Source organism: Silurus aristotelis, assembly GCF_946808225.1.
Source record: "Silurus aristotelis genome assembly, chromosome: 4".
In the NCBI taxonomy this organism is placed as follows: Eukaryota; Metazoa; Chordata; class Actinopteri; order Siluriformes; family Siluridae; genus Silurus; species Silurus aristotelis.
In genome coordinates this window covers 30,278,315-30,350,403 of record NC_139577.1, presented here as the reverse complement: position 1 = coordinate 30,350,403, position 72,089 = coordinate 30,278,315, and the positions used below count along the sequence as shown (strand labels likewise).

Here is a 72,089-nt window from a genome sequence, read left to right as displayed (position 1 = left end):
TTATAAACACTGTGTTTGACACACAAAAAAAAATTAGATGCAAAATTGTACTTTTGTGGTGCACTTAATCCTACACCCTTTGTACCTTTAGTATTTCCAAGTAAAAAGATAAATTGTTATGCTTAAAGGTTAATTGCAGTCGAATTATGTACTCCAAGTCACCTTATATCATTTAAAGGTACACTAATGTGTTTGTCAGCTGGAAAACCGTACACACAATAGGACTACCACCCCAGCGTTAAAAAGACACCCTCTTCCCTTAAAGTGAATAATCAGCAAAACAAAAAGGTGTAAAAAAATTAGATGCAGGAGGAAACAATTCATTATTTCTATTCCAGAAACCCTAATATAGACAGGTGAAAATCTTTATAATAAAGCAAATGTTTCAAGTGCAATGTTTTTTTGTTTTCTTTTTACAAATATACAGCAGTTAAGGCAACGGGGAGCTTGATCATCATCTTCTTCACCATCTCTTCCCTTTAGCATCTTCTTTCACCTTCCACAGCATGAGCTCCATGCACGCCGTCGCATCCTCCTGGGTGTCGTGTCCCTCCACTGTGAGACACGAAGGACAAACACGCACCGAAATTGGAGACATAAGCCTTCTGTTTAGTCCCTACTTCCCAAGATTACACAATCAAGTACAGACTGTAATTCTGGCTCATTCCGCAGACTATACACCATTACACACCAGACCATTGTACAGACTGCACAATAACTGTGCAAATAAGAGGGTAATTTTAGTTCAGGAGCCTGCTCCAAAATTTTATTTTAAATCTCTACGGCAGATATCCAAAGGAAAAGAAGAGTCTTTGCAAATCTGGAGTGGTGGAAAGAGAAATACATTTCGGTTACACATGCATTAGATCACCACATGTAAGAAATATACCGCTATAAATGTTATTTCATTTTCCAAAATACAATTTGGAACAGTGAAATCCGGTGGAAAGTTTATTAGCTAGCCTATAAATGCAATACCCTACTAATATTTTATATTTATATATATATATATATATATATATATATATATATATATATATATATATATACACACACACACACACACACACGTATGTGTATATATATATATATATATATATATATATATATATATAATATATATATATACACACATACATATATATACACACACACATCTATCTATCTATCTATCTATCTATCTATCTATCTATCTATCTATCTATCTATCTATCTATCTATCTATCTATCTATCTATCTATCTATCTTTTTTTATTTTTTTTTATTTAGCAGGGTTGCAATGTTTTTTGTTTTTCGTCTGTGGATCCGGGTTTGGGAACACACCATGTTCTGTTCCACTTCCACAATCACCATTTCATTGGCATATGATGATTTTTATATTTCTTAATGAACAGATAATCATTCTATTTAACTGTTCATCTACTATACACAACGCTAAACGAATTTATTTTTGACACTTGTGTCATTGTTACACAACTATAGTTCTGGATTACCAACACTTTTAATGTTTCATCAGAGTTAAGCACTAAGGGGCAATATATGGGGGTACAGTTAAACGCCGTAGGTTCATTTGCTCGTACGTTCAAAATAATTTTCCCCATAAGAATGAATGTAAAAGCGATTTAATCCGTTCCAAAACGTAATTCGATCGCTTATTTCTGCACTCTGTAGCCTATTCTAACAAATAAATACACCGCAAATTACTTCACGGTAAACATCATATAACCCTAACCCCATGTGGTAGTGGTTGATTGCGAGTGTGAGACGCACAGGGCTACACCACGCTCGTACTTTTCCACCATTTCCTTCTTGGTTTCGATGGTAATTCTATTTTCCCAGCACCATCACTGATTTTCTTGAGACAATTTTCAAGATTTCTAGTGAAATAAAAATCTAACACTAAAAAAAGTTTTTGCTGCACTGAACAACGAGAGCGACCCGAGATCAACTAAGTGATTGATGCCTACCCTCTGCTGAAAGCGGGGAACCGGAAGCGTGGGTTTGCTTGTGCCTTCGAAATTTGCTCGCAAGAACAAGGGTTAGGTACCTGTGCCTTCCGTTGTGTTCCATTTCATCTCCAGCCTCTTTTAGTTCTCTTTTTTTAATTAAGACCACAAAAATGTACTAACGATAGTTTTCTTTGTTAACGACACTCATAAATCACTTTACAAGACTTTGTAATATCCTGTAAATTAACTGTTACTGTGAGAAAAATTTTACCAAAAATATAATAATAATTAGAGTTGGCATTACTGTTACTGGAAATACTTGACCAATCAGATCAGAGAATTTACCAGCAAGTGCTATAGTATAATAATTACATACACTAACATCTTCATGTATGTGCTCTGTATGTATATAATAATTTTATATTATAAATGGTTTAGAATGGCCAATGGGATGCTTTTTCTGAAGGTTGAAATGGTCTGACAAAAAGCACCATTTAGAGCGCAAATCCAATGAACCGATAATCAGGTAAGCGATTGTACTACCTTTTCCATTTCCTGTTAAAAGAATTAAGTAAAGCATGAGCATTACTAAGTGAACAACTAACTGTACAATAACGAGAAGATTCCTCAGCAGCTCCCAGTGTGAGCCAACCTCACTCACACGGTTGATTAAAGATGGGTTTAACAGGGCAAATGATTCAATCAGCTAAACCTACCGCTCTCTTGGATTATCTTCCTCAGATACTCGGCTGTCAAGCTTCTGAGCTCTCTCTTGTGTGGCAGACCCAAGCGATGGGGGAACACCATGGATGTGTCGACCACCGTGCTGTGGATAAACTTAAAAAAAAAAAAAAAAAAAAAAGAAGGAAAAAAAGGTAGAAGAGGAGGAATTGCACAGTTCTTGCAAATGTGTTTTCTCTCTATTCTTATTTTTGGAAGGCTAGAGGGCAGTGGCTTGAATGAATAACTTGTGTTTCAAGCTAGAAATGAAAATCTTGGGTCTTGCTAGAGAACAAAGAGCATAAAGAAGAACAAGAAGCTCTCAAAATAAGCCTACGACAAAGTTTTTGAAAAAAATAGAAATCATGGTTTGGTTGCAAACACATGCCAAACATGAAACATCTTGCAGAACATTGTTACATTCTTCAAATATCAGGATGTTGGAGAAGCAAGCTCTTGGGGTGTGATTACTTATACCCTAAATGCACTGAACACCCAGTAGCACATTTGATTTCAATGCTATCAAATGCAGTATGTCCAGATATTTAGCCCAAGCTCCAAACAGCTTATGTTCTTAAAGTTTAGAAAGAATTATCTTTTTTTTTTTTATCTGCTCAACTTGATGAGAACGACAAAATCACTCACTTTCAGAGCACAGAGATCATTTTCCAAACCATGCCCAACCAAAATGGTTTTCTCACTGATGAAGCTCAAAAGCACAGCTTGCACATCTTGCAAAGAGGAACTGCTCTTCTTAACATCCTCTTCACTGACTCCTGAAAACCTGAGCAAGATGAAGACCATATCATCCCTCTTGCTGATTATGGTACTTCCAGTCACTTCAGTGATCATCACCTCGAGTATACCTGGTGTTATAGTCAATGACCTCATTGACGGGCTTAACAAAGGTGTCGTAGATGACGTGCAGGCTGCTGTTCACCACCGTGACTCTCCCCAGCTCCAAACCCTGAGTGGTATAACACTGAAAAAATAAGAATTAGACCCATCAGATTTTTTTCATGCTTCTGGTAAATTAATAAATGTAGCATGCACAATATATTCATATCGTTACCATTTCGGTATCAATAGCATAAATCCCAGGACAGCCTGTAGGAGTCTGAGGGTGGCTTCTTACAAAGCCTTGGAGACTCACTGCATCATGGACATGTAGCTACAAAGGGCACAGTATACATCTATTAGGCATAGCATTATACACACTGATCAGGCATAACATTATGACCATCTGCTTAATATTGTATTGGTCCCCCTTTTGCTGCCAAAACAGTCGTGACCCGTCGAGCATAACAGCATAAACTTCTTTAGCAATTTGGGCTACAGGCGCTCGTCTGTTGGATCAGACCACAGCCTTCACTCCCCACGTGCATTAATGAGCCTCAGCCGTCCATGACCCTGTCGCTAGTTCACCACGGTTCCTTCCTTGGAGCACTTTTGATAGCTACTGACCGCTGCAGACCAGGAACATCCCACAAGAGCTGCAGTTTTGGAGATTTTGCTGGGATATTTTTCCTGCTTCTAACACAATGACGTTGAGGAGAAAACGCTCACTTGCTGCCGAATTTATCGCACCCACTAACAGGTGCCATGATGAAGAGAATTAATGTTATTCACTTCACATATTAGTGGTCATAAAGTTATGCCTGCTCAGTGTAGTTTAGTTTATACTATAATTACACACTTGGCATTCAACTCAAATCAGTTTAACTTGTATAATGACCAACAATGGACATCAAAAAGTAGCTTTACCAAAATAAAGAAATTGAGAACATGCATTTTAAACAAATAAATGCATCACTAATGAGAAAGCCAGGGGTAACTGTGACAAAGAAAAACCCAGACACACTAAATAACCAGAGTAAAAATGGAACCAATCCTCATCTGGGTGACACCAGATAGTGGAATTAAAAATAAATCCTTTTTTAATTGTATACTCTATGGTCAAAAAGTGCAATTGTATAACCAGTAAAGTAACGACAGTGTCACCATGAAGCTGCTTTGTTCAACTTTAAAAATCAACTGTTTACTGATGAAGGCTTGAGTACAACACCATTTGTAACGGTTGTAGATCCTGTTCATTTTAATTCCAAAGCCATCTCTCATGGATTATAAGTGTTAGCATCCACAGTAAGCTCATGTTCAGTGGTTGTTAAACAGTTTGGAAACACTGGTTTTTCTGAGACAAATGCTGAGACAGATGTTTAACTTTATCTATATTAAAAATTCCTTCCTTAGCATGAAAAACAGCTTTACACGCGCCGGTCGTGAGTCATGTAGACAGTTAGTTTATCCAAACATTCAGCAGAAATACTTTGCCGTGCCTCTTGTTAAACTTGCCAAAAGGTGTTCACTATTTGGAAAATGTACAAGCTCCAAAGAACAGTAGTATCATGTTGTCCTGTGAATCAAACCCCCTAACTTCAAAAGCCAGACCACTAGTTGTCACCAGAGAAAAAACGTTCTTTCGGCTTCTCCCATTAGGGGTCGCCACAGCAGATCATCCGCATGTTTGACTTGGCACATGTTTTTACGCTGGATGCCCTTCCCAACGCAACCCTCCCTATTTATCCGGGCTTGGGACCGGCATTGAGAGTGCACTGGCTTGTGCATCCATAATGGCTGGGGTTGGTTACCAGAGAATGTGTGTCAATAATTGGGGCTACAAGGTTGCTAATTGCAAAACATTTGATGTACAGAATGAAGCTCATCTGGTTTACTCACCACAAGCTTAAAAATCATACCCATCTTGAACCAGGTTATATTTTTTGCTTTAAGGCTGTTTTTCTAGCAACTGGTCCACATGGTCAGTGAGATTTGCAATCTGAGGCTTTTGTCCCGCTAAGTGTACACTGACTTCAGGCTTTTGAGACCGAGAGTAGTGTACCTTGAAGACTTGGCACCCAGGTGAACCGACTGCGTTCTCACAGCAGCTATAGCGTGTCTCCACTCCTCCCGGCACTGCGAGAAACAACAAATGGTAACACTTATGTACTCACACTTCCGTTTTCTTGACCAGAGGTTTGGGGAGCTGTTTAAGGTAAGTCTATGAAGAAAAGTCGCTATTTATATCTTCAGATTCAGAGCAACATGACTGAAGTTTAGAGGAGGGTGTTGGAGCGACCAGGCCACAACATTTTTAACATTGAGGTGTGTTTGGATTTGTTGGGAGTAATAAAAAAAAGCAATTGTGTCCCTAGAGATTTGCCAGGCAGTATTGATGTATATAAATGCATGTTGTACAGGTAGTTATTTACGTAATTCAACCTTCTCACCTCTGTTTTCCATGACTTTCCCATAATGATAGTTGCACTCTTCTTTGCGAGTGTGTTTTCCTGTCTGGCCAATGGAGAAAGAAGTTCCACAGCGGCAGCAGATTCTCCTGGAAACTGAGCAAATCGGTCATCCAACATTTCACACTGCACGTATTTGTTGTGCATTTACTCCAAAAGGCTTTCCAACAGCATTCAAAATATAAATAAATAAACCAATTGCTCAACAAGGCACATTTCAGTCTCTGGAGAGAGACACAGCAATGTGGAGTTTTTGCTAATCTAATAGGCCTGATCCAAATCTTCAGCAGTGTGTGAATATCAAATCCAGATGTGATCAGAAGTCCAGTCACAAACACTTTTAAGCTTGAATACTAATAGGTTTTTGGGTATAACCACTACTGCAGGAAGCACAGAACCCTTAATTCTCCAAAGTCTTCTTGTGGAACACCTTGCTTGATTTATCTACATGAGATTATTACCTGACGTTCAACTAAATCTTAAGATTTTGTTTGACTCTTTCCAATGTATTCCATTAAGAGAACCTACCATCAGTGCTGACCTTTTTGCTGTCGCCATACTGAATGGCAAACCCAGGTTTTTCAGGGTGTTTGCGAGGATAGTTATTTTCCCTCAACAGGGCCTTGGTTAGAATATGCTCCTTCAGCTGATCGTAGAGCGTGGTGTCACCTAGTGTTGAGAAGAATTGCGGATAATAGACAATATTAAGCAACATCAACTTATCCCATTTCACATGACTACTTCTGGCATGTACTTAAATATTACAATATTATTCAGAATAAACAGATCATGTGACCTAAGTAGACACAAATACAGATTAAATAGGAAGAGCACATTTTGTTGCTTTTTTTCCTTATATAGTAGTATGTTTGGCAGAAATATTGATTTCATTTTTCCACATTTGTAGATGTAATCATGCAAGAAGGATGTTTTCTGAAGGAGAATTTTGTGTTACTGAACAGTCACATATGAAGATTGTGGGACAAAGACAGACGATTACAGCCCATTAACAAATGATTCATTAACAGCCTTCGACCATTCATCCTTAGTAACTGCCTGGTCAGGGTCGTGCTGGTCTAAATGAGGTTTTATGCAAACCTATGTTTTGGGAAACAGAACTAACTAAAAAAAAAAATAAAAATTAAATAAATAAATAAATCAAATTAAATAATCAAATAACTGCATATGTAGGAAATAAAATATCTGACTACCGCCATAAAAATATTCAATATATTTGAATACGGATACATAGCACTGAATATGATGGTGTAATATTGGTCTAGTTATAAATTGTGCGGCAAAAGTTTGGATATTGTGAAGTCAGGTTTTTAAACGTGTTTAATTGACAAATAATTGACATTGACAAATTCAGAGCGAAAGTAGCTGATTAGACCCACGTTTTAAATACTTGAAATAGCAAGTAATAGAGATTCAGCTGCAATAATTATATTTTTCACATTTACGGCATTTTGGCAGACGCCCTTATCCAGAGCGACTTACAACTGAGCAGGGTGGGTTAAGGGCCTTACTCAAAGGCCCAGCAGTGGTAGCTTGGTGGTGGTGTGATTTGAACTTGTGACCTTCCAAACCCAAGTCCAATGCCTTAACCACTTAGCTACTACCGCCCCTCGGTAAATAGCGTACTGCTGATTTGACTTGATAGCGTCTTCACAAAAATCAAGTGGTAGCTCAATAGATAAGATTTTGGACTTCTGATCAGAAGCTTATGAATACAAATCCCAGCACCACCAAGCAGGGCCCTTGCTCAGGGCCCTTGCCAAATCCCATAAATGTAGATGTATTCCAAAGAAAAGTAAGCACTGAAAAGCTTTATTGCCATTTAAAATGCATTTACATTTATGGTTTTTGGCAGATGCCCTTATACAGAGCGACTTGAAATCATCAGGAGAGGATTAAGGGCCTTTTTTAAGGGCCCAGCAGTGGTAGCTTGGGTGGTGGTTGGATTGGAAGGCCACAAGCTCAAATCCTAAGTCGATTTAGTTAGAAAACGTATGCCCGTATAAAGATAAGCACTCTTATTACAACACAAGTCTAGATGAATCACTTAGTACCCACATAATTGGCACGTGAACTGAATATGGTGTCTTATGATCGATCAGTTGTATTATCTTTTTTTGTCAGTTTAAGTAGAGTCGTCCAAATGCAAACTAATCCGGTACACCATCTCTCTCTCCTGCCCATACAGTGCACTAAGTTTATTCCCTAAAGGACGGCCCACTAAGCATTTATACATAATGAATCGGATAAAATTGATATTAATACCAGCAGGATGGACACTTTAATGTGACCCTGAAATAAAAGCTAATGGCACTCTTACCATTTTGCAGGAGTGCTCGAGTATTGAGTGGCACATTTCCTCTAGACGCTTGTGCGTCGCTTTCGCTGGAAACTGGACAGTGAAAACAGAGCCAGTAACAATGCCGGAGATTAGCATATTCCATGTAAGGTTATCTAAAACATTACGGGTAAATTGCTGTTAAGAAGCATCCATCACATTTGCATACATTTGGCCGGAGCTGCATTTTGATTTTTAAGCCTCTTGAGTGCATTCACTGCTATGCTTAGATACTTCAGTTTATTGATGCTGCGATCAAACACGGTCTTCTCTTCCGCTAGTGCCTGCAATAAAACAAGGTGCAAAAGGAGAATTGATAAACCATAACGTACTACAAAAAAGATATCCGATTTCCATTTTGTTTGCAAACCTTCTCAAAGGCATCCTGCACAGTGGCAGAGGTTTTCAGGAACTCCTCCACGAACAGGTTGACGTACCGCTGCCGTACGTCGTGAGGAACCTTTACGCCTACGTCTGCACGTCCTTTCACTTTTCGCTTTGTGGGAATTGGCTGTTTTTGAGGAATCAAACGGGTTTAAATGGTTCCGATGCTTGTTATATTTTACAGTTGCGCTATTTATAGAAAAAAAATATCTACAAGAGAAGCTTCACAGAGAAGGACCAGAGCCTTGTTCAAGAAGTCTTACCGACCTTGGCAGGTGTGTAGTTGGCTGGTTGTGCAGGCTGTACAGGTTGTATAGGCTGCTGGATTGGAGGTGGCTGATGGACTGGATATGCTACAGGCATTGCAGCAGCAGGAATTAGTGTAACTGGTAAAGCACAACTCCCCTCAGGAACAATCAGGTGCAGGTTTGGCCCAATTCGCAAGGTTGTTCCAGCGGGGAGGATGTTCACGCAGGCTAGAAATGATAATAAATTGTTTTATAATTACATTTAAAATTTTGACATTTAACCCTTACAAGAAACACAAGTCCATTGTTTAAACAAGGTACTATGGTGGCAAACAAGTGTAATAAATTTTGCAAGGTTAGCGCCGTCCAAGGCTGGGTGTGGACTCTAATGAGATTACTCACTGTTTGGCACAGCTGCTGGATGAATAACAGTAGGTGCGAGGACTCGCTTGGGTGCATTGGCCGTTATAAAGGATTGGCACCCTTTCACTGCTGCCGTAAGAGATGTTGCCCTTTTCTGGCACTGGTGACTCCGGCTGGGTACGGGCTGCTGAGAGCCCCCATCCCTAAGGGGTACAAGAACCTGTGCTTTGCTTTTACTGACCTGTTAAATGGTTAAGATGGGACACACCAAATATATTATACACCGACCAGGCATAACATTATGACCACCTGCCTAATATTGTCTTGGGCCCCCTTTTGCTGCCAAAACAGTCGTGACCCGTCGAGTATTAACCGCATTAACTTTAGCAATCTGAGCTATGGTAGCTCGTCTGTTGGATCAGACCAAACGGGCAAATTGATTCTGTGGAAAGGTGTCTTTTATACAGGTAACGAGCTGAGACGAGCTTGTTTTGTTGTTATTCTGTCCCTCACCGTTCAAATAAACCTACCATTAAAAGTATAGACTGATTATTTCTTTGTCAGTAGGCAAATGTAGAAAATCAGCAGGGGATCAAAATAAATTTTCCCCCCTCACTGTAGGGTTAGGAAAGGGATTAGGGAACAGATGCTCCAAAGAAAGACTCCTGGCCTCATTTGGCAATAGCAGACTGTGGTCCTTAACATGACTAAAAATAATATTGACCAACTAGGTTTAAGAACATAAGGTGTGTTCTCCAATTTGCATCAACAATAGTTTACAAAGTAATGTTTTCTAATAATTGATGTGCAAATTAAGCAAAACCCATTCTTACCTCAAACCTTGCTACATGGGCTACTCTCTTTTTCTGAGCCAAAGCTGGCTTGACAGCCTCAGCCATCTTTGAGACTTCCTCCTGCAAAATAAGTACATTGATAAATTTCCTCCTTCCTGGTTCAAACCAACCCATTGTACACCCATCCACTTACTGGCATGTCACCTTGAACGATGGGATCTTCACCCTGGTTGGCTTCCATAAAGATTCTGTAGCACTCTTCCATTGGATCGCTCTCAGACAGGTCAAGGTCTGAATAATTGAGCCCGTCTGAAGAACTAGAGTCCACAGTTATCCTCTCATCTGTTCCACTCAACAGTTGTTTCTGTAGGTTCTGACCCCCATTCAGATCCATAGATGTAGCGGCTGGGTTTAAATCGGCTCGTGTAGAAGGAACTTCTATGACGTTAGTTCTAGAAATTAACATGGGTACCGACTGAGCAACAGGTTCGGTTGGGGTTTCATGTGCAAATGGAAAATTTGTTTCACCAAACATTGGAATGTTCTGGAAAGACACATGATCATTAGATATGGCTGAGGAAGAGGAAGTGTTGGGAAGGAAGTCCTGAAATTCTGATAACTTTTGTGGTATTTCTGACGAGTGTCTAAGGTTGGAGGTGTCCACTTTTTTATTGTGACCCAGGACCCCGTTGTTTGGTTGTACCTCAAGTTCTGTTCTTATTTGTTTCTTTTGTGCAACATACTGCATAGGGTTATCTCCATGCATCCTTGAAGAACAGGGAGAAGAATGGGTCGAGTCAGCGAGGATAGAATCCACATCTTGAAGGCAAGCAATGCTTTCACTTTCACGCCTCAGGTGGTCCAGGCAAATGGAAATATCGTCCAGAACATTTTCGATATTTTGTGCTTTCTCCTCATAAACACCAGCGTCTTCTGGTGTCGATTTTCCCAACTGACGGACTGGTGAAAAACCTGCCACTGGAACACACTTTGCATTTTCATGCAATTCTGGAAAACCTTCAAGTGCATTGTTTATGATCTCCTCCTTAGATTTGTTATTCTTGCCAGCAGCCAAGTTTTGTTTCAAGCTCCTATAAAGCACTTGATTATTTTCCACAGGTGAGGCATCAATCTCCATCAGCCTGTCTGATGATTCAGGTTCTTCTTTAACAATCCTGGGATGAACTGAAGATTTCTGTTCTTCTTCAGTAGGTATACTTCTGACAGCAAGGGTTCTTTCAGAAGGCATTTTTACCTTTTGAAGAACAGGGTGTTTTCGTTTTACCAAATCAGTCTCCTCGTACGAGGATTGTGAGGACTCCTGTTGTTCAGCGATATCAGTCAAGGTCTTTTTTGCCCACCCAATCTTTTCTTTCTTTTCTAGAGGCGGCATCTCCGTGTCAAGATGAGACTTTTCTGAAGATTTTCTGGTTATCTTGATAAAATGTTCATTGTCTTTGGCTGAACTTTGCAACTGGGATCTCTTGTTACAGTCATTTTCCAAAGGTGGAATGTCAATGACCAGCTCCCCCTCCTCTTCAGAATCCTCCAAATTATAAGAAGAAATGGGAACTGGATCTGAAGGCACACTCTTACCCTTTTTTTTCCCCCGTTGATCACGTACCACGTCATCTTTATTGGTCGACTTCGTTTTATCTGTTGAGCTGCCAGATCGCAGGTCAGCAGAAAAATTTGAACACGGGTCATATTCCAGATCAGTTTTCGGTTTGGTGCGATCGACGATGTATTTGCAAGCGGCGGCCTTTTTACATTTCAGCTGGTTTCCATTTTGGTCTTTAGACCGACATTTTCTGGTCACAAGATATTCTTCTGAGCTCGCACCAGCACTCTCAGCCTGCTCAGACTGGTAGCGAGACAGCTTTTTTTGTTCTTTCTCCACTTCATTTCTAACTGCTTCAATCTGTTTGTTGATCTGTTCCAGCTCTGTAAGACAACTGTGGCTCTGTTCCTGGTTGTGGAAGGTTCTGCTAACAGCGTTATGACTGCCATGACCTAGTGCAAAGTTTTAAGTGATTATTTTAAAAAGAAGAAAATAAAACCCTGCTGCAGTATAATAAGGTAAGCTTGTAAAACATCAGTCCAAGAACGTAGAACCTTTACCACATTATGTTCTTTCAAACTAATCAGTGTCTCGAAACATTTTTCCAATTATTTAATTTAGAAAAAGCAAAATACTACAATGTAACAAAGATTAAGATCTTGTGATCAAATGGCAATGGTCATACTAAATTTTAAGTAAATTCCATCAAATATATGACATTATATTACTTTTTTGGGTCTACTTGAGTTTGTCTATTGTTTCTCCACTATTGCATACTACAAAATCTAGTGGAACATTTTCCCAGAAGAGGGGAAGGAATTATAACAGGGACTTAAAAAAAACAAAACACCCATTTGTGGATATATACATATAATATACAAACACACACACACACACACACACACACACACACAAACACATGTATGTATATTCATACATACACACATGCGCGCACACTAAGGGTTGATCGGTCGCCAATAGTAATCGGATGATAATCTCTTTGGGAAGTTTGATTGGCGGTCTCTAGGTCTCGATCAGATGACTCAATGATTGCAATGTTCTGACAAATACTTCACATGCTGCTAAAAATGGTTTTAATCAGTCTAACAATTTTGCTACAAGGTTTGTAAAAAAAACCTAAATTTATAAAAAATTTAAAAGAGACAATACATTAGCAATCTGCAACGTGTGTACCAAGAAAATTAGACGGGGTATGAAGCAGCCAACCTCAGACATTTGAAGTTTAGTCACGTTATGGATCTCAAGTGCGACTTATTCCGCTGTCGGTAACAGAGATGTTTCAATGACAGCTATCCAACTGCAAGGACAGTAAGAAGCAGAAAGAAATATTTGACAAAATAATGAAACTCGTCTGCCTTGATCAGCAGCCGCTGTCTATTGTGGTAGACGATAGGGTCTGGCGACTCGTCCTACCGGGAGTCACGTTAAATCAATGGTTCTCAAAGTGTGGGGCAAAAAGTGGGGAATAAAGACATGACAAGTGGGGCACAACGAGCGGCAGGATTTATATCCGTTTTTTTTTTTTTGTGTTGTTTTTTAATCTCCATTAATGATTTTCTCCAATAAGACTAAAGTTAACAAGCTCAAATTAATGCAAGTAAATGAAGTTGATGACTGACGTTATTTATCACGTAGCATAAATAGATAGATAAATATATATACCGTTAATATAAACACACATACATACAGCATCTCACAAAAGTGCATTTCCAAAAGCAACTATTTTAGTATATTTTCTCGAGGGGCAAAACTATGAAAATGAAGGAACTCAACATACAGCCATTATTGTCTAAATATCTGGCAAAAAAAGTGAGTACACCCTAAGTGATAACAGCTGTATGTCGTGTAACCGGGCAAAGCCACACGTCCGGTTCATCACGTTCATGTTTTTGTCTGCTTGACAGGACCATATGAAATGTGTGTGTCTTGTATTAGAGCCGTTAAAATGTGGTGCTTTGAGTACAGTGCTGTCCCTTGAGAACATACAATAAAATGGTTGAAATGTGAGGGGTGCATTTACTTATGAGATACTGTATGTGAATATACATACATGCACAAACTCATTCATGCTTATGTCAAGAACGCTCAGTCAGAAAATTACTTATTCTGTATTATTTACCCAAGGACAAATCCTCTGTATTATCCATCTGTATTATCTGAAGAGAGATACAAATAAATGTGTAAAATTTGATTGCAAGTCCTAGAAACTTCTGACTCCTTTTTCTAGATTACAAAGCATTTAAAGAGACTAAGTTTATACAGTGCTAGTGTGGTTTCAGTATGTAGGTTCTAATGACACAAACTGGCCTTGCTTTAAGCAAACAACAGGGTTCTACACAGAGGTGCAAAAATGGTGCTGCACGTGGGGTTGGGGAGGTATGTAGTGCATGTGGTGTAATTATTTTGGCATTTACCCCTCCTGTTTGGATGTGCAGTTGCACCACTGGTTTTACATAGGACCACATAATTGAGAAGTGGCTTAAAGATGGCCAAGGTGGTGATTTCAAAGAAAGTCATTAGACATTTTTCAAGAGAGAATTTGTTGTAAATGTCATCTTTCACTCCATCCATAGAGAGTGATCTAGATAGAGAGAGAGAGACAGATCTAGACAGATAGAGATCTAGTGAGAGAGATATCCTGGATTTAGGTTCTACCTTCCCAGAAGTAAATCTCAGGTCTGAGAACCGCTGACTTAGGCCACGCCCACAAGTCAGACTTACCTTTCCCAGGTGCTGCGCGCGCCCCGGTCGCACACGTGCCGTCTCCTTGTTTGGTGTGTTTGTATGGACAGTAAGGTCGCTCACATCCGCCCTGAGAGAAGAGTGGACAGTCCGAGTCAGAGAACAGACCGGCGGAAGGAAACATCAGCGCTTTTCACCAGAGGACAGAGTGGTGTGTGCGTGCGCTGTACAGTCCGGTGTCATTTAGTTTTAGGTACTAATAGTAAACTACTAGTTTCAGGACGGGGAACTCATTACACAGCCGTGTGGGAAGCTCCTCAGAGCATCCTGATCATGCACACCTTTCCACCCTACTGTTTCCGCTCCTTCCTCACCTTCCCGATTAATTACTTCACTTCCGGTGCGCACTTTAATGAGCTCGCAGTCACCTGCAGCCAATTACCCGCGCGCGTGCGCAGTGTGAATTGAATTCATGAAAAACTGCTACATAAATAAAATTCAATAAGTGATCGTGATTATTGTGTTGTGTAAAACAGTGTAATCTATCTATCTATCTATCTATCTATCTATCTATCTATCTATCTATCTATCTATCTATCTATGTACTGTATTTCTCTGATCTGTCAAAATGTCACAGCAGAGTCCAGTTTTCTGTGGAAGTCTCAATTCCTAAGCAACACACATGATCATCAAAATTTACCAGAAAAAAACCACCACTGATCGCTACACATACAGTAGTAAAAAAAAAAAAAGTACAAAACTTTACATTAGCTTGTCACTAGGGTGGTGCATTTATCCTGTGCAAACTTTAATATACATCATGTACCTGGAAATAGTTTACCCTTAAATACAGTTTACAAAAAACTTTGACATTTACAGCATTTCTGCAGACGGCCCTCATCCAGAATGACTTACAACTGAGCAGTTAAGGGTTGAGGCCCTAGCTCAATCAAGGGCCCAGTAGTGGCTGCTTGGTGGTGCTGGGTTTTGAACTTGTGACCTTCCAATCTAAAGACCGATGTCATAACCACCGAGCTACCACCTTCTCTACAGGTTTTCTTATATAGCATGAAAGGATGCAGGTTGTTCTTTAGTCAATAAATTGTAATTGTTAGCAAACTGCTGTGAGAAACGCGTTTATGGGAAAATACCTAAAAACTTAATGTTGTGGTTTTAGTAAGAAGAACTCCGCTCCACACCTTCGTCACACCTCGCACTTGATTTTGCTATAACAGCACACCCGCCTGCGTTTTATTCCTTATTTAACACTTGGCATGATAGAAACAGAATTAATCATAACAGACCACATTTAAGTGTCCTGCTTTAGACTGAAGGGTTGTTTTTTTTAGATAATTATACCACAGCCTTTAACCATAAGAAACACTCGATTTCGTGGATTATTTCTGCCTAAAGCAGATTGCATTATCCTTAAAAAGAATGGAGCGATGTAGGGTTCGGTGTTTTGCTCAAGGGCACAATGTCAGCAGTTTTTTTCCGCTGGGACGAACCCTCTGACCTGATCGAAGCCGCCAGTCTAGCGTTCCAGATCCACAAAGCATTAACGACGTTTGAAAGGAAGGCCAGGAGGGAAGAGACACACTGCATTTCCTGCCCGTCCACTGCGTTATTATAGCGCATCAACCCTACAAGACTGAGATAAAGAAGCCAGGAGAAGGGGCGCAAGAGGCAACCTGCCTCTCTTGATGTCTTCTTTTCTCCACTTGGGAAACAATGTATCACAAAGAACCCGGTTTCACCTCCTTGAGCAGGCATGCTGCCACGCTCTGGTCTTCCAGAAAAAACGCGTACATCTTTATGACGATGTTCTGGCAGGCGTAGGAAAAAAGTTTGTGTTGGCTTCGCAGTTCGCCGAGCAGCTGTTTTCTCTTAAACGGGCAAAGTGAGCAATTAGAGGGCGGATCGGGAAGGATCGGGTTCCGTGGCCTGAGGAGGATCCGGGCGCCATCTTCAAGATTCTGTGGGGTGGGTTTGTGAACGAGAGGGGCCTGCCAGGGTAGAGGAAAAGACCACGGTGCAAATATCTCCATCTAAAGAGGGCAGTTTTCGACATCAAAAGACATTGGGGAGGGGTGGAAACACAGGAAAGAGTCATTTTTATTCTTCGTTCTCTCAGAAAGGCCAAACCCGGGAGACCCCCGTTCTGATCCGGCCCTGATTTCGAGATACAGACCAGATGGAATTCATTAACTGAGCGCTGGCACTCGTCTCTTTTATGCCAATGAGTCATCCAGTGGAACTCATCTGTTTCTTTTTTTTTATTGATATCATCATCCAAAGGCGTACCTCGGAATAATTATTCACTCAGATCCATTACCAGAGGTCTACAGCGTTCGCCTGCTTTCGCTGTTAAACTCTGATTATTCCCGCCAGTGCTTCCTCTATGGGATCCATGCTCAAACACAGCCCAGAGGCAGACTAGAGAATTACAGAGATATTGAGATACACACACACACACACACACACACACACACACACACACACACACACACACACACACACCATTAGCGAGACGAGCTTTTCCTTTGGCGACTAATAAAGCCTTATCGCATTGACCACCTACAGGCATGTCAGCTTTTGCATAAAATGAAACAGTAACATAATCTGTTGATCTTTCTATTGCCGGGATGCTTAATGCCATAAAAAAACAAAGATAGGAGAAAAAAATACAATAGGATCTGATCATTTAATTCTCAGCCGTGCCCGAATGGAAGCGAACTGGGCCTCGGTTACAGGAGGTTTTCCGAGCTGCAGCGTTCCTGCAGGACGAATCCAGCACCATTAGGCTCGTGCTCATGGGATCATTTGCAGCAGCTCGGCTCCCGAAACAGACCTCACCGCCCTGGAGGAAATGCTTTACACACTAATCTGTCTGAGAGAGAGAGAGAGAGGGGGGGGGGGGTTATGTTTGTGAAAGAAGGGCAGAGGGAGATAGAAAAATTGTGCAAGAGAGTGTGTGTTGATTGTATGAGAAAGATAGACAGTGGAAGAAAGACAGAGAGAGAGAAAGAGTGAGAAAGATAGATAGAGAGAGCGAGAGAGAGAGAGAGAGAGAGAGAGAGAGAGAGAGAGAGAGAGAGAGAGAAAAAAAGGGAGAGAAACAGTGTGTGTGAAAGAGGGATAGATTGATAGATAAAAAAAATGAGAGAACAAGAGTAGGTGTGTATTGTATAAGAAATAGAGACAGGAAATAAAAAAGGGAGGGACAGAATAGGAGGGAGGGAACGAGAGAGAGAGAGAGAGAAGCATAAAGAAAAAAGAGACCAAATGTGTGTGTGTGTGAGAAAGAGGGACAGAGGGACAGAGGAACAAGAAAGAAAAATAGAGAGCAAGAGTATGTATGTGTGTAGGAAAGGGGGGGGTGAAGGAAAAGAGAGTCTGAGTGAGAAACATGGAAAGAGAGAGAGACAGAGTACGTGTGTGAAAGAGGGAGAAAGAGAGCGAGAGAGAGAGAAGGAGAGGGAGAGAAATGGACAGGCAGTTGAGCAGTCACACCGTCTGTGTGTGTGTGTGTGTGTGTGTGAGTGAGTGAGTGTGAGTGTGAGTGAGCGAGAGAAAGAGAGAGAGAGAGAGAGATGAGAGTACAGCAAATGCAGCAGGGAGATGGAGGCTTTTGTCAGGTTTCAGAGCGTGACCAGTCTCCACATTATACACACAGAACTGCTGCACTTATCCCCATTTTACTCAGAGTGGAGTGTTACAGTATTTACTGTGATTGCTGCTCTAATAATCACACCTGCAACCAACCTGCAACCTCACACAACCTGGCACATGAACTTCATACCTCATACAAAAACCTCTAACCTGGCACGTGAACCTTGAAACTCACTCGTGACCCTAAAACTTCACACAAGAACCTCAAACCTGCCACGTGAACCTTGACTCTGGTGAGTGAACCACGAACCTGACACATGAACCTCGTGCCTCAGACTAGAACCTTAAACTTCGCACATAAACCTCATACTAGGACCTTAAACCTGACACATGAACCTTACACTAGAACCTTAAACCTGGCACATGAACCTCACACTAGAACCTTAAACCTGGCACATATACCTCACACTAGGACCTTAAACCTGGCACGTAAACCTCACACTAGAACCTTAAACCTGGCACATAAACCTTACACTAGGACCTTAAACCTGGCACATGAACCTCACACTAGGACCTTAAACCTGGCACATGAACCTTACACTAGAACCTTAAACCTGGCACATATACCTCACACTAGAACCTTAAACCTGGTACATGAACCTCACACTAGAACCTTAAACCTGGCACATAAACCTCACACTAGAACCTTAAACCTGGCACATATACCTCACACTAGAACCTTAAACCTGGCACATATACCTCACACTAAAACCTTAAACCTGGCACATGAACCTTACACTAGTACCTTAAACCTGGCACATAAACCTGGCACATGAACCTCACAGTAGAACCTTTGACCTGGTACATGAACCTCACACTAGAACCTTAAACCTCGCATAGAAACCTCACACTAGAACCTTAAAACTGGCACATAAACCTCACACTAGAACCTTAAACCTGGCACATGAACCTTACACTAGTACCTTAAACCTGGCACATAAACCTGGCACATGAACCTCACAGTAGAACCTTTAACCTGGTACATGAACCTCACACTAGAACCTTAAACCTCGCATAGAAACCTCACACTAGAACCCTAAAACTGGCACATAAACCTTACACTAGAACCTTAAACCTGGCACATATACCTCACACTAAAACCTCTAAACCTGGCACATAAACCTGGCACATGAACCTCACAGTAAAACCTTTAACCTGGCACATGAACCTCATACTAGAACCTTAAACCTGGCACATATACCTCACACTAGAACCTTAAATCTGGCACATGAACCTCACACTGTTACCTTAAACCTGGCACATAAACCTGGCACATGAACCTCACAGTAGAACCTTAAACCTGGCACATATACCTTACACTAGAACCTTAAACCTGGTACATGAACCTCACACTAGAACCTTAACCTGGCACATAAACCTCACACTAGAACCTTAAACCTGGCACATATACCTCACACTAGAACCTTAAACCTGGCACATATACCTCACACTAAAACCTTAAACCTGGCACATGAACCTTACACTAGTACCTTAAACCTGGCACATAAACCTGGCACATGAACCTCACAGTAGAACCTTTGACCTGGTACATGAACCTCACACTAGAACCTTAAACCTCGCATAGAAACCTCACACTAGAACCTTAAAACTGGCACATAAACCTCACACTAGAACCTTAAACCTGGCACATGAACCTTACACTAGTACCTTAAACCTGGCACATAAACCTGGCACATGAACCTCACAGTAGAACCTTTAACCTGGTACATGAACCTCACACTAGAACCTTAAACCTCGCATAAAAACCTCACACTAGAAACTTAAAACTGGCACATAAACCTTACACTAGAACCTTAAACCTGGCACATATACCTCACACTAAAACCTCTAAACCTGGCACATAAACCTGGCACATGAACCTCACAGTAAAACCTTTAACCTGGCACATGAACCTCATACTAGAACCTTAAACCTGGCACATATACCTCACACTAGAACCTTAAATCTGGCACATGAACCTCACACTGTTACCTTAAACCTGGCACATAAACCTGGCACATGAACCTCACAGTAGAACCTTTAACCTGGTACATGAACCTCACACTAGAACCATTAAACCTCACATAAAAACCTCACACTAGAACCTTAAAACTGGCACATAAACCTCACACTGGAACCCTAAACCTGGCACATGAACCTTACACAAGTACCTTAAACCTGGCACATAAACCTGGCATATGAACCTCACAGTAGAACCTTTAACCTGGTACATGAACCTCACACTAGAACCTTAAACCTTGCATAGAAACCTCACACTAGAACCTTAAAACTGGCACATAAACCTCACACTAAAACCTTAAACCTTGCATAGAAACCTCACACTAGAACCTTAAAACTGGCACATATACCTCACACTAAAACCTCTAAACCTGGCACATAAACCTGGCACATGAACCTCACAGTAGAACCTTTAACCTGGCACATGAACCTCATACTAGAACCTTAAACCTGGCACATATACCTCACACTAGAACCTTAAACCTCACATAGAAACCTCACACTAGAACCTTAAAACTGGCACATAAACCTCACACTAGAACCTTAAACCTGGCACATGAACCTCACACTAGAACCTTAAAACTGGCACATAATCCTCGCACTAGAACCTTAAAACTGGCACATAATCCTCGCACTAGAACCTTAAACCTGGCACATGAACCTTACACTAGTACCTCTAAACCTGGCACATAAACCTGGCACATGAACCTCACAGTAGAAGCTTTAACCTGGCACATGAACCTCACACTAGAACCTTAAACCTGGCACATGAACCTCACACTAGAACCTCATACCTGGCACATGAACCTCACACTAGAACCTTAAACCTCACGTTTTTTCCCACTATAATTTATACATTTGCACAATTTTTTCCCTATAATTTATTACTTTGCACATGCGTTTTCCACTAGAATTAATATGTTTGCACGTGATTTTCACATGATTCTTTCATGATTACTTTGATATGATAAACATTTCAACCTTTGATTTTTCCAGGTGATTCACTGGATTCATTTGTGATTTTTTAACATGATTAATGTTTTTGTTTTTTTTCCACATAATACAATTTCCCATGACCATATTTTCTAATTTCTTTTTTTACGTGGTTTCATTTAACACATATTTTTGTTTGCATTTGCATGTTAATATAATTTTTCCCCACATGACATTTAAATCATTTTTTAAATCTTTTAAGTGGATGAAACTTGTATTTTTTTTATATTATTATATAATCACATGTAAAAACTGTATATCTAATGTTCAGTCTAAGGTTTGGCCCTGCAGTCATTGAAATACACATGATCCAGATGTGCAGGTTCACAGATTCATGAGGAAAAGAGAAAAATGCTCTACAAGACTTTCAGTACATGAAAGAGAAGAAAAAAATACCACAAAATACCATCCTCCAAATTCTCCCAGAGGCCCTGCTTCAACCAATCAGAATGCTGAATATACTAAACAGTATTTAAAAAAAAAAAAAAAAAAAAAAAGCAGAATAACGCAACATGACTGCGTATGCATTTAGTCCTGCCAGGTTCAGGTCTGTTCTCAGCCCGAATGCAGGAGATGAGAAGCTCCTGTGTGTGATTGATGGCGAGGGAGGTCCTTAGGCCTTAAGAGCTTATTAGTATTCATGCCGCATTCAGCATGGAGTCATAAGACAGAGGGCACATGCATGAGAGACAGGACACACACACACACACACACACACACACACACACACACACACACAAGCACACGCATATACACACACAAACACCGAAAAATCACAGCAGAAGGTCATCCAAACACAGACCTCGTACATTATGAGGTAATGTTCAGCTCCACACTTTTTTCTACCTACAGGGTGATTATGTAGACAAGGAGCGAGAGGGTTAACCACACACACACACACACACACACACACACACACACACACACACACACACACACACACACACATCCAATGTGTGTGTGTGTGTGTGTGTGTGCATTGGGAACCTCACCGACACGAGATACTCATGACACAAACCACTGCGGACTGAGACATACAGCTGTGGCATGCAGAGAGAAAAGTATTTACATAATGAGCAGCAGTCTGGCCAAGCGGACAGCGCCATCTAGCGGCGGCGGACGAATAATTCCACTACGGAAAGGTCAGACTACAAAAAGGAAACACGCTAACGAAAAAGATAAATGACGTATGAGTCTTGGTAAGTATTTGAATTAATGAATGAATTATTATACTATTGAATATGGAAAATAAAAAATAAAATGTGTAATAGAAATCTAAAGGTCCTAAGTATTCACCCCCCCCCCCCCCGAACTGACTTAGACTTAATTTGATATATTATTAAATAGATAAATAAATAAATAAACTATTACAATGAAAGAAAAAAAAAATCAATATAATACATACATTCACTCAAAAATAAAAATAACCCTGTACAACCTGTAATTGAAAATTGTGTCTGTATATTATAAAATAATTGAATAAATAAATAAATAAATAAATAAATAACTATTCTGTTGCATATAGAAAAAACAATGAATATAATTTGCAAATTAACTCAAATAAAAATGTAAAAGAAAAAAAACCAAAATTTTTTTGTTAAAACCTGTAATTGTCTTGGACTTATTTTGGGAAAGTATATTATAAATGAATTAATTAATTAATGGACTAATTATAATGAATATAGACAAATTCTATATAATAGAGTGAAATCACTTATTATTTCATTTACAGCAGCAGCGATTATGAACTGAGCAGGAAATACTGGGCTTTGGGGAAAAATAATGATCAAATAGTGTGAGAATAAATAAAGAGGGAAATGCTAAATTAATAGCAGAACCCTAAAAAAAAAGTCCATAGGAACAGTAAATAATTCAGTAATAACTCTCCTAGAACCCAAAAAAGTCTTCTCTATTAATAAGTTGACATTATTGTACAATACCAGTAGGCTATGAATGTGGACCCCAAAAAAAAAAAAAAAAAGCCACCTTTTATTATTTTAAAGATCAGACAAAACTGACACCTGAAAAAAAATTAGTTGCAGCCATGTGAAAGAGTAGAAAGGAAGTGGCTCTTAAGTAGCTGTGAGCAAGTGAGGATGCGTCAGGAAATGAATAACGTGACTATTAAGCCTCTTGTACCCATCATTTTTTTGAGTTGATACATTTCCAAAGTAAGGGTGTGCGAATGCACTCGACTCAACAAGCTTTATTTCTATAGCAACAGACGTTGACACTAAAGTGCTTCACAAATCAGTCAAAACATAAGAAAAAACTAAATTAAAATATAAAAACAATACACAGTGGTTACACATCCAATAATGACCCGTTTCCACTCTTCATAAACCTACAGTATGGAAATACGTCTTCAAGTCTTGAAGTTTGCTGATGAACTGGGGCACGAAACCAGAAAGCATCTTGTATGCAAAAATAATTAAATCACCAATCCATTGTAGAAGCATTAATACTTTAGTCATTTGATCGTAAAATTTTTTTTTATAAAAAAGTTGCAGAATATATAGATTAGTTTAGATAGTGAATGCAATTCCCAGGTGCTAAAAAAAAAGAATGTAAAATTTAAGCAACTACCCTTGATGACAGCACTGAATTGCTTATTGACTTTACTCCAAAAGTCTTCTACAATTGTTAAGAAAGAAACTTATTTAGCAATCAGACTGGGTACGGAAGACATGGAGAAAATGGTTTTGCTTTCATTTAATGGTAAAATGTTGCTTAATCGCTTAATGTTCCGAAAGCAAAATCAATTAAACAGTTTATTTTCAATGTTTATTGTGTTCTTGGGACCGAGAACCATCAGCTTAACAATGACATGCCATACTTCTGAAAAATATGTAAGGATTAAAAAAAAAATTTAGGGTCCCAAAATTGATCCTTGAGGGACACCAGAAGTAACCGAGTACCAGGAAATAAATTCCCCAGATTTACAGAAAACATCCTGTCTTTGAGATAGGAGGCAACCTAAGAGCCTTTATGCCAGCATGTTAGGCTTTGACAATTGAGTGTGGGATCAATGTGGAAGAAAGGCAGACGAGAATTTATTTGAAACAGCAATTCACTTCACAAGCAGCAGAGGGCTGTAAAAGTGACAACCTGCACCTTTAATGCTGGTTGTCAGCTTTAAACGCCCCCACCCTGTAATTTCTTTCCTAGAGGGGGTAGTCTTTACATATAATCAGTCACACACAGTATGTAAAGGGTAAATATAAAACTTCAACAAAGTTAATCCTGTTTGTTTTTAAGCTTTCACTGTACAAAAATGATTTCAGACTAAATTGATAAACTGTGATTATGACATTATGATTGGAATTACTGTTGTCTGAATAGAGAGCATTTACAACTGAAAGATCGAATCAATCGAAAATAATTATTTAATTCGTTTTGTTCATCTTCATTTTCATATTTGTCTTGTAATTCTATTACAACATTCTTAAAAAAAAAAAAACCCAACATAAATGTTAAACTCATCACATTTACCAGGTTTGAAACGGTACATAAAGCAATCAGAGTAGACAAATAGATCAGTTGTTCATCTGTATATTTTGGCTCATTGATTCTGTCTTCACATTGACCTAGAGAAAAAATGATATGATTCCAGGCCTCCATTTCCAGACAGTGGGGGAACAAACACTGTTTTGAAAGTATATGCATCCGGATTTTGGGTTTGCAACTCAATTTGTGAGTTGGATTGGAGGATCTCTTGAAATAAAGTTTGACCTAAACCTTATTAAAACACCTTTGGGATGCATGTGAACGCTGATCGCACCCCAGGCCTCCTCATCTCACCTCTATCAGTACCCGACTTTACTAACACCCTTAAGGCTGAATGAATCTCCTTAAATCACTACAAGCACACTGCAAAATCTAGTGGAACATCTTCCCAGAAGAGTGGAGGTTATTAACAGTAAATAGGAACTAAATGTGGAATGGGATGTTCAAAACGCACATAACAATCCTATGGTCAGGTCTTCAAAAACGTTTGTTTATATAGTACAACTGTCCTGCAGAACAATCCCCATAAATTGAAAATATTGATCGTATTCATAGTTGAATTAATATTAATATTTGTTGGGCAATGAGATGTTGAATATTTATGAAGGCACAAACAAGATCCTGCGTTAGAAATGTTCTTAAGGAAAAGGTTCGTCTTGTGTGCAGGAATTTACTTACTATTTTGTGGTATTGCACTTTTTTTTATTTATTTTTTTTTAACCTTGTCAGTTACATTTCCAGGCCAAAACATGAAGCACACACAAGCTTTTCCTATTTTTCGGATTTGTCCACACATTCTTCAGGATTTTAATTAAAAAAACTAAAACAATAATCGCACCAAACCCACATACCGGCACCGCAAAACTGGTACCAAGATTCATTCCTCACATTTCACAAAATGAGCTTTGTGTTACTGTGTGGTCCCGAAGGCCCTCAGCAGGAGGTCGGCTGCCAGTCCTGGAGAAACGTCTCCTCGGGCCACCCTGCGCTCCAACTCGGGCAGCGCCGCCTGCACCTCTGGATGTTCCTGAAAATGGCGCAGGGCGTTCTCCTTGATGAGGCTCCACAGCCAGACCTTCTGCTGCTCACGCCTACGAGTTTGCAGCTCACTGCTAGACAACGTGGCGTCACGATACTGAAGCATGATGTCCCAGAGCTCGGGGACACCCTGTCCTGTCTGCGAGGACACCCTGACCACCTGACCATGATTGCACAAAGCAAGAGAGAGAGAGGGAGAAAATCATATTAATACTAGTTACACCTAGATTGGAGTCCCAGCAGAAAAGAGATGTTTTTTTTTCTACTTTTGAGGTGATCTCGAAAAGTCGGTGCTAACTGGTGCTATTTTGATCATGTCTGCGATTTCATCACAGCAAGTTAGAACAAAGAGCAAACGTGAAATTCTGTAAGAAACTGGGCAAATCTGCCACAGAGACGTTTGAGAGCGGAAGAACGTCACTGGAAGATGACGAGAGATCGGGACAAGCAAAAGAGCACAGGAGAACCTTTTAGAAAAGCTCAATTCCAAGCCATATTAACTTTCCGTCCAATTAAGAAAAAAATTAATAATTACATTTATCTATAAATCCGCGGTTTTGAATTGACAGAACAATGCAGCTCTCAGGGAAAAATCTTTCTCTTCCCTTTCAACTCTGCTCAAATTCCTAGTGAACTTGGACAAAAAATTGGTAGCACTCTGCCATTATATGCATGATCAAAATTTCACAAATGATTACAATGTACTTTAATATAATACCATGTGCAATATGTTTTTAGTTCCCCGGCACCTTCTGAATACCTTTTCTTTGTAAATATGTTTTGATTAAAAGAAAGATTTTAAAGATGGGTTTTGCAATCTTACATGTTTCGTCTCTATTACATCAAAATGATAAAAGCCCGCATCACAAACCGGCCCTTACAAGACTTGTTTACATTAAAATGTAAAGTGTGATGAACAAAAAAATTTAAACGTCACATTAACAAACGATGCATTGATCCGTAACGTTTTCATCAAGGTAACAGAGAAAATTTGAACCTTTAGACCGTACCTAATATATTCCAAATATATAGTAAAAATCATCTCTGCAAGCCATAGCTTTCACGTAGGGGCCTGTTTTGCACCTGAAAATCCCAGAATGAAAGTGCAGGATCCGGGTGTCCTTTTGTATTTTTGAATAAGTTTGTATAAATAGAATATTTTATTATCTTTCAAGTGTATTTCATTTACAGTGGCCACCCAGAACTCGCGGGTGATACGTTCGCGAAAATCCACACATTTTCCACAAATCCCAGCACCACCAAGCTGCTACTGCTGGGCCCTTAATCCTCAGTTGTAGGTGGAATAAAGGCATCTGCTAAATGCCATAAATGTAAATGTTAGTGCTTTTAGCAGTGTACAGGTATGCGGTTGTACTTTATATATTTCACTGCGCAAGAAAGCTCTGTAAAAAAGTTGGATCTTGAATGGGTTAATTGTACGAAATAAGGTGGACTATATCACGTTATCAGTTCCGTTTTGAAGATTCACAACACTTTGCTTTTCAACGCATCAGCCGAGATATGCATTTATACTCATGCTTTTCTGCTAGGTGTGAAAATGAGCAGGTCGGACGCACACATCCGGCATATTAAAGCGAGGCGAGAGGGATTCTTTGACGGAGGATAAAGTTAATCTGTTTTTTTTTTAGACATATTGAGAAAGCTGGACGTGGAAGCAGGTTAAGCACACCCACACAGGCCTTCTCGGTTTTACCGACTGATGAACTACAGGCTGAAAAGACTTTGGAGCAGGGGAAGAAGAAAAAAAAAATCAATATGGCTGAGTGAAAGGGATGCTGCACTGAGAGCCCTCTGTGGATATGGAGACAAAGATGTGAGTGACTTTCGTGCGTGTGGGTGGCCTCTAATCATCCAAATGCCACGCTGGCATGCTGCCAATAGGCAGATGCGATGCTGTGGGGAAAGAAGACAAAGGGCTGCATGCCAGTGTTCAAAAGGCTGAGCAGGGCATGCTGGGAATTAGACATTACCGCGTGTTACATACGTAAACCCCGAAGCTCAATCAGAGTGATGAAAAATGGTTAGGAAAAGAGGGGTGGACTGGGGATACAAGCACTGCGACGAAAAGTCGCTCGTTTAGCAGAACGTTGTGGCGATTGGCTCTGCCGCCATCACGATCCTCGGTGTTAATTAAAGAAGATGAATCAGTCCTCTGGTATAAAGGCAAGCATTCACAGGCAGGAATGTCCTCAAAGCTTAGCACTCCATCACTCGGTGAATAGCAGCCTTGGACTGTTCAACGTATCCAAAGACAGCCTCCTCTGCTGGCCACAGGGCCAAAACAACAAAATGTCCTGGGTATGTATTATGCTAGGAACAAAATTAGGCTTTCTATTTATGAATGGACGTTCGGTGTCACCTAGATGAGGATGGGTTCCCTTTTGAGCCTGGTTCCTCTTAAGGTTTCTTCCTCATACCATCTCAGGGTGTTTTTCCTTGCCACAATCTCACTCATTAGGGATAACCTAAGGAGGTAAGGAGGAGGTAGCTTAGTGGTTAAGGTGTTGGACACCAGCTAGGAAGGTCACAAGTTCAAATTCCAGCACCACCTGCTCTGGAGAAGGGCGTCTGCCAAAAGCCAGAAATGTAAATAATCTTATAAAGGTACTTAACTTGTAAATTCCAACATTATAACCTCTTTATCTCAGTAAAGCTGCATTGGGACAATGTCCATTATAAGAGCCATAGAAATAAAGCTGAATTGAATCGAAACAAAGAATTTATTAAAGGTTGATTAAACTTTGGCAGATTGATATTTAGAGAAACCCAGCCATTAGAGTTGCACAAGCCAGTGCAATCTTATTGACCCGGTCCCAAGTCTGGATAAGTGGGGAGGGTTGCATTAGGAAGGGTATCCAGCATAAAACGTGCCAAATCAAATATGCAGATCCCAAATCAGAAATTCATACCGATCGGTCGAGGCCTGGGTTACCAACGACCGCCACAGGTATCGTTAGCCAACAGGGTACCGGTGGAAATTGGACTACTGTTGGCCGAATTTGGTAAAGCTGGAAGTTGAAGTGGTGATGATTAATGTCATCAGTGCTTATGCTCCATAAGCGGTTTGTGTAATAGAGAAGTAAAAATTCTGGAGTAAGTTAGATGAAGTGGTAGAAGATGTACCTACAAATGAATGATTGGTGATTGGGGCAGACTTAAATGGGCATGTAGGTGAAGGGAACAGAGGTGATGAGGAGGTGATGGGTAGGTATGGCTTTAAGTAGAGGAATGTGGAAGGGCAGATAGTGGTAGATTTTGCTAAAAGGATGGTAATGGAAGTGGTAAATACTTATTTTAAGAGGGAGGAGGAGCATGGGGGGGGTATTTTGAGCAGCTGATGAACTAGGAAAATGCTAGAGAGATTGGATGGTGTGGAGATTGTGAAGCAGGGAGTGGATAGAATTAGTAAGGAGGAAGTGAGAACAGCGATTAAGAGGATGAAGAGTGGAAAGTCGGTTCGACCAGATGACATACCGGTAGAAGCATGGAGATGTTAAGGAGAGATAACAGTGGAGTTTTTAACCAGATCGTTTAACAAGATATTGGAAGGTATGAGGATGCCACATGTGCAGAAGATGGGGTATATCGGTAGGAGGAATGCTAAGGATGGAGCCGCCAGTACAGAAGATGCTTTTCTGCATATGACGGCTATAACCAGTGGTTATTTGAGTTATTTTAGTAAGTTCAAACCAGTCCGTTCTCAAGTGACCGCTCTTATCAACGAGGAGGCTTTTTACTTTTATTATGCCATTGTGTGTGCAACAACTATGCCATGGTCATGGATGTCACTGATGTGACTGACGGAAAATGTAACTGAAGCTTGTATTTCTTGACCTGGACCTGGAAGAATGCATGAAATTGTGTGTTTATAATGTATATAGAGTGTATAGAAACCATTTCGCATACCCTCCACTCATTTACCTTGGGTGTCCAGGTTTTGGATTTCTTTCGGAGCAGCTTCAAAGCGCTCGTGTACTCGGCCTGAATCTTGCGTGCCGGAATGAGCAACTCTCCATCTGACTTTGTCACCACCACCAAATCAGCTTTCTCAATGATACCTCTCTTTATTCCCTGTGATCCCACATTTAAAAAGAGGAAGAGAAAGGAATTTGCAGACATTTTTTGCAAGAAAAATTTGCCCTGATTGCCATCTATTTATTTGCCATATTTGAGCTGCACATAACTGAATAAAAAAAATGTTAACCTGCAGCTCGTCGCCTCCTGCTGGTGGAATTAGCAACACAAAAAGGTCAACCATATCGGCAACAGCAAATTCAGACTGTCCGACACCTAGACACACACACACACACACCACAAATCAACATCCAGGCAAGTGTCCATGACATTGAAGGACACACAGTCTTGTGGCTTATAGGGTATTTTGGTATATTATAGATATATTATATCTATAACCCAATTTGCTCCAAAACAATAAAAAAAATCCACATCTAGAAGATAAGATAAACACTTTTCAATATAAATCAGAAATTTTGAAAATGTCCACGGTTCTAACTACAGTTTGACCGATCGATAGGTTCAGCAGATAAATTGGTACCAATACTACTAGCTATCGGCAAAAATCCATACCGATAGTTTTTCCAGGTTGCATTATACAGTACGAGAGCAGCCTCTAGAGGCAAATCACTGACACTACGTGCTGTTTATGTCGTCTTTTTGTGAAGTGTTTTATTTTCTTCAATAAACTTAAACTTTCTTTTCGGCTTCTCCCGTTAGGGGTCGCCACAGCGGATCCTCCGCACGTTTGATTTGGCACATGTTTTACGCTGGATGCCCTTCCTAACGCAACCCTCCCCAATTTATCCGGGCTTGGGACCGGCACTAAGAGTGGCTGGGGATGGTTCCCTGACCGGGAATCGAACCCGGGTCGCAGCGGTGGGAGCGCTGCATCTTAACCACTAGACCACCAGGGGACCAATGTTTTATTTTCTTCAATATTCATTCATAAAATGTATGTATTCATTTTTGTTTTATTTAGCACATTTTTATGGTTTAGTAATGTTTTTTATTTGTTATTTTTTTTTTATGTAGTTCAGTACCATTTTGTTATTTTTGTTTAATCCGTTTATTAATCGGGTTATCGGCAAGTACGATGCAACCTAGCTACTGGCTAATAAAAAGTGGAAGGAGTCAATATAAGCTGATATTGGCATGTTGTTCCAGTAGAAATTGTGTTTCAACTTAAAAATGCAAAAACATCAACCTGCAGAAATTATATGGAAAATTCTAAATAACAGTATGTGGTTTTTTTTATATTTTAAGGCAAAAATATATACTATGAATTAAAAAAACAATTAAACAAATGTCTACTGTAATTAAAAACGTCCTTACCCACTGTTTCCACGAGCACAATATCATAACCTGCTCCCTCACACAGGACTATAGCTTCATTGGTGGTCCTTGTTACCCCACCGAGTGTCCCTGAAGACGGTGATGGTCGGATGAAGGCGTTCATGTCCCGCGAGAGCTCCGTCATCCGCGTCTTATCCCCCATCAGCGAGCCTGCAACAGTACAGTAACTTTCATATTGATGTTTTTATTAACAAAGTGCTGTTGATCTCTATGTTTTGTGGTCAAAACATGAGTACCACAGACTGTGTAGTTAATTGGTTTGAACTGTATCAGTTACTGTCCTGTATGTACCCCCTGTGGTGCACGAGGAAGGGTCCACAGCCAACACGGAGACTTTGTGGCCCTTTCCTGTCAGCATTTTCCCCAGCACCTCGATAAAGGATGATTTCCCAGCACCGGGAGGACCGGACAAACCTGCATTCAAAGACACAAAAAAGAAAGGCAGCTTTTTAAAACGGGTTCTTGGCAGGATTTCTCTACATTCTTGACTTCTCACACCGCTGCAAAAATCCTCTAGAATAAGACTAAATCGAATGTAATTACAGAGAAAAGACACCGTTTCTGATCATTGAGCAATATTCATTCTTTCATATTCATTCCACTTTTCCTGAATGAAGTCATATGTCCAGGACACTGGAAAAGTCAATCCAGAATCTTCAATCCTTGACAAAAGCTTCCAGCTCCTACTGTGAATCTACAAACCTTCCCAAGCCAACTACTAATGACACAATGACACCATAGCATTTACTGATCACACTATTCCCTTTTTTCATGTTGTAATAAAGCTCTCACACTCTTCTGGGAAGGCTTTACACTCGATTTTGGGGGTTGGAATTGATCATTTAAATAAGCATTACTGATGTCAAGTGATGTATAAATTATGTGCGAGTGTGTGAATGAATGAATTATAAATGAGTGTATGAATTCAGTGGGTGTGTCAAAGTGTGTCGATTAATTAAGTGTGTTAACAAGTGTATGAATGAGTGTGTGAATTAAATGTGTTAACAATTGTGTGAATGAGTGTGTGAATTGAGTGTGTGTGTGTGTGTAAGAATGAGTGTGTGAATTGAGTGATGTATGAATGATGTGCGAGTGTGTGAATGAGTGTGTGAATTGAGTGTGGAAACAAGTGTGTGAATGAATGAGTGTGTGATATAAATGAGCATGTGAATTTAGTGTGTGAATGGAATGTGTAAATTGAATGTGTGAATTGAGTGTGTGTCTGAGTTAGTGTGCGAATAAGTGTGTCTGAGTGAGTGTGTGTGTCTAAGTAAGTGTGCGAATAAGTGTGTGTCTGAGGGAGTGTGCGAATAAGTGTGTGTCTGAGGGAGTGTGCGAATAAGTGTGTCTGAGGGAGTGTGCGAATAAGTGTGTCTGAGGGAGTGTGCGAATAAGTGTGTCTGAGGGAGTGTGTGTCCGAGTGAGTGTTTGAACAAGTGTGTGTCTGAGTGAGTGTGTGAACAAGTGTGTGTCTGAGTGAGTGTGTGAACAAGTGTGTGTCTGAGTGAGTGTGTGAACAAGTGTGTGTCTGAGTGAGTGTGTGAACAAGTGTGTGTCTGAGTGAGTGTGTGAACAAGTGTGTGTCTGAGTGAGTGTGTGAACAAGTGTGTGTCTGAGTGAGTGTGTGAACAAGTGTGTGTCTGAGTGAGTGTGTGAACAAGTGTGTGTCTGAGTGAGTGTGTGAACAAGTGTGTGTCTGAGTGAGTGTGTGAACAAGTGTGTGTCTGAGTGAGTGTGTGAACAAGTGTGTGTCTGAGTGAGTGTGTGAAAAAGTGTGTGTCTGAGTGAGTGTGTGAACAAGTGTGTGTCTGAGTGAGTGTGTGAACAAGTGTTTGTCTGAGTGAGTGTGTAAATAAGTGTGTGAATAAGTGTGTCTGAGTGAGTGTGCGAATAAGTGTGTCTGAATAAGTGTGTGAATAAGTGTGTGTCTAAGTGAGTGTTTGAATAAGTGTGTGTCTGAGTAAGTGTGTAAATAAGTGTCTGAGTGAGTGTGTGAATTGTGTGAATTAAATATGTGAATTAAGTGTGTAAATGAGTGAGTGTGCAAAAAAGTGTGTCTAAGTAAGTGTGCAAATAAGTGTGTGTCTGAGTGAGTGTGTAAATAAGTGTGTCTGAGTGAGTGTGTAAATAAGTGTGTGTCTAAGTGAGTGTGTAAATAAGTGTGTCTGAGTGAGTGTGTAAATAAGTGTGTGTCTGAGTGAGTGTGTAAATAAGTGTGTGTCTGAGTAAGTGTGTGAATAAGTGTGTGAATAAGTGTGTCTGGGTAAGTGTGTGTCTAAGTGTGTAAATAAGTGTGTGAATAAGTGTGTCTGAGTGAGTGAGTGTGTGAACAAGTGTGTGTCTAAATGTGAGTGTGTGAACAAGTGTGTGTCTAAATGTGAGTGTGTGAACAAGTGTGTGTCTAAATGTGAGTGTGTGAACAAGTGTGTGTCTGAGTGAGTGTGTGAACAAGTGTGTGTCTGAGTGAGTGTGTGAACAAGTGTGTGTCTGAGTGAGTGTGTGAACAAGTGTGTGTCTGAATGAGTGTGTGAACAAGTGTGTGTCTGAGTGAGTGTGTGAACAAGTGTGTGTCTGAGTGAGTGTGTGAACAAGTGAGTGTCTAAATGAGTGTGTGAACAAGTGTGTGTCTGAGTGAGTGTGTGAACAAGTGTGTGTCTAAATGAGTGTGTGAACAAGTGTGTGTCTGAGTGAGTGTGTAAACAAGTGTGTGTCTGAGTGAGTGTGTGAACAAGTGTGTGTCTGAGTGAGTGTGTGAACAAGTGTTTGTCTGAGTGAGTGTGTGAATAAGTGTGTGAATAAGTGTGTCTGAGTGAGTGTGTGAATACGTGTGTCTGAATAAGTGTGTGAATAAGTGTGTCTAAGTGAGTGTGTGAATAAGTGTGTCTGAGTGAGAGTGTAAATAAGTGTGTGTCTGAGTGAGTGTGTAAATAAGTGTGCCTGAATAAGTGTGTGAATAAGTGTGTGTCTAAGTGAGTGTGTGAATAAGTGTGTGTCTAAGTGAGTGTGTGAATAAGTGTGTGTCTGAGTAAGTGTGTGAATAAGTGTCTGAGTGAGTGTGTGAATTAAATATGTGAATTAAGTGTGTAAATGAGTGAGTGTGCAAAAAAGTGTGTCTAAGTGAGTGTGTGAATAAGTGTGTGTCTAAGCGAGTGTGTGAATAAGTGTGTCTGAGTGAGTGTGTAAATAAGTGTGTGTCTAAGTGTGCGTCTGAGTGAGTGTGTAAATAAGTGTCTGTCTAAGTGTGTAAATAAGTGTGTGTCTGAGTGAGTGTGTGAATGAGTGAGTGTGTGAGTGAGTGAGTGAATGAGTGGGTGTGTGAATAAGTGTGTGTCTGAGTGAGTGTGTGAATGAGTGAGTGAGTGAGTGAATGAGTGGGTGTGTGAATAAGTGTGTGTCTGAGTAAGTGTGTGAATAAGTGAGTGTGTGAATAAGTGTGTCTGAGTGAGTGTTGTAAATAAGTGTGTGTCTGAGTAAGTGTGTAAATAAGTGTGTGTCTGAGTAAGTGTGTGAATAAGTGTGTGAATAAGTGTGTCTGGGTAAGTGTGTGAATAAGTGTGTCTGAGAGAGTGTGTGAATAAGTGTGTGTCTAAGTGTGTGTCTGAGTGAGTGTGTGAATAAGTGTGTCTGAGTGGGTGTGTGAATAAGTGTGTGTCTGAGTGAGTGTGTGAATGAGTGAGTGTGTGAATAAGTGTGTCTGAGTGAGTGTTGTAAATAAGTGTGTGTCTGAGTAAGTGTGTGAATAAGTGTGTGAATAAGTGTGTGAATAAGTGTGTGAATAAGTGTGTGAATAAGTGTGTGAATAAGTGTGTGAATAAGTGTGTGAATAAGTGTGTCTGAGTGAGTGTGTAAATAAGTGTGTGTATAAGTGTGTCTGAGTGAGTGTGTGAATAGGTGTGTCTGAATAAGTGTGTGAATAAGTGTGTCTAAGTGAGTGTTTGAATAAGTGTGTGTCTGAGTGAGTGTGTAAATAAGTGTGTCTGAGTGAGTGTGTGAATTGTGTGTATTAAATATGTGAATTAAGCGTGTGTCTGAGTGAGTGTGCGAATAAGTGTGTGTCTGAGTGAGTGTGGGAATAAGTGTGTGTCTGAGTGAGTGTGGGAATAAGTGTGTGAATAAGTGTGTGAATAAGTGTGTCTGAGTGAGTGTGTCTGAGTGAGTGTGGGAATAAGTGTGTGTCTGAGTGAGTGTGTGAATAGGTGTGTCTGAATAAGTGTGTGAATAAGTGTGTGTCTGAGTGAGTGTGTGAATAAGTGTGTGTCTGAGTGAGTGTATGAAAAAAATGTGTGTCTGAGTGAGTGTATGAAAAAAATGTGTGTCTGAGTGTGTGTAAATAAATAAGTGTGTCTGAGTGAGTGTGAATAAATAAGTGTGTCTGAGTGAGTGTGTGAATAAGTGTGTGTCTGAGTGAGTGTGTGAATAAGTGTGTGTCTGAGTGAGTGTGTGAAAAAGTGTGTGTCTGAGTGAGTGTGTGAACAAGTGTGTGTCTGAGTGAGTGTGTGAACAAGTGTGTGTCTGAGTGAGTGTGTGAACAAGTGTGTGTCTGAGTGAGTGTGTGAACAAGTGTGTGTCTGAGTGAGTGTGTGAACAAGTGTGTGTCTGAGTGAGTGTGTGAACAAGTGTGTGTCTGAGTGAGTGTGTGAATGAGTGGGTGTGTGAATAAGTGTGTGTCTGAGTAAGTGTGTGAATAAGTGAGTGTGTGAATAAGTGTGTCTGAGTGAGTGTGTGAACAAGTGTGTGTCTGAGTGAGTGTGTGAACAAGTGTGTGTCTGAGTGAGTGTGTGAACAAGTGTGTGTCTGAGTGAGTGTGTGAACAAGTGTGTGTCTGAGTGAGTGTGTGAATGAGTGGGTGTGTGAATAAGTGTGTGTCTGAGTAAGTGTGTGAATAAGTGTGTCTGAGTGAGTGTTGTAAATAAGTGTGTGTCTGAGTAAGTGTGTAAATAAGTGTGTGAATAAGTGTGTCTGGGTAAGTGTGTGAATAAGTGTGTCTGAGAGAGTGTGTGAATAAGTGTGTCTGAGAGAGTGTGTGAATAAGTGTGTGTCTGAGTGAGTGTGTAAATAAGTGTGTGTCCGAGTAAGTGTGTGAATAAGTGTGTCTGAGTGAGTGTTGTAAATAAGTGTGTGTCTGAGTAAGTGTGTGAATAAGTGTGTGAATAAGTGTGTGAATAAGTGTGTCTGGGTAAGTGTGTGAATAAGTGTGTCTGAGAGAGTGTGTGAATAAGTGTGTGTCTGAGTGAGTGTGTGAATGAGTGAGTGTGTGAATAAGTGTGTCTGAGTGGGTGTGTGAATAAGTGTGTCTGAGAGAGTGTGTGAATAAGTGTGTGTCTAAGTGTGTAAATAAGTGTGTGTCTGAGTGAGTGTGTGAATGAGTGAGTGTGTGAATAAGTGTGTCTGAGTGGGTGTGTGAATAAGTGTGTGTCTGAGTGAGTGTGTGAATGAGTGAGTGTGTGAATAAGTGTGTCTGAGTGAGTGTTGTAAATAAGTGTGTGTCTGAGTAAGTGTGTGAGTAAGTGTGTGAATAAGTGTGTCTGAGTGAGTGTGTAAATAAGTGTGTGTATAAGTGTGTCTGAGTGAGTGTGTGAATAGGTGTGTCTGAATAAGTGTGTGAATAAGTGTGTCTAAGTGAGTGTTTGAATAAGTGTGTGTCTGAGTGAGTGTGTAAATAAGTGTGTCTGAGTGAGTGTGTGAATTGTGTGTATTAAATATGTGAATTAAGCGTGTGTCTGAGTGAGTGTGCGAATAAGTGTGTGTCTGAGTGAGTGTGGGAATAAGTGTGTGTCTGAGTGAGTGTGTGAATAAGTGTGTGTCTGAGTGAGTGTATGAAAAAAATGTGTGTCTGAGTGTGTGTGAATAAATAAGTGTGTCTGAGTGAGTGTGTGAATAAGTGTGTTTCTGAGTGAGTGTGTGAATAAGTGTGTTTCTGAGTGAGTGTGTGAATAAGTGTGTGTCTGAGTGAGTGTGTGAATAAGTGTGTGTCTGAGTGAGTGTGTGAATAAGTGTGTAAATCCCCTGCTGGCTTTTTATTTCACCTTTATTTCTTTCTGCACACATAAATAAATCCTCCATCCTGAATCGTGTCCTCACCCACTCTGAAGGCCACCGGTTTCCCTCCTAACATCTTCTCGCGCTCTTGCCGGTACGCCAGCACCCTCTGCAGCAGGACTTGGGCCAACTCCTTCTTCCGAGGATGCTGCGTCTCCACCAGTGTTATACACTCTGCCAGAGACGACCTCTGACCTCTGACCAGGCCGTCGTACAGCCGCTCAAGCAAGGTCCTCTCCCCGAGCGTCAGATCTGAAACACTCTGACTAAAGGCCTTCTCTGTGGACATGTTCCTCCGGTGAGACAGGACACACATGGGTCCATGGTGCACCTCTGTGCTGGTCCTGTGAAGGATCTGGGAGGAAAGTTTAGCTGTGGCTGAGCTCAGAGTCCTGATACGATATAAAAATGGGAGGAGGACCACCGGAGCCATGGCACCGTGATGACGAGGCTCGAATACAGAGACTGTGGAACAGAGAGAGAAGAAGAATGAACGAGAGAATCACACAAACGTGTGTGTAATGTGTTCTCCAATGCTATCGAAGAATGCTATAGTTTAAAAAAAAAACAGGAAGAAATAAAACAAAGAAATAAAACAAGTAAATGCAAAAAAGTTTATCATCGTTTATAAAAAAAAATAAATATATTAATTAAGCAACACCGTAGGTGCAAAAACTTTACACTATAGCAGTTTTATTTTTTTATAGATTTTTTGAAATATATAATAAAAAATACTATATTTTTTCTATCTATCTATCTATCTATCTATCTATCTATCTATCTATCTATCTATCTATCTATCTATCTATCTATCTATCTATCTATCTATCATTAAATTGCTTCAATAATTGTATTTAATTTAATTATATATTATATCTACTTGTGTGTGTGTGTGTGTGTGTTATATATATATATATATATATATATATATATATATATATATACAGTGAGGAAAATAAGTATTTGAACACGCTGCTATTTTGCAAGTTCTCCCACTTAGAAATCATGGAGGGGTCTGAAATTGTCATCGTAGGTGCATGTCCACTGTGAGAGACATAATCTAAAAAAATGTCCACCTCCACTACATTTATTATCCTAAATTAGATGCACCTGTTTGAGGTCGTTTGCTGCATAAAGACACCTGTCCACCCCATACAATCAGTAAGAATCCAACTACTAACATGGCCAAGACCAAAGAGCTGTCCAAAGACACTAGAGACAAAATCCACATGGCTGGAAAGGGCTACGGGGAAATTGCCAAGCAGCTTGGTGAAAAAAGGTCCACTGTTGGAGCAATCATTAGAAAATGGAAGAAGCTAAACATGACTGTCAATCTCCCTCGGACTGGGGCTCCATGCAATATCTCACCTCGTGGGGTCTCAATGATCCTAAGGAAGGTGAGAAATCAGCCCAGAACTACACGGGAGGAGCTGGTCAATGACCTGAAAAGAGCTGGGACCACCGTTTCCAAGGTTACTGTTGGTAATACACCAAGACGTCATGGTTTGAAATCATGCATGGCACGGAAGGTTCCCCTGCTTAAACCAGCACATGTCCAGGCACGTCTTAAGTTTGCCAATGACCATTCGGATGATCCAGAGGAGTCATGGGAGAAAGTCATGTGGTCAGATGAGACCAAAATAGAACTTTTGGGTCATAATTCCACTAAACGTGTTTGGAGGAAGAAGAATGATGAGTACCATCCCAAGAACACCATCCCTACTGTGAAGCATGGGGGTGGTAGCATCATGCTTTGGGGGTGTTTTTCTGCACATGGGACAGGGCGACTGCACTGTATTAAGGAGAGGATGACCGGGGACATGTATTGCGAGATTTTGGGGAACAACCTCCTTCCCTCAGTTAGAGCATTGAAGATGGGTCGAGGCTGGGTCTTCCAACATGACAATGACCCGAAGCACACAGCCAGGATAACCAAGGAGTGGCTCTGTAATAAGCATATCAAGGTTCTGGCATGGCCTAGCCAGTCTCCAGACCTAAACCCAATAAAGAATCTTTGGAGGGAGCTCAAACTCCGTGTTTCTCACCGACAGGACAAAAACCTGACTGATCTAGAGAAGATCTGTGTGGAGGAGTGGGCCAAAATCCCTCCTTCAGTGTGTGCAAACCTGGTGAAAAACTACAGGAAACGTTTGACCTCTGTAATTGCAAACAAAGGCTACTGTACCAAATATTAACATTGACTTTCTCAGGTGTTTAAATACTTATTTGCAGCTGTATCATACAAATAAATAGTTAAAAAATCATACATTGTGATTTCTGGATTTTTTTTTTTAGATTATGTCTCTCACAGTGGACATGCGCCTACGATGACAATTTCAGACTCCTCCATGATTTCTAAGTGGGAGAACTTGCAAAATAGCAGGGTGTTCAAATACTTATTTTCCTCACTATATATATATATATATATATATATATATATATATATATATATATATATATGTATATATATGTGTGTGTGTGTGTGTGTGTGTGTGTAAGAAAGACAGATAGACAGACAGATTGACAGGAAGATAGATAGACTTATGTACAGACAGTTAGACTGACTGACTGGCACACAGACTGTCAGAGAGATAAACAGACAAACAAATAGACAGACAGACAGACAGACAGACGACAACAAATGTAAACAGATCATTTTAACCTCAACACTTATACATAACACTCATTAACACTCGTAGCTTTCAATATTAACTCCTTACCTCCCTCTCTCTCTCTCTCACACTCTCTCACTCACACTCACTCTCACTCTCTCACTCCTCCATCATCCTCCACTCTAACATTATCTCTGTATAAAACCCGAGCGGACACTTTGCTGCCTCGGTGTGTCGCTTCATCAGGGGCCGTATAACAAACTCCTCGCTACAAAACCTCAAGTGCACTAGATAAACTGAGAAACGCGTTTATTTCGACCCCTCTGTAGTGCGCAGGAGAGGGAAGTTTGGAGGTGGTTGAGACGCTTCAGGTTTTAATGACCTCCCAAAAGAGGCAAACGAATTCTCGCGTCCTCTTCCGGGTTCAAAGTCAAGTTTTCCTTTTCTATAATAAAAGTCTATTATTAATATATGTTCTTATTATTAATACATATATTTTGTATCATTATTGTTGATGTTTGTAGTAGTAGTAGTGTTATGATTACTATTGCTTTAGATAATGACATTTTTTCTATTTCAACAGCATTAATAGTAAACTATTTATTTGTTTTAACAGCAAACTCACTGCACACGTGACCTTTATTTTGAAAATAACGTAAGCAATTTTATTGGTTAATTGATTGATTGATTGATTGATTGATTGATTGATTGATTGATTGTGTGCCAAATTAAATTACAGAATATCACCGAGCAGATTTTCAGGCTTTTTATTTCCCTCACTAGTAAATATTGCATTATTACCAAACAATATAACAAAAGTCACCACGATTGCTCTTATTTCCTAAGATTTGAGAATAAATAAATAAGTAGAAATCCTGACTGTAATCTTCCTAATATTTGCAGCTCTACTTTCCTTGATATATTTCAGTGAAACCTATAGCACAATAAAAACAATCTGATTTATTGTATAATAAGAGTTTAATACCTAATACAGCTGCTCAGTGACCTCTAACAAGAGACATGAATTCCTCCAAAGGACATTTATATTCCTTTCTTTTTTCTTATCATATGAGGTGGTGTCAAAAAGTTTCGAGGCACAAGGCTGCACGCACAGTCACAGGCAGCACCAACCTTCATAAAAAAGTGTGCCAAAAGACATCATCCTGTGTACATCGGGAGCTTCGCAACTGGTGCTATTCTCACTGAAAATAACATGATCTCACTTCTGCACCCACCCTTTGCGGCCACGAGTTTTGGGTTCCTGCAGACTTCACGTTCCTCCCATTTTAAAGGTGATAGTGTGCAAACATACATACATAAAGTACTTTATTGTAAAACCTTTTGAAACCACCTCGTATATGGCATGGCTGTCCAGATCTGAGTGAACAATCCCATAAAAGGCCAAAACACAAGAACTGGACAGTGAATGACTTGAGAAAGATTTGTCCAAATTTGACATTTTTGGCTCTAACGGACAAACATGTAAGATGGAAAACAGGAGAGATGTTAGCAGACTGGCTAAACATGTCATGGAGGTGGAACCTTAATGGTCTGGGGTTGTTTTGGAGCAGGGATGGTTGGCGACATTCCTAGTGTAGGGAAAACTGAACCAGAATGGCAGCCATTCTATACTTCAACAGCATGCAACTCCCAAATAAAGTTATGGAGTTACTTTATTGAGAGAGGTTGTTCCTGTCTCTGTGTGAAGGTGTGCAGGAGATCATTGCACATGTGAGTGGAGGTGAAAAATAAAGGCTCAGGGAGAGTTGCTGTTTATTATTCTATAATGCAGTACCAGCACTTGCCTGACGGGGGCAGTAGTTTAAAAGTGTTGGAAGTTAAAAATGCCAAATCAGGAGAAATATCCCAGACATTAATGTTCAGTATGTTTCAGTATGTTCAGTATTCTAAAGAGTTCAGTATGAACCTTTCTGAGGAATCTCCTCATGTGATTGGTAAAAACGTCCATATTTCAACATTAAGGTGTTTTTGAAAAGCATCAGACGTACGAGAAGGTTGTGCATCAGCGTCGAGAAAAAAAAACGCTTCACTCTGTGGTACAGAAACAATTTTATTATTGTATCTTCCAGCAGAGTTCTCATATCCATGGCTAAAACTGCGTTCTGAAAAACACTACACAGCAACAACAGCACAAAAAAAAAAAAAAAGGACGGAAACAAAGACACAAATCCTCTTATGAAAGTGCGCAAACAACAGAACCACAATAGATTTTCTTTTTTTTTTTTTTTTCAAAAATGTAAAATTTTAAACAGTGGGTGGGATTTCTCTTGAAAAACAAAAATGGACAGGTTTAATCCCAGATATAAACTTTTTTTGTATTTATTAAAAAAATTTTTTTTTTTTTTTTTTTTACAAAATAACGATAATAGTGCCACTTAGAAAGTAATTTAATTAAATCATTTATTCTGCTTTAAAATAGCAAAAAGAAAACACTCAAGGCAAGATTCACTGCTGCTTTTCTAATGTAAGATTCATTTTTAAGAGGGTTCATATCTGTTCATGGTTCAGGATCGTTTCATGTTGATTTACACCAAATGAGTGAAGTGTGTTTCGGATTGTCTCCCGAAACGCGTGAATACAGCATTTTAAGCAGCAGGTAAATAATTCCAGATCCTTGTCAGAATTAGGTTACTGTTGACAGCCAAAAGTATTGGGACACCCGACTTCTCCAGCCATGCGTGTTTCTTTTCTGAACTGTTACCACAAACATACATAAGATGCCTTCAAATTTGTGGTAGCATTAACACTTAAACTAGGATACCCAAACCTGTCTCAGCAGGACAACAGGCTGTATGGAGAAATGCTTTAAATGGGTTGGATTGGAAGATCTTGAGTGGCCTGCTGTAGAGCTACACACCCTATTGAACACCTTTGGGATGAATGTGAACGCTGACTGCATCCCAGGCCTCCTCACCTTCTCACCTACATCAGTACCTGCCCTTACAAACTGTCTGAATGAGCACAAGACACACTCCGTAATCTAGTGGAACGTTTTCCCAGAAGAATGCTGGGACTTATGTCAGGTGTCCACAAATTCTCTGCCACAAACGCCTCCTGATGTACAGCATCTGGCCCTGAGAGAGATATCGAGCAACACTGGGTTGAAGAAATAAAAAAGAAATTAATCCAAATACACAAACATGAATGAATGTCAGGAGATCTGCCCTTCAGCCTGATTTCATTTTCATAGATGGGAATGAACTTTAGTGTCATTTTGCATAAATGTCTAGGATAAAGGGATGCATTTCTTTTAGGAATTCGGTCAACAGTGCTCGCCTCCTTCCCCCTAATACTTATAACTCTTATCTGTTCAAATGAGACTGGCAAATAAAAATAAAATACAGTAATAAAACCAGACTGCACAGCATTTCCTCTAATAATCAGCACATCTACTAATATACACTACCTTTACAATCGTCTGAAATCAGTCGGACGCAATAAAAGTAGAGTCTGCCTATGCGCTCCTACTCTACTACGCCATGCCTTTGAATCCGCAGAATCGTCTTCCCCTTACATCACTTCCTCGCCTTCCCCCCCGCCGCTAATGTATTTTTTTTTCCCTAATTTTTGCTACATTTTTTTGCAAAAAAAAAAAAAAAACAAACAAACAAAAAAAAAGAAGCATAACATTTTTAATACGTTTTGTTCTACGCAGCACACGCGCTTTCTAGAAAGTTCATCTGACGCACGAGGGCTACCGTTTACTCGTTTTTAGCTCTAAGCACGTCAGTCGCGTCACATAACCCAGTCTACTGTATAGTTGCTGTACCTACACAAATCCCCCCTTCAATGGAATACTGGTGTATTTTGCAAACATAAACAAAGAAGAAAAGGAAAGAAAGGAAAGAAGAAAATGGGAAGTAGGAAAGTGCCTGCTGTCACAAGACTGGAGGAGGATACTTGCAACGAGTACGATGGCCTCATCAACGATTAGGAATTGGTCACACAGAGTTATCAAGTATCTTCCAGATGTTCGCTGACTGAGGACGTTGCCCCGCTGCCAGTCAAATCATATACAACTGCCCCGCCCCATCACTGTCCTCATTAACCCCACGCCCTCCCCTCTCCACCTGCACGTCTCCACCGGAAATGGGAGAGTTTTTAGGACACGGAGGAGATAGGGTTGTGAGGAGAGCCCATCTGAGTGAGAACCTTGTCCAGCCACTGCAGCGGTCCATGGAGGTGGATCTCGATCCAGCAGGGGGTGCTAGTCACGTCCTGACGATGGTATTCAGCACCCCAGCCCTGAGAAATAGAAAAAAATTGCACATATTGTACTGATCTCAACACACTGCAATGTCATACATATCTAATAACATCATTTTTTTTTCCAAACAAAGTTTTTGAATTCTTCGGTATTTAAACGCCATTATATGCTTTCAATTGTGAAAATATAGAAAGAGAGATAAATGGATAAATAAATACAAAATCAGACAGACAAACAGAGACAGATAGATAGATAGATAGATAGATAGATAGATAGATAGATAGATAGATAGATAGATAGATAGATAGATAGATAGATAGATAGATAGATAGATAGATAGATAGATAGATAGATAGATAGATAGACAGATAGACAGACAGACAGACAGACAGACAGACAGACAGACAGACAGACAAGATATTGAGTCAACCTGACAGACTTACAGACAGACAGACACTGAGTCAGACAAACAGTCAGATAGACAGACATTGAGTTAAACTAATAGACAGACAGACAGACAGACAGACAGACAGACAGACAGACAGACAGACAGACAGACAGACAGACAGACAGACACTGAGTCAGACAAACAGTCAGATAGACAAACATTGAGTCAAACTGTCAGACTTACAGACAGACTTACAGACAGACTTACAGACAGACAGACAGACAGACAGACAGACAGACAGACAGACAGACAGACAGACAGACAGTTTATTTTTTTTTACTCTATTTTGATTCATTAATTATTATTTCCAGATGTTTTTGTAAAATGTCGAGCTTTTTTTTATTTTATTGCGTAAACACACAATGCCAGTCCTTCAGCCAAATTCTTGTCCAACATGTTTATGAGACTAAATGTGTGATCTAAAGTTAATTGATTTGTTTAAAACTCCATTACAAAATGTCATGTGAATAGGAACAGATGTCCGTCTATGAAAAACCAGGACTGATGTGTAACTGGATTTCTGGTGATTATTAATAAGCATTAGTTGTTTTTTTACTGGGGTGAACACACTGAGACGTCCATGCTACCTTGACGAAGCTCATGCGGATAGTGCACATCTTGGTGAGCTCGTAGACGGCCTCGAAGCCGTGGTTGACGGATTGGGCGAGCAGCTCGGCAAACTCCTGGTTGTTAAAGATCTTGAGGCTGCACCCGCTCGGGATCTTGCACACGGTGGTGGGGTGGAAGCCGTGGTGGTAGTTGCAGTTGCGGCTCTGCACGAAGATGCTGCTGTCGCTCAGGCACTCGGCATAAACCTCACCTCCTACGTAGTACAAGTGCACGCCTGGGGAAACATTAAAGTGTTAGAACTTCATTAAAACTCTCTCCAGGGTTGAAGGATTGCATTTGAGTAAAATGAAACAGAAAGCTAATTAACTAATGTCTGGAGATGTGGGTTAGTTGGAAACATACCCATGATACCACAGTGATTATTTTAATGTGTTTGTTTTTGGTATATACAGTGTTTGTTGAAAGTTTGGAGACACCTAGTCTTTTATGGTTGTCGAGAGACACATGCAAGTTCCCTTTATTTCTATGCAACAAACAAGTTTTTTAAATTTAATGAAATAAAGGTTTTCTTTGATTTTCTTCTATTTAAAAATCCTCCCTTGAATAGCATGAATAACAGCTTTGCCGTGCCTCTTGTAAAACTTGCCGAAGATGTTCTTTGTTGGAGATTTCTTTCTGACATTGAAATCCAGTTTTTATCCCAAAACAGTTCAAAAGGATTAAATTGTTAGGATGAATTTAATCCATTTTGAAATAAGGCTGTAACATAACAAAATGTGGAAAAAAGTGAAGAGCTGTGAATACTTTACCCCGTTGTCAAAAAATCAAATCCGATGTTGAAATCTTTGCTTCTCATACTGTATAACATTACAAGGTAATGTCGACAAATTCGATTAAATGGCACTAATAGTTAATTGCTGGAACTTTTGACTATCATTTTCATACGGATAGTTTTTCCAGGTTGCGTTATACTGTACGAGAGTGGCCTCTAGAGGACAATTACTGACGTCATGTGCTGTTTATTTGAAGCGTCTTTTTTATTCATTTTGTATGCAACTGTTTTTATTGATTTTATTGATTGATTTAAAGTGTTACTTTTTGTTTACATTTGAATGCATGTTATATTTATTAATATAATGAATATATTATAATTTATTACATTTAGCACATTTTCATGATTGAGTACTTTTTTGTAATAAAATTCAGGAATATTATACATGAAGTGTTTATAAATATTTTTTATCCAGTATCCGTCGGTTATCAGCAAGTACGATCCAGCGATTGGTATCGGTATCCACCATCGGTCGACCTCTTAGTGCAAGACACAGTTATTGTATACAACATATATTTTCTGACAGGTATTGTATTTAAGGGAATACTTTTCTTTAAGATAAAAGAAAATTGTTTTAGGCTTTTTGTTTTAGTGTAAATGAAAGATTTAGTTGAAATGAAACTATATGAAGTTAAGAGCAAGGTGAAGAAAAAATCCCTCTGCGGTCATTTTCTATCTGTGCTAGTTCTTGGTATTGGGACACTGTAGTATGATCCTAAAGGGAATTTGCTGATCGACTGAAATCAGGCCGTGCAGTACACCTTCAGGAAGTGGACTAAGTAACATTAATCTATATTATCAGCTTGCACGAGCTGCACGCTGATGAACTGCCGGGTCAGGTAAACCACACGCGAAACCACAAATATATCCGTAATGTACACAACGGCGCGTGTCGAACCTTTGCCGATGTGCCGGCGTGTGTTCTCGATGGTGGAATTGCGGTTGACGTTGGACAGCAGGCCCAGGCAAAAGCGGTTGCGGTTGTTGGACGGGTCGGTGAAGCCGTCCACCAGGACGCTGGTTGAAGACGCCTGGAATGCTTCTCCGACCCGGTTATTCAGCTCGTAGTAGACGATGGAGCACCAGTGCTTGGGTTCTTGATAGGCCACTGACTGCACATCTGCATATAGAAAAACAGATACAACATAATGATGTATCATAAAGTACATTTCTAATTTTTTAACATTAAGTTGTACACGTATGTTGTACATGGCTTTATTAATTATATGTGTTTTTATATGCCTTTTATATGTATATCTCCCACCACTTCCTCCCTAAACCAGAGAGCTTTCCACAGTATCTGCGAAAAATAAAAATTTCGGTATAGTACCGTTCAGCTTGAGCGAATAAGTCTCACTACCAAACTACACAAGAATGTATTCTACAGGTGCTATAGCGCTCTCTAGTGGCTCCTTCCCCTCTGTGACTGCCGAATGACAACGTCTCTATGCTATTATGCTGATAATTTGGATATTTATGTCAAAAATTATTTATACAATATTTCCTTGCGTTTCTTTCAAAGTAAAGATGATTTGAGAACATATATCTGGAGTGACCAATGTTAATGGTGTTATACAAATCAATCTGAATCAAAATGCTTTAAAATAATAATTTGTTCATTCATAATATATGGATATATAAATGTTACACACTTCGATATTAGGGCTGGGACGATTCACTAATCTGGCGATCCAATACTATCCCGATACTTTTGTGCCGATTCAATACATATTGCGATTCTGTAGCTATTGCGATTCATTGTTTAAATTGTGATTTTTGTTTGCTTAATAAAGATTAGACAATAGCAAATACTGGATCATACCCTTGAAAAGACTGTATATGAGTTGTATTAACAAAAATAATGCATCACATCTTTCTGAATCTTTATTTTAGGAGCATACACATGCATAAAGAACCTTGAACCATAAAACTTTCAAGTACCAAAAACTTGAATATAATATTTAAATGTGCAACAAAATAACTAAAAACAATACTCTCTAAAATAAAATAAAAGTGCTGTTAAACTGTTCCAATGTTCAACTCAGTCAAGGTGTTAATATACTTCTTTCTCTTCCTCACCTCAAGTGAGAGCTATTATGCCATCTCGTTGAAACGTTTGGTATAAGTTTGTGCACAGGGAGCTCCAGTAACTTTTGTTTTTCCTGCAAAACATGAAGTCCTGCAGCACTTCTATTGAAATATCCAGTGATGCGTAGTACTCGTCCGAGTAACTTCGCGACGGCGGGCAGCTTCAGTGCGTGCTGTGAGGCCAGATTATGAGTGTGCGCGTAGCACTTAATATGGAAAAAGCCGGTTAATTGGGCAGCGATAACCATATTAGACACGTTGTCTGTGACCAAATCTTTATCCGTTAAACAATTCTCAAAGAGGTTTGCTCGCCTGACTTAGCTATGGTTTTGCTTTCTCGCACCCGCTTAAAACGGAAACGACGTCATCTAATACGGACAAGGACAAAATACGTTTCGCCCTCTATTGGAATAAAAGCGGTAACATCTTCCCGCCACCTCTCTGGAAAAGTAAAATAATTAAATATATATCGATTCTGAGGTAAACAAATCAATCTCAAAATCGTTTTAAAAAGAATCGCGATAGTTTGGTGAATCGATTTTTTCTCCCACCCCTATTCCATATGCATGTTGCCAGTAATGCAGGTGATCTTAATCAGAAATTTTTTGTATATATTGTACTATACTATATATTCGGGATGTAACAGTACACACAATTCGGTATGCACTTTGATTTTTTTTTACTCACAGTTCGGTTCATAATTATTTATAATTTTTTTTTTTTTTTTTTTACATTTGTTGTGTTACAACATCAACAGTTGACATTTTAAAAACAATTTAAAATAAAATGCCTGCTTGGTTAAATAAAATATATAGAATAATATATTATTAAATGTAAAAAATATTTGATAAAAATAAAATGGAACAAATAAAAATAACAAAATACACTTGTTTATTATATTGATTAAATTGAGTAATCGATTCAATTTATTAAATCAAATAATAAAAAAGGAAAAATAAAATTCAATAGCTTATCAATAACAAAAACAACAATAATAATAATATATAATATAATTAAATAATAATTTTTTAAAAATGTGCTCAAAGTGAGAGGCGGAAACTAAATCAAACTTGCGGTGCGCCACTTAATACGTTCCTGAGGAAACTCAGATTTTAACTATGTTCCACACATATAAAGGATTGAATTCGGTATACATGTGCACCGGACTGAAACGGTTCGATACAAATATGTGTACCGTTACACCCCTAATGTATGCTTTTATATACTACTAATATACTATATTTACATTTTGTTACTCATGCAAATAAATAATCAGAATTTCTTTTTAGATATATGATTTCCTTTTTTTGGAAACAATCTGGATTCAGTAAATCATAAAAACCTGCATATGAATCTGGGAGTCTACACCAGGCTAAAATCTAACCTAATAAGCCGCTAGGTCAACATCTCCGAACTGACATTATCTGATCATATTATAATCAGATTACCACTAATGCATATAATCTAATTAGGACTCGGTTGTATTAACTAATACAAAAGCTATTCACACACCCGACCCCGTATCTGAATCAGTGCAGCTTCCATGGTGAATATCTGATGAACATTCGTGTCCACGCCCATGTTGTGCCCCGTGTCTGCCCTTTTCCTCAACCTTCTCCTCATCTTCCTTCTCCTCCCCCCCTGAGAGAGCTAAAGTGTGTTTACCCAGCACACAGCTCTCCTTTCCTGAGCCGGGTGGCAATGAGTCGCAGGTGTGTTTTGTCTACCAATTTCCCATCAGCGCTCTTACAATGGGCCAGAGCCCGATGTCGCTACACAGGATGCAGCTTGAGCTCGGATCCCAAAACTCCCACCTCGCTCACAACTCAGCAACAAAGCTTCAATAAACTCAATATCTCCTTACACACAACAATACAGATTCTTCTCTATGGCATGGGTGAATTCACTGATATTTCTACATCATTCTATAGTTTATATTATTACCGAATTGCATTTTGCCACATAACTAATTAGTTTGGCTGATTTTCACGGTCTCTCGCGGATAGCACGATAGACCAAAAAACTTATAGGGAATTGTTTTCATGGAGTTTTATTTTGAAATAATAAAATTTCTTAACAAAAATATAATTATTAATTATAAAATGAAGTAAAATGTTAATAAAGTACTGTACTGTATACATAACATAGCATTTTTGGGGTGGCACCGTTTATCGTGGTTTAAACGGGGGATTACCGTATTTTGCCTATTAACAGTTTTTATATTTTTAATCAAATGTAAATTTTCCATACATTTTTATATATATTTTGTCTACACTTGGAAATCGTTTTAGCCCTAAATAAATTTTTTTTCAAGCCAAGTATCGCTAAACTTTGGTGGAGGAAGAAAAGGATCAGACACCTGTATGTGATTTAATCAATTAATGTTTTCTGTTGCGGTGAGCAGGGAAAAGTGGAGAGAAAAGAGCTTGGAGTGTGTATGTGTGTATATGTTGTAACTGGAAAATCGAAGTGGACAGGATGGGAAGTAAACTACACCTGCACATGTGTGTATGGAATTGGTGTGTATGTGTGACAAAGACTTCCTACACCTGTAGTGTAAACAGGCAGCTGCTGACAGGAGGATGATGTCAAGCAGTGGTGATGACTGGTACGGCCTGTGTTTACCAATTCGTAGACATACCTGTCCTGTTGTTGACTTCTACAGGCAGATTTGGGGCCAGCAGGTTGGTGTCCATCGGCTGGGGACAGTCCTGCGTCATCGGCTCCTCGGGAGGCATGTATGCAGGTGGTGGAGTTTCTGTGAACCAACGGGCAAACTTTAATCCATGGCCCAAGATCCAAGAACATTCAACCATTCTTGATGCTCAGCTGTATCACACCACCCAGATGTTGCCTTTTAATGAGCGTTATTTTTTATATTCATTGCTACTGAAATCAAAACATGTACTTACTTATGCATATGGTTGGTGGGTGAATCCTAGAAACAATCGGTCTATGTTAATAGCTAGAATAACTAGTTGGGTTGGATCGGACTTGCCAATAACCAATTAATCAACCGTTGAAAAAAACGTTTTTTTAAATGGATACTGGGGAAAAAAAAAAAAAAAACAAAAACTAACATTTCATGTAATCTAGTACTGAACTTTATTATTTAAAAAAATACAAAAATAAATAAATAAAACACGGGGCTTAATCATGAAATTGTGCTAAAGGAAATAAAGATGAATATATTAATTAAGAAATATCATTATACAATTAACAAAATTAGAAATAATATATGTATATTATTATTATTATATTATAATATAATATATGTGCTCTCCATTCAGCATGCCATCTTCCGTGGTAAAAACAAACAGCAAGTGGCATCAGTGGTTCGCCTCTAGAGGCCACTCTCTGAACGGAACCCGGAAAAACTATCCTTATGGATTTTTGCAGATAAAAAAAGCAATCAATCATCGGTGCCTCGACCACCATTAAAAACTAATTTTAGTTTAAAAGACAACCTTTATTATCAAATACAGATATGATTTTCAGAACATGTCTCTGGCATTGATCAAAGGGTCGTTCCAAATGTGTGTGTGTGGGGGTGGTGTATTCGACCCCATGCCTTAGTTTGAGGACCTCTGATTTAAAAAGTTACTACAAGAACAAAAATGTATTAGGAACAGCTCAGGAATATAAACCTTTCTGACCAGTAAAAAGTTTGCTGGCATTTGTGAAAACCCTGTCTCTCACTTATTAGTCTCACCTGGCATCTGAAAGGGACTGCTGGGCTCAGAGCTGCCCGGTGAGTGTGGGAAGGTGGTGCTGCTCGCAGTACCGCTGTTGGGCGACCCAGGGTAACTGTTGGAAGGCGAGCTGGGGCCAAACGGTAAGCTGTTGCTCGGCTGCTGGGTAAATGATTCTGGATATTTAATATTGTGGGGCATGTGAGGCTCAGTCTGGTGGAGCGGGTTGCGGAAGCGAGGCAGCATGGACAGCTTGGCGTTGAACTCGCTGTTCCGAGGCACCAGAACCGGTGGCAGAACTGTGGGAAAAGAGGGAAGAGATTTAATGTGAAGAAAGAATGTGAAGAAATTAAATTGTATGGGTTTGTACACTGTTTCCAGCACCCCTGAAGCAAAGAGGAATAAGAGTTATGCTTAAGGACCCAAAAGGATCTGTTAGGTGATATTGGGGCTTGAACCCCAAAGCTTCCGATCAGTAATCCAAAGCCTTAACCACTGAGCTACCACTTTCCTACAGTGCCTGCTTTCCTCTAACCAATCACTGCATTTTAAATAAGCAATGAATAAATTAGTGTTTTTGCATTTCTATAATTAACCACTGGAAATCGGCAGCCATTCTAAGTCTCCATGTATACTAAATAACCTACATTTACTTATTTTATAGCAGCTAAAAATGTGTAATACACTATACGGACAAGTAATCGACTACATTTCCAGCCATATGTGGTTCTTCCCTAAATTCTTACCACAAACTTGAAAGCAAACAACTGTATAGGATGTCTTTGGATGTAGTAGCATGAAATTTCCTCTTCATTCAAAAAACGAGACCTAAACCTGTTCCAAAATGTGCACATAAATCCAGCTCTATGAGGATATGCTTTACATGGGTGAAAGTGGAAGATCTTGATTGGACCTGCTTTAGAGCTATATACCCTATAAAACACTTAGTACGAATTGAAACGCTGAGTGCACTCCAGACCTCCTCACCTCACCTACATCAATACCGCAACTTTTTTTGTGGCTGAATGTGCTTCCAAGACGTCCTGTACAAATGTGCGATCGGGTGTCCTAATATTTTGTCCATATAGTTTTGCTAGAAAAGATTTTTATTTATTTTTTTTATTTACAAAAGAGTGTGATGAAGCAAAAAGCAACTTTTGGGTCAGTTACTGAGTGTAATTATGTTTTTATAAAGTTATAATTTATTTTATTTTCAACAGGGTTCTTCCAATATAACACCTGTTTTAATGCAGATATAATTTGTGCATTTGAGAAATGGATTTTCCGGCCACATTGAATCACATTGAGCGATGCAAAATGAATACATTTGCATTAACTCTGCATAAAACATTAAAAATTTGCATTAACTCTTGCAAAAACATGATAACATATTAACCGTACACCTCGTCGCCCAGTTCCATGTGTACAGCACGTATAATAAAATCAGAGTCTGTGTGTTACTACATATGCAGGTACAGTATATACAGGAGTGACATATGCATAATATGCATATATTAGGGGTGTTTCGGTACAGGGCTGTCTGTTTGGTGCACGTGTACCGGATGCAATCCCTTTTACGTGCAGAACACGATTACAATCTGACGTGATTCCCTCATGACGTGGCGGACCGCAAGTTTGGTTTAGTCTCCGCCTTGCACTTTGTGCGCAGCGTCACAGATTTATTTATTTATTAATATTAAACTTAAAAACATACTCAACAATGCTATGGGTATAAAAAGATAACAAAAAAATGATTTCATAAAATGAAAATTTTTTAAATGTAGACTGTTGAATAAACTGCGCTAAGATAAAAAATAACAGTTTTAGGTTTTGCGTTCCCTCCCCTTAACTGCACTGAAATCAAAGGGAACTGTGATTTAAAAACCGAGGTACATACCGAACCATGAATGTTGTGTACCGTTACTTCCCGAATACACCTTGTTAGGGCTAAAACAATTTCTCGAGTAATTAGAAAAAAAAAATAAATCATTGAGGCAAATTCTTTGGTTTAGTCAATTTAACTACACATGCAGTTTCCCCACGGACCATTATTACTGACGCACCACCCGCTAAACTCTGAAGCGCTCTGGATAGGTAACACGGAAGATGCTGCAGAATGAAAAAATGAAGGAACGGGGAGAAAACAGCGAGAGGCGAGGAGAAGATTCATATGGAAGTTCGTTTCCGCCACATAAAAAAAAAAAAAAAAAAAAAGTTTGGCTAATTCTGAGTTTATTTCACGCAACTCTGGCCTTTGTTTTTTTAGCCAGTTTGATACCAGCGTCAATAGACTCACGTGGTATCAAACTAATCCTCCGATCCCTGGAGAGAACTCTGTCAAACAATCAGCTCTGGAGGAGACGAAACAAGACAGATGAAGCAGAGGAGCCTCGTTCACACACCAACGGCTTCAAACCTCCGGCCGACAACAAGTCAGAATTGCGAAGAATTAGGAGAAAAAACTTATTGCGAGAGAAAAAAAAGTTGGAATAAGGCAAACTTTTTTATGCGGGGGAAACTGGCTTCCATAGGATTCAAGTTTGCAGTCATTTCAAACAAAAACGAAGAAAACACCGCACAGTGTGTTTAATTTTTTCTTTTTTATAAATAATCAGAATTTTTAAAAATATTTTTATTCATGATTTTTACTAAATGTAATTTTCACAGATATTTTTGTGACACTTCAGTAATACAATGTAAATATAAAAAAAAAGGAAAAAGTACTTCTTATTAATTGAATGATCGTTAAAATACTTGATTACTGATATAATCGATAGCTACAGGCCTCATACCATGTACAAAATAAGGCCTGTTTGTTACTACATATGCCGGTATACACAGGTGTGATGTATGCATAATATATATATAAGCTGTTTTTACATATAAGGTCATTATTTTCTATAGATCTGCTCACGGTCATGGTTGCCTGCTACTATGAAAGCGGGAAAGTGGAGTGTGTAAGACAGGTGCTGAGGGAGTGTGTGTTCCTCAGGCCTCCGTTCCTTCCTGCTATTGTGAGAGATGTCGACAGGACTTCCTGCTGCACTTTTCCTCTGCGTGGCCACATGCTTACTGCACACGCGCTTAACATACACTCACACACACACACACACACACACACACACACACTTGACAGAACAAAGCCCTCATTCTCCCGCTGAATGGAATTTCCTGCTTTTGCACTCTCTCTCTAACATACATACACACACACACACACACACACACACACACACACACACACTGTGGACAGCTGTTTCTGTCTTGTCAGCTGACCCTCTCCTTCTGCTAAACCAAAAAAAAATAAAAAGGGGGGGGGGCATGTGTTTTTTTCTTCTGAGCAGTAGTGGAGGACAGGTTTTGCTTTGGTAGACAACACACACACCCACACACACACACACACACACACTATCAAAGCAGGCCGGGTTTTTTTTTTTGTCCCAAATAATGGTATACAGAGCAAAGGTACACCGTGTTGGCAAAAGTATTGGGACACCTGACGTCTCCAGCCACACGTGGCGCTTCCTCAAACTGTTGCCACACACTTGGAGGTGCACAATTGTGTAGGATGTCTTTGGATCACTTGAACTAACAGACTCAAACCTGTTCCAGCATGACAATACTCCTGTGCACAAAACCAGCTTCATGAAGATATGCTTTACATCGAAGATCTTTGGGATGAATTGGAATGCTGCACCCCGAGCCTCCTTGCATTACCTACGCCCTCGTGGATGAATCAGTACAAAATTGCCTAAATCTGGTTGACACCTTCCCAGAAGACCTAAACACCTTCCCAGAAGAACTAAACACCTTCCCAGAAGACCTAAACACCTTCCCTGAAGACCTAAAGGTAATCTAGTTACTGATTAACCTAAATCACATATTATGACCGCTAGCGCTCACCTGGACTGTCCACCCTCTTGTAGTGGTACGGGTTGATGCAGACGTCCTTCTGCTTGGACCCGAACGGAAACTGGCAGCACTCGAGCGCTTTGAGCTCGTGGTGTGACTGCAGGTCAGGCCAGCGCCACACGCGGCAGTAGATGACGTGCGGCAGCCCTTTACGATGCGACACCTGCAGTCGTCCGTCCAGCGAGCGCGGGATGGTCACGCAGCTGCTGGGCTGGCCGGGGCAGCTGAGCGCGCGTTCCAGCTCCTCCATAGCGCCCTTCTTCTTCTTCAGCTTCTTGACAAGAGCGTCCACAGCCTTCTCGGCCCACTTCTCCTCCTCGTCGCCCTGCTTCCAGCCCAGGAGGCGCTTCACTGCCGGGCTGGTGAAGGAAAACAGTGACGTGACGTTCATTCCTGCGTCGACTTGCCAGACTTCACACTTCAGATCCTTGTGGGGTTTTTTTTTTTTGTAGACTCCAAATGGCAAAAAAGGGTCTCGCACAAATGCAGAAACACCAGCGCAACAGGAAATGCTGCCAATAAAGGACCCGGATATCTGAATGACCTGCGGAGAAAAAGAGATTTGTTTATTATAAGTTCCTCAAATTACCTCAAACCCAATTCCAGAGCAGCAGAAGAAGCAACAAGCTGCACATTCTTTGACCTTATGTTGTGACATCACTCTCGCACATCATCAACTTCTGGGAAACAAGAGTCACAATGCACGGCTTTCCAGTATGTCCAGTCAACACCGCGTTCTCAAAATGGTTTCCGGTACGGCTGAGCGTTCGCATAGTGATATCGGATATCATGGGTGGCACATATCCGTCAGGGATGCTGAGCGGCTTTGAATATCGTCTAGAGTCACCGCTGGTTTTGTCTATTGAGTTACACCGCTATACGTCAAAGATGTCAAATTAGTTTTCCGACGTTTTGTTTTTTTCTCTCTCCATCTCCGCCTTTAGCATCCTCACAAGGTCTAAAAAAGACAACAGCGCATCTAACACATTTAAGTGCTTCTTCCCTTGACATCGTGAGAGGAAATGCAGCTTGGATGCGGATGAAAGTGGCTATTCAGTGAGATCCCAAGACAGCAATTCAACAGCAGGAGAATGATTACAGAGGGAGAGAGAGGAAAAAAAAAAAGTTCTTCTTTTGCTCCTTTTGAAATCACTCAGACCGAAAGTCTAATGCTTTCAATAGTTTAGAGGATGGGAATGAATTAAAATGGAACGCCAAGCGAAATATAAAGTCTAACACTGATCCAGGCCCAAACTTACAATGTATACATTGTAAACTACCTAACTTTTTAGCGCTACATGATATTTAGGGATTTTTTCCCCCCCTGCTTCTGTTGCATTTGTATAATTTAACACACTGTGATAATAGAAAAACTTCAAAAAATTCGAATTTTTCTGAACAATTTTTTTCCCCGCATTGTTTAAAATTGTGAAATTTAATTGTAACTATTAACAATGAATTTAATTTCTGTTTATTTAATACCATATGTATTTCTTTCTATCTTTGGCATTTTTTAAACACCACAGTGGGGACCAGCAGTTTTGAGAGACAACAAAGACATTTTTCTACAAAACTGAAGCTTTTAACTAAAAAGAAAAAAGAAAATAAAAAGTACTCACAATTAAACGGATTGTGAAAGCAAAGCAAAGCAATCAAGCCAAATACCAATATAAATCCAAACTATGGAGTTCTCTGATTCAAAACTGACAAACAAAATAATATGTATAAAAGAAGAACAGAAAAAAAAAGTGCATGAGGGGAGAGAATAAACTTTTGTTTTTCAAATTTGGCCACATTTATTAGCTATTAATTTTTGTATCGAGCATTGTGGGAATCCTGACCAATCCCTGACGCTTTCATTTCTGTCCTGGTTTTCAAACAACACAGAACCAGCTGTAAAGCATGTCATATGGAAAGTTCTTATCGTGTGTTGTGATAGGGCGCGAAGCATATCGCAAATGTTTTGTTGTTATTTTTTCAATCCGTATTGCGAATCTGTACATTCCAATGTGCAGCAAAAATAAGTAAAATAGGTCATTTTGACCTGAGGGTTAAGAAATAAACACTGGTTACATGACTGCATTGAAAACACAACCATGTTTATGTGTGTGTGTGTGTGTGTGTGTGTGTGTGTGTGTGTGTGTGTGTGTGTGTGTGTGTGTGTGTGTGTGTGTGTGTGTGTGTGTGTGTGTGTGTGTGTGTAGCCTTCAGTATGACCAGAATCCTGTTTGGAAAACATGAAAAATAAATCAGAAGCATACTTTCCATAGATTAAAGTACTATTCATATGCGATTCGAGTGCAAATGTGATCTCTAAAGACATTACAGAGACGGTCTTCCAACTTAAATTCTAGAAGCTTAACAACAACAACAACAACAACAACAACAAAATACTGCAGTGTTCATTCAGGATTTACAGCCATTTTATTTTAATAGTTTCCATTTTCACAGGCTCAACAGTAATCGAACACTTTGACTGATATGGCCAGGTGTGGCCATTAAAAAGAAGGGGTGGGAAGAAGGAAAGGAAGGGCTCATAAGGCAAAGCATTTTATTATCTGTCAATACTGGTGCTTGTTGATGATGTGACCGTTGATAGAAGATGCAGAATGAATTCTGAAGACTCAGTTTCAGTCACGTGCAAATCACAGTAGAGAGGAATAACAAGCCAAAACAAAAGCAACCCGAGAACTTCTCATTTTATTTATTTATTTTTTTTAAGTAATTTAAAATTGCAGTTTATATTTTTATTAGATTTATTTTTTTTGTTATAAAGTAGTATTTGCTAATAAAATGGATTAATGGGTTTAGTTTTTACAAATATTCTTGTATGCCATTTCAGCAATAAAAATATTTTTTTTTTCTAAAAAGGAAAAAAATTACTTGTTCATTTTAAGATACCCGTCTTATTTTCTCTTGTATATGTAGTATTGTTCTTTAATAAAAAAAAAACTACTTCTCATCAGATTAATCGATGGAACAATCGGTAGAGAACTCGATTAGTAAAATAATCGTTATATATTATTCGTCAATCATTTGTAAAAAAAAAAAAAAGAAAAATGCTGTAGAAAAAAATAAATAAATGTGAAAATTATTGAAAAATGTTGAAACTTCAAGGCGGGTGATTTGATATGGTTTAATTTTTTGCGTGTCGTTTTTACCTCAAAATTGTAATACTTAATATTGTAACGAAAATATAAATAAACATTAAATATAATTTCTGTGTATTTAAAACCATCTGTATGACTTTCTGTCTTAGGCATGTTTTTAAACCAAATTAGAGGGCAAATATTGGAGAAGAAAAAAGGTGTATCCATTGTCGGTAATAATACAATTGGAAAGTCCTCACAAAAACATATATAGAAATGTGTGTGAGAGTGTGTGTGTGTTAGAGAGGTCCTGTCCTTGTCTATTGCCAGATTAAAAGTCAGAGAGACATGCAAATACATAATACACCATTGTGCATGAAAGCCCAAACATCAAGGCCTACTCATACACTTGCTTTCATAAATTCTTCCATTACGTTTTCCTTTTTTCAGCTCTCATAGTCGAAAGCCACACCGGTCATAATCGAAGTGGCGCTCGCGTTTCTCTCGGAGCCCAGATTTCACAGCACTGTGAGCACTTCAATGGAAACAGGTGCTGTTTACACCGATTGTGGAGTGCACCATGACAGGAAAGCTAAAAATTTCCACCTATATTTAGAGCCGTGGAGTTGCCAAGAGCTAATTTAAAAGCTCGGGAACTTGCGCTGTTGTCGGGGAGGAGTTGAGCAGACTGGGAAGCACGTATCTCACAGCCAAGTGCAACAAAAGCGAGCGGCTCGAAGTATTCGGCTCTCACACGGCTACGGCCTTCTGATTAATCAGAGCCGGAGATCGAATAACACGCTTTGCCGTACAGCGTTCCGTCACGCCGCCTGCTTTCTATTTCTGTTTCTTACGAGTGCATTCTTGCAGGCGGCTTACTGACATAATCTGGCATGAAAGCCAACGTTGTCACTTTTGCTGTGAAAATGTGATCCGTGAAATGCTCTTGTACCTGGAAATGCAGTAAAAGTTTGTATCGGCACACGTTTAGTGACAGATTTCCAAAAAATTCTACACTATATTACCAAACCAAAATAACTAGACTATATGGACAAAAGACTTCTTGGGACACCTGATATTTTCAGCCATATGTGGTTCTTCCCCAATCTGTTACTTCAGAGTTGGAGGCACACAACCTGTGCTCAACCCTTACTGAACACTTTTGGGATGAATGTGAACGCTGACTGCACCCTAGGCCTCCTCACCTCATCTACATCAGTACCTGACTTTACTAACACCCATGTGTCTGACCACAAATCTCCACAAGAACACTTTAAAATGCAAATGGGTACTAAAGGTGAAAAGGGATTTTAAAAAATGCATATATGAATATTATAGTCAGGTGTCCATAAACATTTACCCAAAATGTCTATGTATATACATACACAGAGAAAGTTATGTGCATTTAGACTCGGGTTATGCACCTGCTTAATTTCTTCTTCTTTTTTCGTTTTCTCCCATTAGGGGTCGCCACAGCGGATTATCCGTCTCTAAACCCCTCTGTAAAACCAACTACCTGCATGTCTTCCCTCACCACATCCATAAACCTCCTCCTTGGTCTTCCTCTTTTCCTCCTTCCTGGTGGCTTCATCCTCAGCATTCTCCTACTGATATATCCCATGTCCCTCCTCTGCACATGTCCAAACCATCTCAACCACCTCCCTCACCTTGTCTCCAAAACGTCCTATATGCGCTGTCCCTCTAATAAACTCATTTCTAATCCTCTCCATCGTCGTCACTCCCAATGAAAACATCAACATCTTCAGCTCTGCTACCTCCAGCTCCACCTCCTGTCTTTTACTCAAAGCCACTGTCTCTAAACCATACAACATTTAACTTTTTGAAATGTCCACAAGCACACTCCAGAATCTAGCAGAACATCTTCCCAAAAAAGTGCAGCTCATTATAACAGTAAACGGAGACTAAATGTAGAAATGTGGAACACCTCATGCTCAGAGCATTTCCATAGTTTCCGTGAGAAATCTGCATGACAAAATAAGGCCACAAAAGCCTGCGGCCCTGAAAGACATATTTAGCAACACAGAGTTAAAAAAAAAACAATAACAACTTCCCTCCAAATACTAACGTCATTGTGACTAAATGAGCACAAATCACAAGCACACTCCAAATTCTGGTGGAACATCTTCCCAGAAGAATGGAGATTATTATATAAGCAAATGGGGACTAAATCTGGACTTTAATATTCATAAATCCCATTGCTGGTGTGTCCACAAACTTTTTAATGTAGTTTTACAAGATAGTGTCATAGCCCTGTTGCTTTTCAGAGCTGACCTGAGATCTAACTTTTGTGTTTTTCTTTTCGCTGAAACTAAGATGATTATGGTTTTCCACAGAACCAGTAAATTCTGACTACAAAAGTGTTGGGTAATTTTCAGCAGCTCTGGCAGAAGTTCTGGTTTTCAAGATTTATATCAATGCAGTCAATCTAAGGTTACTGTTTCTACAGTGGCAACATAGACACAGACTCCATATACTCTACATTGGATCATAATTGTATGGAATAGCTGATATGGTGAAGTATTCTGTGAGGAAATGTTGCGTTAATGCTTACGGAAAGAGTCATCGGTGTCAGTGCTTTGCAGAAGTAATGCTATAACCATGGTTTCCACAAAGTAGACACTTCAGGATAGTGTATAAATTGATTGCTAGCATTGGTAAAGAGAAAAATTTTGCTCTGTTAAACCGCTATGGTATAAGAGGAACAAATGGACACATTCTATGTGCTGTTATAGTAAACGAATCAATTTCAGGATGGTTCTGTTCCACAGTGAAGAAAGTCAACATTTCTATAGCCTATTAGCAAATCTGTAATGCTGGTGAAACTGAAAATGCATTGTTGTGTGACAGGTAAACTAATATCGCATACATTACTTTGTTATGTTAGGATTGAGCCTAAATCTGCCTTGTCTTCGATTCTGAAACGGTGCGGGTGGTCAAAACGTGGGCGAAGCTAACATTGCGTTAGTCTGGTTTTCCCCTTCTGATTCACGTCTGTGGGTTCAAAGACACTGTCTACTGCTAAAAAAATAAAATGGCAAAAAAATTCTGTTGAAACTACAACAGAAATCACTCAATTTCGTGAACTGGTTTCACTATTAGTACATTTTTCCTTTTACTTTTATCTTGACTAGACACAAAATATACATCTTTACATGGCAAAAGTATACCATGGTATTGTCACTCCATAAGTTTTTACCTGTTCACCTTTTTCTGGAAGACACCAAAGTTTGTTAGAGGGAACAAACCAAAACAAAATACAGAAAAGGTATATAAATAAATAAAAAAATAAATAAAAAAAACCATAAAAATCCAACAAAACTCTGTACATCAAAAATTGCTTTTTTTTATTTTATCTGGCCACCAAAATTCTGGGTAAACAAATGATTAGTCAGAGAAGCAACCCAGCAGCCAAGAGTAACCTCAGAGATCCACAACTCAGATTGGAGAAAAACTGCCTGGACACTCCACAAAGTTGAAAAAGTGGTGAGAAAACATTTTGTAAGCATTTTGAAAGTTTTTCTGGTCTAATCAGAACAAGTTGAGCATTTTGGTTATGGTACGGTACAAACCACAACCTTTGGTGGAAACCTAAGCTTATCCCCAGAGTGAAGCATGAAGGTGGGAGAGTTTATATTGTGGGGATGGTTTTCATCAGCAGGGACTGGTACTGTAAATGGGCAGGGTTGATGGGAAGGCAAAAAAACCCTCTACCAACTATAGGGCAATTGTTAAGAAGAGTGTGTTAAATTTTGTGTGCCAAAGAATTTAAATATCAACCTTAGACATACTGGCGAAGCTAAAAACTTGTAAATGTTTAAATAGTCCAGTCAAAGCCCAGACCTGAATCTGATCAAATATAAATGGCAAGACTTGGTAGAAAAATTTAATTTTCCCCAAGATGAATTGGCAAAAAAAAATTAGGTTTCAGACGTTCAAAACTGACAGAAACATAAGACAGAAGACTTATGTGTTTTTCCTTAAAGACTGCTTACAATGCTTAGTTTCACATCCTCTACAGGTGCTACATACCCATTAAATTTTAAATCAAAATGGTAATGCTGCTGTTTATCCTCCATCACCAAAACACTTCCATCCTAAAATATCTACTGTTTGTCATCTGACTCATAGGGGGTCTAATCATTTTAGTTCCTGCTCAGTGATTCTACTTCTTGTGTGTTGGACTTCCTACAGCAGCAGTTGAACTCCACCGTAGGAGGCATTCGACTTCAAGGCCACATGTCGCAGACACCTGGATAAACTAAACCATTTAGTCAGAGTCAGAGATTACTGAAACAGATGCTACTTTAAATATACGACGAGGACAAGTCGAAAGACAATACTAAAAGACATCTCTGTTACCTGAATGCTACAAAGCAGCCTTTTGTTTTATTAACAAATGATTTTCTGATCATCCTAGGTAATTTTTGCTTCTTTTCAATCTTAAATTTCTTTTTTTTGGAGAAAAGAAATTTAATTAAACTGAACTCAAAGAATATTGTATACGTATATATATATATATATATATATATATATATATATATATATATATATATATATATATATATATATATATATATATAAAATTTTAATTTAATTTAAAGAGATGTCTTTGAATGTGACATTTTTCACAACAGAAATATATATATATATATATATATATATATATATATATATATATATATATATGTAAAATAACGTATACACACAGGTTAAGGTCCGATAAAAGTACAACGCTCTCCACCTCCTGAAAGATTCAAGATTCAGCTCTGCAATGAAACCAGATGTCTTTGTGAACTTCTGGCATCCAGACTGACAGTAAACCAAGAAACTCCACTGTCAGCAAAGAACTTATACTAGTTCCTCATATTTAAAGTGTGACTAAGTGGAAAAGATTTCCAACCACCTGCGTTAGCTGTGCTGTTCCAGTGCTGTTCCAGTGCTGCCTGACACACGTTTATCTAAAGCAGGCTTTCTCTCAAGGTCTAAAACCCACTCCTGATCCCAACAAACATCCATCCAGGTGCTATTCTGGATAAAAAATGCACTCATGTGTGATGAAAAACTCAGAAAACACCCTTTTCTAACCCAAACACGACTGTGAGCTCTAAATGCAGCACGGTCTGTCAGTGTCCTTCACCAGCTGCCTATTCTGATCCAGGTGGGTCACATGACTGAACGCTGGTGTGACTGGATCCTGATTTGAGGTCGATACACTAAATATTGACTCTATGCCAGTTTTGGGCGAGTCAAAATCCATACAGGGGTGTGTAGGACTTCTAACAGAGAGACTGCTACATGCAGTTATGTAGTCTAATGTATTGGGCCACCTCACTTTTTTTTCAGGCATATGTTCTTCCCCAAACTGTTACCAAAATATTGGAGACACACAACTGTATAGGATGCGATATCATTTCATTTTCCCTTTACTTAAAAGTAGGGGATCCAAACCTGTTCCATGGCAATGGAGTGAAAGATCTTAAGTGGCCTGCTATAGAGCTCTGACCTCAAAACTATTGAACAAACATCTGACTGCACCCCAGGCCTCCTCACCTCACCTACATCAGGACCTAATTTTACTAACACCCTAATGAATCTCACACAAATTTTCTCACCAAAATCTAGTAGACCATCTTCCCAGAAAAGTGGAGGTTATTGTAGCTGTAATAATCAGGCACTAAATGTGAAATTGGATGTTTAAATGGATGTTTGTTCTTTTATAGGTCATTTCATGTCACTAATCATGCAGAAATGATTCATGTAATCTTTTGTAATCTCAGTATTTTTCGAATATTATGTTGAATCAAATACCAAAATACATCTTATTACTCGGCATTGCGTTATTCAGAATCAGAATCATCTTTATTGTAAAGTATCATGGGTTGCGTGTGCAACAGTTTTTCAATGTGCGCTGGTTCTATAAAATCTGAAAAACTTTTAAAAACTAGGAAAAAAAAAAAAAACAATACAAACATTGTGCGTTATGTGGCAATTTGACGGTGTGAACGAGCTGATTTTATAGCAAACTCAACACCCTGGTGTTGCTTATCTTCCCATAACTGAAAGCGAGTGATTTCAGCGATGTCTACAATAATCCGGATACATTTTTCGTCTAAAAACGATTCACGATTTTTATTTCATTTTTAATCACTTCCCTGAAAGTTGCTCATCCACACTGAAACGTCTGAAAAACACATACGTCCCAGTTAATGGCTGCAACAACTGATCGCTAAAATCGTTAACAATCGATAATAAAATTTGTTGTCAGCGAATGCTGTTATCGATTAGTTTGTCTGCTCACGTTACAGCTTAGCGTGACAGTAACGCAGCCACCCATAAAACATCGTCCTTTTAATTGGTTAGCAAATTGATTGCTAGTTGCCGTCTTAGTCGCTTCGACCTGCGTCGTTTCCACATGCCATTTATTTACTTTTCGGCTCTTTAAAAAATCTCTTTGAAGCCTCCGTTTTCGCAGTTCGCACTGTGACGTGAAAAAGGCGTTTTGAATTTATGAACGGAAGGCCACATATGTTTTTTTTTTCCAAACGCAAACTTATTTGTGAACTTCTGCCAGATGTGCCGAACTGGACTACTTTTTAACCATTCGGAATCGAGATGAAATAAAAGTCTAATCTATTTCCTGTTCCTGACTAAATCATCATCATCATCATAATAAAAAGAAATTATAATAATCCCCCCACCAACAACATGAATGTCCATGAGATGTGATATTCTATTGTCTATATCTTCAGGTATATTTCATGTGGAACACTGCTTTCCTACACATTCAGACCATAGTAAACTACACACATTTACTATGAATGGGTTATTAGTATAAAGCTTTTATTCTGGAATATTTTTGCATATAAACAAACAAGTGAGTTATAGAAATATAAAGTGCAGTTCCTTACAGATATGAATCCCCCTGCTGGGTCCCTGTCAGTACAAACTATGCTTAAAAATGTCACAATTACGCAGCACTGAATTATACTGGCCTGTTTTTAGGCTCGTGATCCATTTAAGATGGCGTAAATATATAAAAAGAATAATAAAAATGAACATTTACATGCAAACACTGATGGAACGTTTGATGCCAAATGATGCCACCGAACGATCCTCAGGTTAAGGCATTGCTCAAACGTACTTAAATGGCGTTCTCGGCTCCCATTAAAGCCTGATAATCGGTGGCGGAGCTCTCGAAGCCTGAGTGCATGTAAATATCAGCAGGGAGAACACAGAAACTCGGGTTTAACGTGGCACCCATCGCACGCCTCTGTCGAGCCCGACCCCTCCGCATCATCTCCATGTATCATTTTGCGCCGCTTCAGTGCCGTTAATCAATTTAGGAGGCAGTAATGATGCTCTCTCGGGTCTCTCCGGGGACGAAGCATTATAAAGAACGTACATTATTTATCACAGCCTGGAACCCGGGGCTTCCATTAGGCCTGGACTGAGAGTTAAGAAAAAAAAATGTGGATAGAAAGAAGAGCAGAGATGAATAACAGTGCACAGACAGGAGGAATCGGTGTCTGACTACACGTCTACGTCTCAGGACATTTATTCTCACAGTCGTGTGGAATGAAGAGCGGCGAGATCGAGGAGCTCTGAGCCAGGACACGCCTGACGGTCCGAATAAGACGTGAGCTTGTGCACACATGGAGGGCGAGAGAGAGAGAGAGAGAGAGAGAGAGAGAGAGAGAGAGAGAGAGAGAGAGAGAGAACAGAGAGAGAAGGGGGGGGGGCGGACAACTGAGGAATAGCTGGACAACATATTGTGGATCTTCTCACAAAAAGAGCCCACAAAAAGTCTGAGGATTTCACTAATCTCATACGATACGATACACAATACTTGATATGACGATATAAAAATCATGATACTGGTTGGAATTTCATTTAAAGTAATGTGTTAAATTTGATTGCATTTTTTTTTTTTAATTCTGTTACTGTAAGAAGAAGTTAGTTACCTATACAAAGTAATGTTCTACTCCCCCCCCCCAAAAAAAATAAAAATAAATGTAAAGTGACATTTTTATAAATATCTCAAGTTTTGTTATTCAACAAAACATTTAAAAAATATAGACTTATACATATGAATAAAACCAGAATAAATAAAAAAAAGTCCTGCTTTAAACAAAATATTGTGAAAAAAATATCTTTAACAACAGAAAAAAAACTGATACAAAAATAACAAATTAACAAATAAATAATAATAATAAATTCATTAAATAATAACAAATAACAGCTTGTTCTGTGTTTTATTGATTTATATGTAAAAAAAAATTATATTACTTAAGTAAAAAATTGTATTATTATTATTATTATTATTTGTTGTTGTTGTGGTCAATTCACAATATTTATTCATCCATTTTGTTGCCTAGACAGTAAATGCCTAGAAAGCATGTGACTCTCATATCATGCAAATCATCAACGAATGAAAATGTCTTTATGATATCTGTTATGTATCACGATACCAAGGAGTAAAAAACGGGTTACACTTTAGAAAAAGGCTATTTGAAAGTTTGCATCAAAATATCAACAGTCCAGACATGTTTTTTTTGTTTGTTTGTTTTTTTGTTTAAGCCATAAATCAGACGAATTTTGTGTAAATTCGTAGAAATATCAACTTTAACTCCACCCCTTTTTTTGAAATCAAAGGATACTACAACTAATAAATAAGCGGAAACCTACGGTTTCTTGTAATTCTACTAATTTATTATGATGAACTGAAATCGGGACCATTCGCAAAAACAAAATAGTAACGTGCCAAATTGAAATAAATTAAATAAAGTTGGACCGCGAGATAAATCGAGGGACGATTGCAGCATTCAATTTTTCCTTCACTTGAACTAATAGACCCGAACTTATTCCAGCACGACAATGCCCCTGTGCACAAAGCCGGCTCCATCAAGATATGGTTCAAATCAATAAATATAAACTACTAATGTACAACAATCAACATAAAACAGAGTCTAAAACACTTTTTTTTTCAATTCACAGCTACAATTTGCAATAAATAAATAAATACAAATTTCTCTCCCCATTCGATGAATCATTTTCTCTGCCTTCCATTAGCAAGAGATGAATAATGCAACGAGGAAGCCGGATTCACGTGAGCACCGAGCGTCACGACCGTTCGTTATCAATCCATTTGCCCCCTTGTGACGTTTTGCATACTATTTCTGTATTTTCATTTCCAGTCCGTATGATTATAAAAGAAAGACTTCTTCTGGAACACATGATGTCGAGTTTCTTCTGAGACGTATAGACAACATGGAGCAGCTTTATGAGGACACTTAAATCCCACATGCCCTGAAAGGCCCTATAACACACCTTTAGAGTGTACATACATACATACATCACACACACACACACACACACACACACACACACACACACACACACACACACAAAACCTTCTTGTGTTTTTTAATGATTATGAATGACTTAAGGGTAGTTATGGAGTTATAAAGCTGACTCTTCTATCCACACCATGGAGAAGTAAAGCAAGATGAACACCAACCTAAACCAGATTAAATCATGGACAAGGACGAATTCCTGTCCTCTGAGTAATCTGATATGTCATCTTCACTGATGTCAGGAACACAGGCCACGGTCTATCAGCTCCTGCATCCAGCCTGCAATGATGCCTTCATCACTGACAAGTGTATAATACGTATAATGGAAGTGGAACTCATGCAAACACACATGCATGCACGCACACACACACACACACACACACACACACACACACACACACACACACATATGCCCAGCGTGTTATAACCCAGAGACATAAAGACCTATAAGGAAAATGAGGAAAATAAGTTTTCATGATGCATCTTGTGATTCTATGCGAAATGCATGATGCATTTTGTGATTTTATGTAAGCTGCATCATGGAAACTATAACAGGAGTGAAAGTGCACACACAATCCTGACATTGCAGAGAGAGAAGTGGAAATCAATGGGTTTGCGCATTAAAAAAATAAATAAATAAACATGTGCATGCACCTAGAAGAAAATCGAATCATGCATGCAGTACACTGCCTATTAAACATCAATATGCCATCATCATCATCATCATCGTGCTCCTGTTTCTCTCCGAGAGTTTCATCACTCCACAACCTCCAACTTCTCTACCGAGCGCGAGCGCGCTCCACCTCTCCGAGTCGACTTTTTTTTAATACATTTTAACGTCAAAACACGTAAACGAAGCCCTCGCGTCGTCGTTACTCGCGCGTTCGAGACCTTTCGAGACTCTTTTTTGTGTTTTTTTCTCAAAAGGAAAAAATAAAGTTCACTCTACCTCCTGGACCTCCTCCTCCTCCTCCTCCTCCACCGCCTCTGCCGAGCACGACGCGTTCACCCGAGCCGACCGGATCTGCTTTCGCCTGGCGTCAGGGTGTCGCGGGCCGCCTCACTCCTCCGCGCAAACGCCGCGTATCACTGCGCGAGAGCAAGTTAGAGCCGAGCAGGGTTTCAAAAAAAAAAAAAAAAAAAAGAAAAAAAAAGAAAGAAAGTAAAGGGTTCACTGTCATTTTTTCACTGTCAATTTTGTTTTAATTATTATAATCATCTTAGTTGCAATAAAAAAACAATAATACGATTACAACTACTAATAATAAGAATTAAGATCTATATAATTATCACTTTAATATAAATAATATTGTATTTCTATTTTTTTTATCTATTTCTTTTTATCTAAATGACAATTTACATCACAATTTTACATCACAGCCTGTCATAAAGTGTTTTCATTTATTTCATGCACTATAATATTTTATTAACAATGATGAAATACTAGAAATTATTTTTAAATGAATACTGCTATTCGTTAATGACTAATGCTAAAGTCTTTGTATGAAAACATTACACCTTTAAGTATGGTATAATCTGCATTTAACATATCTAATAAAATGCCAACATATATTGTAATATTTGTTTATTATCTGATCTAATCTCAATGTATTACATAAAGTGGTCTTCAGGATTGTTGAAAAAAACTAAACAAAAGGTGTAGTCTGTGTAAAATGTATAGTATGTACAGTACTAATGAAAGGGTATTATAAGGTTATGGGTGCATGCATTGTAAACATAAGCACAACACATGATCTGGAAGGTTAGTGCATTGGAAATTGAAAGGCAGCAGAAGATGATCTCTCAAGTTCATTATTTATTCTGAATCTGCCAAAGTGAGAAGATGGAAAGCAGTGAAGGGGAAAATGCACATCAGGGGCTTGTAATAAAGTGTTTATATTTTCTTGCTGTTGTTGCTTTGCAACATGTACATATGTAGCAAAAATACAAAGAGAAGTAAATAAGCATGTACATATGTAGCTAGAAAACAATTAAAAGAAAATATGCATGTGCATATTGTAGCTAAAAAACAACTAAAAGAAGAAATGCATGAACATATGTAGCTTAAAAACAAAGAGAAGTAAATATGCATGTACATATGTAGCAAAAAAAACAAATTCAAAGTAAATACGCATGTACATATGTAGCAAAAATACAAAGAGAAGTAAATAAGCATGAACATATGTAGCAAAAAACCCCCAAATAGAAGTAAATATGTATGTACATATGTAGCCAAAAAAACAAATTCAAAGAAAATATGCATGTACATATGTAGCTAAAAAACAAAGAGAAGTAAATACGCATGTACATATGTAGCTAAAAAACAAAGAGAAGTAAATACGCATGTACATATGTAGCAAAAATACAAAGATAAGTAAATAAGCATGTACATATGTAGCTAGAAAACAATTAAAAGAAAATATGCATGTACATATGTAGCTAAAAAACAAAGAGAAGTATTATGCATGTACATATGTAGCTAAAAAACAGCTAAAAGAAAATATGCATGGACATAAGTAGCTTAAAAACAAAGAGAAGTGAATATGCAAGATGCAAATACATATGAATGTACATATAGAAATAAAAAAAAACTCATATAACTAAATATGCATTCTGCACACACATATGCACGAACACATGCAGATGAAATAAATAAAAGAAATGAATATGCAATATACATATGTATCTAAAAACAAAAACAAGTGAATATTTAATATGCATATACATATGCATGAACATTTATAGATAGAAATAAACTAATAAAAGTGAATATGCATGTACATATGTAGCTAATGCATATACATATGCATGAATATATGCAAATAAAAACAAATAGAAGAGAATATGCATGCATATATAGCACAAAAAAACTAATAGAAGTGAATATAAAGTAAATATGCATGTACATATGTAACTAAAAAATAAACAGTGCTGAATGTGTGACATATTGTAAATTTAAATAGAATGTGTATATACATGATAGAATTGAATGTAAACAGATATTTCTGTAAGAATGTTCTATTTTTGACTATATTTGAACAAAAAATCTGTTTCAATTGCTTTCGAATACATGTTCAAATCACGTGCCAAACAAGTGCCGAGGGAACTACTTTTACCATTCAAAGCCACTCCAGGCGGAAGGATACATAAGAAAGGCAGGGGCACATGCGAGGGCGGATGACGTCACGCGGTTGGCGACAGCATGTCTGAGGCTCCGTCCAGAGGCCGCTTACTCGCGCACTAGATAGTGTGTGAGATTAGTGCGCTGGGACTGAGGGTTCCAGGAGCTCAGCTCAGATCCGCACTGCTTCAGCATACTATTTAGTAGGAGAGTATGCGGGTGAGTCTATAATGTGAATGTGAAATCTGGGAAAACACTGCGAGTTAGAGGTGTGTGTGTGTGCGTGTGTGTGTGTGTGTGTGTGTGTGTGTGTGTGTGTGTGTGTGTGTGTGTGTGTGTGAGAGACAAAAAAGAAAGATTATTTATTTATTTTGTCCAGATATCCACATCTGCAAAAACACCTCTTTGTTAAATTCTGTGAACATCTGCTATAGTAACTTTTTGTTATTATTATTCGATTAATAATAATAGTGATGATGATTATGGTGATGGTAAATATTATTATTAATGTTGTTGTTGTTTTCTAGGGCTCCAAGAACATTAAATGTGAAAATGATAATGATGCTGCTGCTGCTGATTATGAAGAGGAGGAGGAGGAGGAAGAGAAGAGAGTGAGGAGGTGGTGGAGGACAATGATGATGATGAGGAGGAGAAAGATGAGGAAAAGTAGAAGGGGGAGAGAAGAAGAATGATGATAATGAGATGGAGGAGGAGGTGGAGGACAATGGTGAGGAGGAGGAGGAGAAGGAAAAGGAAAAGGGGGGAGAGGATGATGATATTGAGGTGGAGGACAACGATGAGAAGGAGGAGGAGGAGGGGGAAGAGGAAGATGATCATGATAATGAGGTGGAGGAGGAGGTGGTGGATCATGATGATGATGATGAGGAGGAGGAGGAAAATGGGGGAGGAAGAGGAGGAGGTTGATGGTAAGGAGGATAAGGAGAAGGATAAAAAGGAAATGGAGGATAATGATGATGAGGAGGAGGATTAGGAGAATGATGATGAGTAGGAGGAGGAGGAGGAGGAGAATGATGATGATGATGATGATGATGATGATGATAATGATTACTATAATTATTGTTGT

At 39.1% G+C, this 72,089-nt stretch overlaps 3 protein-coding genes across 8 annotated transcripts in view; all 3 read right to left on the bottom strand.

Moving 5' to 3' along the window:
• Positions 1 to 14,757, bottom strand: part of LOC310724502 (uncharacterized protein) — a 14,850-nt gene extending 93 nt beyond the window's left edge. Inside the window, exons 1-16 of one of the 2 annotated variants that reach the window (XM_083538604.1) lie at positions 14,423 to 14,757; positions 10,313 to 12,132; positions 10,159 to 10,239; positions 9,365 to 9,566; positions 8,982 to 9,190; positions 8,701 to 8,841; positions 8,500 to 8,614; positions 8,313 to 8,384; positions 6,503 to 6,643; positions 5,957 to 6,070; positions 5,569 to 5,642; positions 3,742 to 3,840; positions 3,536 to 3,651; positions 3,315 to 3,453; positions 2,666 to 2,786; positions 1 to 555 (exon numbers count right to left, since the gene is read on the bottom strand). The exon at positions 1 to 555 is cut by the window's left edge and continues 93 nt beyond it. In XM_083538604.1, coding sequence (XP_083394730.1) covers positions 464 to 555; positions 2,666 to 2,786; positions 3,315 to 3,453; positions 3,536 to 3,651; positions 3,742 to 3,840; positions 5,569 to 5,642; positions 5,957 to 6,070; positions 6,503 to 6,643; positions 8,313 to 8,384; positions 8,500 to 8,614; positions 8,701 to 8,841; positions 8,982 to 9,190; positions 9,365 to 9,566; positions 10,159 to 10,239; positions 10,313 to 12,132; positions 14,423 to 14,567 — 3,681 coding nt within the window. In that variant the 5' untranslated portion in view covers positions 14,568 to 14,757 and the 3' untranslated portion in view covers positions 1 to 463. The remainder of the gene's footprint in view (positions 556 to 2,665; positions 2,787 to 3,314; positions 3,454 to 3,535; positions 3,652 to 3,741; positions 3,841 to 5,568; positions 5,643 to 5,956; positions 6,071 to 6,502; positions 6,644 to 8,312; positions 8,385 to 8,499; positions 8,615 to 8,700; positions 8,842 to 8,981; positions 9,191 to 9,364; positions 9,567 to 10,158; positions 10,240 to 10,312; positions 12,133 to 14,422) is intronic. The other variant, XM_083538605.1, reaches the window with a different exon arrangement.
• Positions 14,758 to 24,461: 9,704 nt separating this feature from the next.
• Positions 24,462 to 40,064, bottom strand: mmaa (metabolism of cobalamin associated A). Of its 4 annotated transcripts, XM_083538785.1 has the most exons (8): positions 39,763 to 40,036; positions 37,085 to 37,507; positions 31,295 to 31,417; positions 30,983 to 31,153; positions 29,838 to 29,923; positions 29,555 to 29,704; positions 25,463 to 25,772; positions 24,462 to 24,654 (listed from the first exon to the last, which is right to left on the bottom strand). In XM_083538785.1, the coding sequence occupies exons 2-7, from the start codon at positions 37,473 to 37,475 to the stop codon at positions 25,485 to 25,487; spliced, it is 1,209 nt and encodes a 402-aa protein (XP_083394911.1). In that variant the 5' UTR covers positions 37,476 to 37,507; positions 39,763 to 40,036; the 3' UTR covers positions 24,462 to 24,654; positions 25,463 to 25,484. The 4 variants fall into 4 exon arrangements, with proteins under 4 accessions (XP_083394911.1, XP_083394910.1, XP_083394909.1 ...); XM_083538784.1 differs by lacking the exon at positions 24,462 to 24,654 and having other exon boundaries at positions 25,380 to 25,772; positions 39,786 to 40,064; XM_083538783.1 differs by lacking the exon at positions 24,462 to 24,654 and having other exon boundaries at positions 25,380 to 25,772; positions 39,705 to 40,036.
• Positions 40,065 to 41,712: 1,648 nt separating this feature from the next.
• smad1 (SMAD family member 1) lies at positions 41,713 to 68,904 on the bottom strand. Of its 2 annotated transcripts, none has more exons than XM_083538761.1 (7): positions 68,834 to 68,904; positions 55,413 to 55,965; positions 51,533 to 51,811; positions 50,462 to 50,578; positions 46,631 to 46,852; positions 44,918 to 45,174; positions 41,713 to 43,920 (listed from the first exon to the last, which is right to left on the bottom strand). In XM_083538761.1, the coding sequence occupies exons 2-7, from the start codon at positions 55,810 to 55,812 to the stop codon at positions 43,777 to 43,779; spliced, it is 1,419 nt and encodes a 472-aa protein (XP_083394887.1). In that variant the 5' UTR covers positions 55,813 to 55,965; positions 68,834 to 68,904; the 3' UTR covers positions 41,713 to 43,776. The 2 variants fall into 2 exon arrangements, with proteins under 2 accessions (XP_083394887.1, XP_083394886.1); XM_083538760.1 differs by lacking the exon at positions 68,834 to 68,904 and adding an exon at positions 56,065 to 56,408.
• Between the last annotated feature and the right edge of the window lie 3,185 nt (positions 68,905 to 72,089).

What these genes read in the sequence shown, in the direction of transcription:
- mmaa (XM_083538784.1), bottom strand. Translation starts at nt 37,475, where the DNA reads ATGGCTCCGGTGGTCCTCCTCCCATTTTTATATCGTATCAGGACTCTG. An exon ending in CAGGAGGCGACGAGCTGCAG is followed by an intron (nt 29,705 to 29,837) that starts GTTAACATTTTT and finishes GTGGGATCACAG; the next exon opens with GGAATAAAGAGAGGTATCAT. An exon ending in CCAAAACCTGGACACCCAAG is followed by an intron (nt 25,773 to 29,554) that starts GTAAATGAGTGG and finishes AATCATGGTCAG; the next exon opens with GTGGTCAGGGTGTCCTCGCA.
- smad1 (XM_083538760.1), bottom strand. An exon ending in AGAAGTCAACAACAGGACAG is followed by an intron (nt 46,853 to 50,461) that starts GTATGTCTACGA and finishes TTCTATATGCAG; the next exon opens with ATGTGCAGTCAGTGGCCTAT. An exon ending in ACGCCGGCACATCGGCAAAG is followed by an intron (nt 45,175 to 46,630) that starts GTTCGACACGCG and finishes ATGTTTCCCCAG; the next exon opens with GCGTGCACTTGTACTACGTA.